The following is a 72,089-nucleotide window of genomic DNA, read 5'->3' as shown; positions in this document are numbered from 1 at the left end:
TGAGATTCTAAATTGTGGTTCAGTTGGCCTTCTAGAGTGGTGTATGTGTAGGATGGTATCAAACTCACAAGCTAAAGAGATTTCCTCCGTGTGCCTATCGTGTCACTGTGTCTTCGATTGACATTATGTTGATCTAGGTTGTGCTACATGCACTTTATGGGTGGTGTGATTCGCTCCTGCAACATTTGCACCATTGTCGGGGATACAAGGACTAGGTAGGTATTCCTATCAACACTCAACATTCGTGCCGTTGTCAAGGATACAAGGACTTAGGTAGATATTCCTATTAACACTCATGTGCTTGCTTTAGTTTTGGCTAAAGAAAGCATTTTTCTTAAGTAGATTCGGAAGAGGTTATTCCGAGATCAAGTGGATAGCTAGGAAGCATGTGTCTTGCCAAGGGTCTGTGACTAGGTAGATTTAGTTAGGATTTGTAGATTATAGTAGTTAGTGGTAATTGACTGGTTTGTGAGGTGATAAAAGTGTTTTCTACTTCGTGTGGCATTAAAACATTTTTTAACTCATAAATGCAAAACCCCATATGATGTGTAGGAGTAGCTTTAGGTAAGTGATGTGATTTTGATCTAGAGCTATTCATCATTGATTTATTTGTTGAAGTGCTTGTTTGCATTTAGAATCTCTAAAAAGTCTGCTTTTGAGAAAAAAAAATGCAATAAAAAGAGTTTTGTTGACATTTTGTATGACAGATTGATGTTGTGCATATAAGAAGGCATGTGCAAGGGTTCTATGAACAAAAAATATAATTTGGTAAACCTGGACATCATACGTGTGTAATGTCTCAAGGGGGATCTAGAGACCAAATTTGAAAAATTTGACTGCACCAGAGTGTTCAGAAGGGGGGTTTTACCCTAAGTACTCATTGAGACTAGAGTTTTGACCAACTCTTGATGCCCAAAAGGCAAAAGACGGAGTGTCTGAAACAGAAAAAGGGAAACTTGTGATTTTGAGCACATTTTTGCATGAAAATTGGTAGAAGTGCTTGAAAGCTATTTCTAGAGACTTGGGGATGCTTGTTGTGAATGAATTCTGCCCAAAAATTCATCAGCAGACATCATACACGTATGATGTCTAAGGGGTGATTCTGGTAGCAAAAATGAACTTTTGACATTATACCCATCTTTTGCATGTTGTGTTGAGCACATACACCAAATTTCATATCATTTGGGATCATTTGGGCTTAATGGTTGATTTTGTTAATTATATTAGGGTAAGTGGGACTGGGATCTATTATCGGTTTTGTTGAGCCCACTATGTGGGATATGGTGCACACCTAGGGAGCTTTGGTCTTAATAATGGGGTCTTTTTACACTTGCCTATGGCTTTACCATTATTGAGCCATAAGAAGTCCAAAAGGAGCTATCCCTTGACAATTTTTCTATGTTAGACCCACTCCACTACTCTCTATAATTAACCAATTCGAGCCGTGGCTGTAGATACTTACGTGCTTATTTTCAAAGGCTAAGAGGAGTAGAAACTAAGGTTTTGAGTTGCCAAAGAATACACTACATAAACACATAGTATAATTAGTATGGATGACAATAATTAAGAGAGTAGAATGAACATTGATAACTTTGATTTTTCACATGAAGGTGCTAATGATGATGCCCCCATGTTTATCAATTATATTGTTACTAGGTTGCATCAAGCTATGGGCAACCCTACTTTGCAAGCCGAAGTTACTCAACAACTTCATGCTTATGGGATTTTCCTTCCTCTTGAAGAGGAGAGAGAGCTTAGGAGGCCTCTTAATGAGACCCCCAAAAGACGACTCTCTCCCATATGAGAGGAGGAATCCAAATAACAAGAAAGTAATGAATCCCTAAGTTCCTTTGAAGATGTGGCTCTATGAAGACGACGGTCTATACGATTGCCAACTCCTCCCATGAAGAAATGGTCAACACATAGTCCTTCTCCTCATCACTCCGAAAGGAAAAAAGGAAACCAAGGAAGAAAAGGTCACCCTCTTCTCCTTCTTCTTCACCTTCCTCCTCTCTCGATGAAATCTATGGCTATTCTCCTACACAATACAAGAGGGGAGGACATTGCAAATCATACCCTGCATGGCGAAGATCACAAAAGCTCAAGAAGTTCAAAGAGGGAGGAAAGAGTATCTCTTTTCTCACCTATGATGGCACCTTTGGTGCCACCCACAAAGTATTAGCCTTCATCCAACAATTTGATGTGGCCTTTGGAGACGAGGGCTTCACGGAGTCCTCCAAGCTACAACATGTAGCTATGCACTTCCAAAAATCAACTCATCAATGGTGGGCTAGCCTTCGTGGCAATGGTGAATCCCCAAAGACATGGAAAACTCTACGATTTACATCATGAAGCAATTCCTTGCAAGCGATGCAAAGGACAAAGTACTCACCAAATGGCGTAGTTTGAAGCTTCTCTCACATGAATCTATTCACAAATATGTGGAAAAGTTTTGGGACTTACAACTCAAGGCTACTGTCTTCCAAAAGATAGACTTTATGTCAACTCCCAACGGCCTGGTTCTATCACCGAAGTAATCCACCACACCATGGTTGCTCCCCGCATCAATTTCCAACAAGGGGCTAGACTGAATGTCAAACCCATGGAAAACAAAGACAAAAATGTTGCAAAGGGAAAAACGAATGCCCAAAATTCTTCCCAAGGCACTTCCTACAACAACAACAATAGGTCCAAGGAGAAGGGAGTTTACAAAGGTAAAAACAAACTCTCTCATAAGAGCTTGAAGATTTTTGCAAGGACCATAAGTGTTTTAAGTGTGGGGAGCAAGGACATGGCTATTGTTCTTGTCCCAAGAAAAATGCTTGCAATGAGACTCCTAGGGCTTCCACCATTGAAGCTCCAAAAGTGGATGCTCATTGCAAAGGATCATCTCTCTCATATGCTTGGGGAAGGTAAGGGAGCATGATGCCTTCATCTTGTTTGACCCTGGCTCTACTCACAACATCATATCAATGGAGTTGGCCACCAAGTTGGGCATTCAAGCTTTTGAGATGGGAGATATTGTAATGCCTGACACAGCTTTCGAGGGATAGCAAGCTTCCATTACTCCCTTGATTGGGAATTTGAGGCTTCATGTCCACAGCTATGTCGACAAAGAAGACTTTTTCATCTCTCCTCTCCAACATGAGGATGCTATCCTAGGGGCGCCATGGTTTGATCGCATGGCTGCAGACATGAAGTTCCCTGAAAGGAGAACCTACTTCATCCACAAGGGAAAGAACATGTATATAGATGCTAATGAGTCTGGTCGTACTATACCACTTGTAAATCCACCAGCTCTTGATAAGTCAATGAAAAGCTCAATTTTTGTGTACATGATTTTTGTCAAAGAATCCACTAATGATGCTAATGGTTTATCAAGTGAAAATGGTAGGAATCAAGAAGAGTTAGACTTGTCTAAATTTTTATAAGGATTCCAAGATGTGCTCATTGATGATATACCTATGGACTTACCTCCAAAACGAGGGGATGATTACCATCAAATTGAGCTCCTATCAGGAAGCTCACCACCTAACAAGCCTCCTTATTGAGTTTCCCAAGATCAACAAGAGGAGATTATGAGGCAAGTACAAAAATTGGTAGACAAAAGGATGGTGAGGCCTCACTCCTCTCCCTTTTGTTCTCCAGTCCTTTTAGTGCAAAAGAAAGATGGAACATACTGCATGTGTGTGGACTATCGCGCACTAAACCATATCACTATCAAAAACAAATTTTCCGTACCTCGGGTAGAAGATCTATTTGATAAACCATAAGACTCTACCTACTTCAGTAGGATTGACCTTAAAAGTGGCTATCATCAAATAAGGATAGTGGAGATAGATATCCTAAAGACCGCGTTTCGTACAACGTTTGGTCTTTACGAATATCTAGTCATGCCTTTTGGCTTGACCAATGCACCTGCCACATTCAATCGTTTGATGGAGAAATATTTAGACCCTATCATAAGTTCACTGGAGTGTTCTTTGATAATATCATCATATACTCCAAGTCCTTGGAGGAACACAAGCAACATCTCCAAGTGGATTTTCAAGCATTGAGACAGAACAAGCTTTTTCTCAACCAAAAGAAAAGTGAATTTTTCCTTCAAGAGATTCAATACTTAGGTCATATTATCTCTCAAGATGGTATCCGTATGGATCCATCAAAGTTAGAGGTAATAAAAGCATGGCCTAATCCAAGGAATCTACATGAGCTAAGAAGCTTTATTGGTATGTGTGCGTACTATAGACGCTTCATAGCAAAATTTTCTCAAATAGAAGGACCATTACATGAATTAACAAAGAAGAACATTAAGTATTCATGGACTGCTAAGGAGAAAAAATACTTTGAAAAGCTCAAAGAGAAGCTTACCTCTCAACCAGTCCTCATGCTTTTGGATCTCTCAAAGCCATTTGAGGTCCAATGTGATGCTTGTGGTGATTTCCTTGGAGCAGTCTTACTTCAAGAAGGGCATGCCATGGCATATGAGAGTCGAAGGCTCAATACAGATGAACAGGTTTTGGGCATTTATGAGAAAGCGCTTTTAGTTGTTCTACATGCCCTAGACACATGGAAGCACTATTTATTGGGGACTACATTCATTTTTATGAACAAACCATCAAAGTCTCAAGTACTTCATGACGCAAACAAAGCTTTTCGACAAACAAATGAGGTGGGAAAATTTTCTTTCGCAATTTAATTTTCATATTGCTCACGTTGCTAGTAAGCACAATCAAGTGGCTGATGCACTTTCATGACAACCAAAAGTCAATGTGGTGTCTATAGCAACTCACAATGATCTATCTTCCATGATAGATGAGTATGCTATTGGCCCTGACTTCAAAGATGTAATGTCAGCCCTTGCTTTAGGGAAGAAAGAGGAACCATTCACCTTGCAGGATGGTTATCTTCTCCATGGCAATAGGCTATGTGTTATCCACTCCCTTTGTGATAAAGTCATGTATGAATCCCATGCTCCTCCCTATGTGGAGATAGAGGCATTCAACCTACTCTTCGAGGATTAGAGACATACTTCTATTGGCCTACCATGAAAGTGGACATACAAGAGTATGTTTCAAAATGTGTGGCATGCCAAAAGACTAAGTATGATAGAGGAAAGAACCTGAATTACTCTAGCCATTGCAAATCCCTAATTCACCATGGGAGAGTATATCCATGGTTTTTATCTTTGGATTACCCAAGTCTATCCATGGAAATACGAAAATATGGACAATAGTCAACAGGTTTAGCAAGCAAGCACACTTTATTCCTATCAAAAAGACTATTAAGGCACACCAAATGGCAACCATTTTCATATCTCGTATTTTCAAACACCATGGATTACCAACATCCATCATGTCAGATAGAGATCCTAGCATGATCAGTAATTTTTGGAAAGGTCTCTTTAAAAATGTAGATACAAGATTGAATTTCTCTTTGGCCTACCACCCGCAAACGGATGGCCAATGTGAGATAGACAATCTTATGATACTCGATCTACTAAAGACTTATGTTACAGAAGTAGATCAATGGTCACAATGGGAGAAGTACTTACCCCTTGTAGAGTATGCATACAATAATATTGTCCATACTACTACAGGAAAAGCACCTTTAGAGATCATAGAGGGAAGACCTAAAAGTCCCTTGCTACTTAAAGTACATGGAAAGATCTTCGCTGCTGCTGATGAGTATAGCCCTACCCTACAAGAATCTTTTCAAAGGTTAAGGAGGCTATATCCATCTCTCAAGAAAGGAAAAAAGCTGTTGATGACAAGCACATTAGGGCCTTTACATTCAAAGAAAATGATTGGGTCTTACTTAAGTTTCCCAAGGCTCGATTGAGGCAAACGACGGGCAAAAATCCTACAGGCCATCAAAAGTATTATGCTAAATTAGCAAAAAGATACTATGGTCCTTTTCAAATCTTGAAGCCAATCAATGACATAGCTTATAAACTCAAGTTTCCCAACCATTGGCTCATACACAATGCTTTTCCTATGAGCCTACTTAAGCCCTACAAAGGAAGCCACCAATTATTGAAGGCCCTCCAGAAATCAACTAGAGTGCTTCGTTAGTTGAGTTTGTATCGGATTAAGATTAAGTAAAATATTGGAAACTATATATGGCATTTCAACACTTCTCAAATGAAAAAAGATGTTTATTTGATGCTATTAATTTATGTCTAAAATATTTATTAAATGGGAGGAGAGACTTCAAAACGAAGGAGAGAGAGAGAGAGAGAGAGAGAGAGAGAGAGTTTTTTATCCGAGAGAAGATGAAGCACAGAGAGAGATTTCATCAAAGTGTCTTAGATTTTTTTACCTGAGAGTGTTTGGGATACCGATTGTCGTGGTTCAGAGGCATTCTTTGCAAAAATGGGATACCGATCGTAGTGCTTCAAAGGGGTACCTCGCATAAAGCCACAAGGAGGGTTAGAATTTTTTCAAGCTCAATGTTCGTGATCATACAAATGTCAATGTTATTAGTTGTTTGTTGTTACATTTTCATGTTTCAAAAAAAAAGAAAACATGCAAGTCTCCTTTTGAAATAGCCACGTTGGGCTTATCTGTAATAGTGATGAGAGTTTGGACATGAGAACTTCTCATGCTTTTGTGAGTCTGCTTGATGTGTTTCACGAGTATTGCTTCTTCTCTAGAGTTGTTAGTGGATTTGTTGCCTATCGGTGGACATTATAAGGGCACCACATTTGCCATACATATAAAGAAATTCCCTGCTAAGAACAACCTGTTTCTGAATAGCTTGTGACTGACTAGCACTCTCATCATAAATTCTCACCGATGTCAGCATATTACGAAGTCTTTCAAGATGCTAGCATAGGTGCTTGCTTCCATAGATGATTGCATTGGAGAAAGGCCTTTTGATTGCATATGCTTAGAACAACCTTGACGAACTTCCTTGCCAACATCTTGCGTCGATTTGAAGTGATTACCCATCTTGTGGTTTTTATGTGAAGGTACCAAGAAACAGCCTTTGACTAACAATAGAATTGTGATTTTTTGTGCCCATATCAGCATCTTGCTTAGAGCCACATGCCTTCAAGATGCATGTGTAGGTGATTACATCCGTAGAGAGGCCCTCACTTTGCCTATGTTGAAGACAAACTAGAGCTTTCTGCCCCTACCCACGTGGGACAAATCTTGCAATTAGTGCACTCCAAGAGTCCACACTCCAAACATGAATCTCCTCGAGCACTTGTGTAGAGCCACATGCCTTTAAGATGTAAGAGTAGCATTCAAGAAAAAAGTATAGGTGACTGAAATTTGAGAGATACACTTGCTTTTGCATCCGCAGAAAATAGCCTAGAGATTTTTGGTGTTGCTCTTGTTGCGCACATCCTGCAATTAGTGCATTCCAAGAGGTGACATTCCGGACAGGAAGCTCCTCATGAGCACTTTTTGTGCTTTCTCAAGCGCACCATATTAAGCATACATATCAACCAAGAAATGCCAAGCATGATAGATTTGAAAGTCGTCAACGTCTGTGATCGACGTGTGATTAAAAAATCTTGCGACATGTGATGCTTGTGTACGTGATTGCATCTATGCTTGCGTAGGTGATTGCATCTGGAGGGACATTGCGGACAGGAAGCTCCTCAAACACTTTTTGTGCTTTCTCAAGAACACTTTAGCATACATATTGACCAAGACAATGCCAAGCACGACATCTTTTTTTCTTCCATAGAGCCACATGCCTTCAAGATGCATGCATAGGTGATTGCATCTAAATAGAGGCCCTCACTTCGCATCTGCTGATATTGTGAACAGAACACCGGATAGGGAGCATGATAGATTTGAAAGTTGTCAATGCTTGTGATCGACGTGTGATTAAAAAACCTTGCGACATGCGATGCTTGTGTAGGTGATTGCATCTATGCTTGCGTAGGTGATTGCATCTAGAGAGAGGCCCTCACTTCGCATCTAGATTTTGACTGCATCAATTAAAAAAGCGCAACAGAGCCACATAGCGCGACAGAGCCACATGTTGTCCAGATGTCTACGTAGGTGATTGCAGTTGGAAAGAGGCCCTCACTTCGCATCCGGATTTTGACTTCCAGGCCATATCAGCCCACACCTTCCTTGCCACAGCCATGAGGGGCATATCTTGCAACCACATTTAGCATACATATCCACCAAGACAGTGCAAAGCACAACATCTTTTTTCTTGCATAGAGCCACATGCCTTTAAGATGCATGCATAGGTGATTGCATCTAAATAGAGGCCCTCACTTTCGCATCTGCTGACATTGCCTCAACAGAACACCTGACAGGGAGCATGATAGACTTGAAAGTCGTCAACACCTGTGATCGACGTGTGATTAAAAAATATTACGACATGTGATGCTTGTGTAGGTGATTGCATCTATGCTTGCGTAGGTGATTGCATCTGAAGGGACATTCCGGATAGGAAGCTCCTCAAGCACTTTTTGTCCTTTCTCAAGCGCACCACATTTAGCATACATATCGACCAAGACAATGCCAAGCACGACATCTTTTTTCTTGTGTAGAGCCTCGTGCCTTCAAGATGCATGCATAGCTGATTGAATCTAAATAGAGGCCCTCGCTTTATGTCTGCTGACATTGCAAACAAAAAACCTGACAGGGACCATGATAGATTTGAAAGTCGTCAACGACTGTGATCGACATGTGATTAAAAAAGCTTGCGACATGTGATGCTTGTGTAGGTGATTGCATCTATGCTTGCGTAGGTGATTTCATATCTAGAGAAGCCCTCACTTCGCATCTGGATTTTGACTGCAACGAGTAAAAAAGTGTGACAAAGCCACATAGCGCGACAGAGCCACATGCCGTCCAAATGCCTACATAGGTGATTGCAGTTGGAGAGAGGCCCTCACTTCACATGGATTTTGACTTCCAGGCCATATTAGCCCACAACTTCCTTGCCACAGCCATGAGGGGCATATCTTGCCACCACATTTAGCATACATATCGACCAAGAGAGTGCCAAGCACGACATCTTTTTTCTTGCATAGAGCTGCATGCCTTTAAGATGCATGCATAGGTGATTGCATCTAAATAGAGGCCCTCGCTTTGCATCTGCTGACATTGCAAACAGAACACCTGACAGGGAGCATGCTAGATTTGAAAGTCATCAATGCCTGTGATCGGCATGTGAAAAAAAAAGCATCCGACATGCGATGCTTGTGTAAGTGATTGCATCTATGCCTGCGTAGGTGATTGCATCTGGAGAGAGGCCCTCACTTCGCATGTGGATTTTAACTGCAACGATTAAAAAAACGCGACATAGACACATGCCTTCCAGATGCCTACGTAGGTTATTGCAGCTGGAGAGAGGCCCTCACTTCGCATCTGGATTTTGACTTCCAGGCCATATCAGCCCACAACTTCCATGCCACAGCCATGAGGGGCATATCTTGCAATTAATGTGCCCCACGAGATAACAGCTGAGTCCTATGTAGTGCCACATGCCTTCAAGATGCAAGCAGATGTGATTCCATGCCCTCGCTTTCATCTACTGAAAACAGCCCAAAAATTATTGGCCCTTCACTTCTTGGGGATGTCGCGCAATCAATGCGTTCCAAGAGACAACATTTCGGACACGATCATGAACCTTGGCATTGAGGGTCCAGGAAGGTCTGGATTATTTTCAACATTCCTTGACTAACAATATCGTCATGAATTTTGTTGCCCATATCAGTATCTTGCGTAGTGCCACCTACCTTCAAGACGAAAGCATACTCAAGCACTTTTTGGTGCTTTCTCAAGTACACCACATCTCGCATACATGATCATTGCTTCTATGTAGTGCCACATGCTTTCAAGATGCAAGCATAAGTGATTAGATGAGGAGAAATGTCCTTGCTTTGCATTATTAAAACAACGACCAAGTACTTCCTGGTAGAGATGACATTCCGAACATCAAGGCAGTGCCACATGCCTTCAAGACAAAAGCATAGGTGATTGCATCTAGAGAGATGCTCTTGGTTTGCATCTGTTGGGAACAACCCAGCCCAGGGCTCTGTGGCCCTGCCACATTTGGCATACATGTTGACCAAGGTAGTTCCAAGCATTATGTTTCATAAAAGGGAACCACAATATTGATCAAACCACCGCGAAGCATGACATCGTACCGCTAACAGTCCCCAACTAGCAATCACATCGTGGATTCTTATACCCTTACGATAGGCATATTGGGCGTATCTTGCAACGAACATGTTGCACCCCCGACTAGCAATCACATTGTGGATTCTGATACCCTTGAGATAGGCATATTGGGCATATCTGAGCTTTCTGACCCTGCTCCTGCTGCATGTATCCATGCACTCCAAGAGACCTCATCACGCACGTTTTGTGCTTTCTATAATCAACACGTATTTGTTTTGAGTTATGATAGTGCCTCTTGAGGGCTTCATCTGCTGACGTTGCGAACAGAGAACCTAACAGGGACCATGATAGATTTGAAAGTCATCAATGCCCGTGATTGACATGTGATTAAGAAAGCTTGCAACATCTATGCCTGCGTAGGTGATTGCATCTAGAGAGAGGCCCTCACTTCGCATCTGGATTTTGACTACAACGAATAAAAAAGCGCGACTGAGCCACATGCCTTCCAGACGCCTATGTAGGGGATTGCAGGTGGAGAGAGGTCCTCAATTCGCATCTAGATTTTGACTTCCAGGCTATATCAGCCCACAACTTCCTTGCCACAGCCATGACGGGCATATCTTCCAACCACATTTGGCATACATATCGACCAAGACAGTGCCAAGCATGACATCTTTTTTTCTTCCATAGAGTCGCATGCCTTCAAGATGCATGCATAGGTGATTGCATCTAAATAGAGGCCCACGCTTCGTATCTCCTGACATTGCGAACATAACACCTGATAGGGAGCATGATAGATTTTAAATTCATCAACGCTTGTGATCGGCTTGTGATTAAAAAATCTTGCAACATATCATTCTTGTGTAGGTGATTGCATCTATGCCTGCATAGGTGATTGCATCTGGAGAGAGGCCCTCACTTTGCATCTGGATTTGGACTGCAATGATTTAAAAAGTTCGACAGAGCCACATAACGTGACAAAGCCACATGCCTTCCAGATGCCTACTTAGGTGATTGCAGTTGGAGAGAGGCCTCGCATCTTGATTTTGACTACCAGGCCATATCAGCCCACAACTTCCTTGCCACAGCCATGAGGGGCATATCTTGCAATTAATATGCCCCACGAGATGATAGCCGAGTCCTACGTAGTGCCACATGCCTTCAAGATGCAAGCAGATGTGATTCCATGCCCTCGCTTTTATTTACTAAAAACAGACCAAACATTATTGGCCCTTCGCGTGTTGGGGATATCCCGCAATCAATGTGTGCCAAGAGACAACATTGCGGACACGAATCTCGTCAGGAATCTTGGCATTGAGGGTCCAAGAAGGTCTCGATTGTTTTCAACATTCCCTAACTAACAATATCATCATAAATTTTGTTGCCCATATTAGTATCTTGCGTAGTGCCACTACCTTCAAGACGAAAGCATACTCAAGCACTTTTTGGTGCTTTCTCAAGTACACCACATCTCACATACATGATCATTGCTTCTATGTAGTGCCACATGCTTTCAAGATGCAAGCATAAGTGATTACATCAGGAGAGACTTCCTTGATTTGCATTACGAAAACAGCCACCAAGAGCTTCCTGGTAGAGATGACATTCCGGACATCAAGAAAGTTCCACATGCCTTCAAGACAAAAGCATAGGTGATTGCATCAGGAGAGATGCTCTTGGTTTGTATCTGTTGGGAACAACCCATCCCTGGGCTCCGTGGCCCTGCCACATTTGTTATACATGTTGACCAAGGCAGTGCCAAGCATTATGTTTCGTAAAAGGGAACCACAATATTGATCAAACCACCACCAAGCATGACATAGTACCGGTAACAACCCCCAACTAGAAATCACATCATGCATTCTGATACCCTTGCGATAGGCATATTGGGCGTATCTTGCAACCAACATGTTGCACCCCCGACTAGCAATCACATTGTGGATTCTGATACCCTTGAGATAGGCATATTGGGCATATCTGAGCTTTCTGACCCTGCTCCTCCTGCATGTATCCATGCAACTCCAAGAGACCTCATCACGCACGTTTTGTGCTTTCTATAATCAACACATATTTGTTTTGAGTTATGATAGTGCCTCTTGAGGGCTTCATCTGCTGACGTTGCGAACAGAGAACCTAACAGGGACCATGATAGATTTGAAAGTCATCAATGCCTATGATCGACATGTGATTAAGAAAGCTTGCAACATCTATGCCTGCGTAGGTGATTGCATCTAGAGAGAGGCCCTCACTTCGCATCTGGATTTTGACTACAACGAATAAAAAAGCGCGACAGAGCCACATGCCTTCCAGATGCCTATGTAGGGTATTGGAGGCGGAGAGAGGCCCTCAATTCGCATCTGGATTTTGACTTCCAGGCTATATCAGACCACAACTTCCTTGCCACAGCCATGAGGGGCATATCTTGCAACCACATTTAGCATACATATGGACCAAGACAGTGCCAAGCAAGACATATTTTATTCTTCCATAGAGTCGCATGCCTTCAAGATGCATGCATAGGAGATTGCATCTAAATAGAGTCCCTCGCTTCGCATCTGCTGACATTGCGAACATAACACCTGACATGGAGCATGATAGATTTGAAAGTTGTCAATGCTTGTGATCGGCATGTGATTAAAAATCTTGCGACATATGATGCTTGTGTAGGTGATTGCATCTATGCCTGCATAGGTGATTGCATCTAGAGAGAGGCCCTCACTTTGCATCTGGATTTTGACTGCAACGATTAAAAAAGTGCAACAGAGCCACATAGCGCGATAGAGCCATATGCCTTCCAGATGCCTACATAGGTGATTGCAATTGGAGAGAGGCCCTCACTTCGCATCTGGATTTTGACTTCTAGGCCATATCAGCCCACAACTTCCTTGCCACAGCCATGAGGGGCATATCTTGCAATTAATATGCCCCACGAGATGACAGCCGAGTCCTACGTAGTGCCACATGCCTTCAAGATGCAAGCATATGTGATTCCATGCCCTCTCTTTTATTTACTGAGAACAGACCAAACATTATTGGCCCTGCACTTGTTGGGGATGTCCCACAATCAATGTGTGCAAAGAGACAACATTGCGGACACGAATCTCGTCAGGAATCTTGGCATTGAGGGTCCAAGAAGGTCTAGATTGTTTTCAACATTCCCTAACTAAAAATATCATCGTAAATTTTGTTGCCCATATCAGTATCTTGCGTAGTGCCACCTACCTTTAAGACGAAAGCATACTCAAGCACTTTTTGGTGCTTTCTCAAGTACACCACATCTCGCATACATGATCATTGCTTCTATGTAGTGCCACATGCTTTCAAGATGCAAGCATAAGTGATTACATCAGGAGAAACGTCCTTGCTTTGCATTATGTAAACAGCTACCAAGAGCTTCCTGGTAGAGATGACATTTCGGACATCAAGGCAGTTTCACATGCCTTCAAGACAAAAGCATATGTGATTGCATCTAGAGAGATGCTCTTGGTTTGCATATGTTGGGAATAGCCCAGCCCAGGGCTCCGTGGCCCTGCCCTATTTGGCATACATGTTGACCAAGGCAGTGCCAAGCATTATGTTTAGTAAAAGGGAACCACAATATTGATCAAACCACCCCCAAGCATGACATCGTACCGCTAACATCACCGACTAGCAATCCCATTGTGGATTCTATTACCCTTGCGATAGGCATATTGGGCATATCTTGCAAGGAACATGTTGCACCCCCGACTAGCAATCACATTGTGGATTCTGATACCCTTGCGATAGGCATATTGGGCATATCTGAGCTTTCTGACCCTGCTCCTGCTGCATGTATCCATGCACTCCACGAGACCTCCTCACGCACGTTTTGTGCTTCCTGTAATCAACACGTATTTGTTTTGAGTTATGATAGTGCCTCTTGAGGGCTTCATCTGCTGATGTTGCGAACAGAGCACCTGACAGGGAGCATGATAGATTTTAAAGTCATCAACGCCCGTGATTGACATGTGATTAAGAAAGCTTGCAACATCTATGGCTGCGTAGGTGATTGCATCTAGAGAGAGGCCCCCACTTCGCATCTGGATTTTGACTACAATGAATAAAAAAGCACGACAGATCCACATGCCTTCCAGATGCCTATGTGGGGGATTGCAGGTGGAGAGAGGCCCTCGATTCGCATCTAGATTTTGACTTCCAGGCTATATCAGCCCACAACTTCCTTGCCACAGCCATGAGGGGCATATCTTGCAACCACATTTAGCATACATATGGACCAAGACAGTGCCAAGCAAGGAACTGATCGGCATGTGATTAACTTGAAAGTCGTCAACTCTTGTGATCGGCATGTGATTAAAAATCTTGCGACATATGATGCTTGTGTAGGTGATTGCATCTATGCCTGCATAGGTGATTGCATCTGGAGGGAGGCCCTCACTTTGCATCTGGATTTTGACTCCAACAATTAAAAAACTGCGACAGAGCCACATGCCTTCCAGATGCCTACGTTGGTGATTGCATTTGGAGAGAGGCCCTCACTTTGCACGTGGATTTTGACTTCCAGGCCATATCAGCCCACAACTTCCTTGCCACAGCCATGAGGGGCATATCTTGCAATTAATATGCCCCATGAGATCACAGCCGAGTCCTACGTAGTGCCACATGCCTTCAAGATGCAAGCAGATGGGATTCCATGCCCTCGCTTTTATTTACTGAAAACAGAACAAACATTATTGGCCCTTCGGTTGTTGGGCATGTCCCGCAATCAATGTGTGCCAAGAGACAACATTGCGGACACGAATCTCGTCAGGAATCTTGGCATTGCGGGTCCAAGAAGGTCTGGATTGTTTTCAACATTCCCTAACTAACAATATCATCGTAAATTTTGTTGCCCATATCAGTATCTTGCGTAGTGCCACCTACCTTCAAGAGGAAAGCATACTCAAGCACTTTTTGGTGCTTTCTCAAGTACACCACATCTCGCATACATGATCATTGCTTCTATGTAGTGCCACATGCTTTCAAGATGCAAGCATAAGTGATTACATCAGGAGAAACGTCCTTGATTTGCATTATGAAAACAGCCACCAAGAGCTTCCTAGTAGAGATGACATTCCGGACATCAAGGCAGTACCACATGCCTTCAAGACAAAAGCATAGGTGATAGCATTTAGAGAGATGCTCTTGGTTTGCATCTGTTGGAAACAGCCCAGCCCAGGGCTCTGTGGCCCTGCCACACTTTGCATACATGTTGACCAAGGCAGTGCCAAGCATTATGTTTTGTAAAAGGGAACCACAATATTGATGAAACCACCGCCAAGCATTACATCCTACCGCTAACAGCCCCCAACTAGCAATCACATTGTGGATTCTAATTCCCTTGCGATAGGCATATTGGGCATATCTTGCAACCAAAATGTTGCACCCCCGACTAGCAATCACATTGTGGATTCTGATACCCTTGCGGTAGGCATATTGGGCAGATTTGAGCTTTCTAACACTGCTCTTGCTGCATGTATCCATGCACTCCAAGAGACCTCCTCACGCATGTTTTGTGCTTCCTGTAATCAGCACGTATTTGTTTTGAGTTATGATAGTGCCTCTTGAGGGCTTCATCTGCTGACTTTGCAAACAGAGCACCTAACAGGGAGCATGATAGATTTGAAAGTCATCAACACCCGTGATCGACATGTGATTAAGAAGGCTTGCAACATCTATGCCTGCATAGGTGATTGCATCTGGAGAGAGGCCCTCACTTCGCATCTGGATTTTGACTACAACGAATAAAAAAGTGTGACAGAGCCACATAGAACGACAGAGCCACATGCCTTCCAGATACCTACGTAGGTGATTGCAATGGGAGAGAGACCCTCACTTTGCATCTGGATTTTGACTTTCACGCTATATCAGCCCACAACTTCCTTGCCACAGCCATGAGGGGCATATCTTGCAACCACATTTAGCTTACATATCGGCCAAGACATGTGATTAAAAAAGCTTGCGACATGTGATGCTTGTGTAGGTGATTGCATCTATGCCTAAGTAGGTGATTGCATATAGAGAGAGGCCCTCACTTCGCATCTAGATTTTTACTGCATCAATTAAAAAAGCACGACAGAGCCACATAGCGCGACAGAGTCACATGCCTTCCAGATGCCTACGTAGGTGATTGAAGTTGGAGAGAGCCCCTCACTTCGCATCTGGATTTTGACTTCTAGGCCATATCAGCCCACAACTTCCTTGCCACAGCCATGAGGGGCATATCTTGCAATCAATGTGCCCCATGAGATGACAGTTGAGTCCTACGTTGTGCCACATGCCTTCAAGATGCAATCAGATGTGATTGCATGCCCTCGCTTTCATCTACTGAAAACAAGCCAAACATTATTGGCCCTTCGCTTGTTGGGGATGTCCCGCAGTCAATACGTTTCCAAGAGACAACATTTCGGACACGAATCTCGTCAGAAATCTTGGCATTGAGGGTCCAGGAAGGTCTGGATTGTTTTCAACATTCCCTAACTAACAATATCATCGTGAATTTTGTTGCCCATATCAATATCTTGCGTATTGCCACCTACCTTCAACATGAAAGCATACTCAAGCACTTTTTGTTTCTTTCTCAAGTACACCACATCTCGCATACATGATCGTTGCTTCTATGTAGTGCCACATGCTTTCAAGATGCAAGCATAAGTGATTACATCAGGAGAAATGTCCTTGCTTTGCATTATGAAAACAGCCAGCAAGAGCTTCCTGGTAGAGATGACATTTCGGACTTCAAGGCAGTGCCACATGCCTTCAAGATAAAAGCATATCTAGAGAGATGCCCTCACTTTGCATCTGTTGGAACCAGCCCAGCCTAGGGCTCTGTGGCCCTGTCACATTTGGCATACATGTTGACCAAGGTGCCAAGCATGACATCGTACCGCTAACAGCCCCCGACTAGCAATCACATCGTCGATTCTGATACCCTTGCGATAGGCATATTGGGCATATCTTGCAACCAACATGTTGCACCCCCGACTAGCAATCACATCGTGGATTCTGATACCCTTGCGATAGGCATATTGGGCATATCTGAGCTTTCTGACCCTGCTCTTGTTGCATGTATCCATGCACTCCAAGAGATCTCCTCACGCACGTTGTGTGCTTCCTATAATTAGCACTTATTTGTTTTGAGTTACGATAGTGCCTCTTGAGGACTTCAGGTAGAGGGGTTGGGAGATGCCTACGTAGGTGATTTTGCATTTGGAGAGACATCACAAGCCTTCGGCGCTTTGCATATTCCTGTGACAAAAAGTTGAGCACTCATGACAAGCATGTAGATAAAATAAAACATTAAAAAAGAGCAGCCACGTGGATGAATGTGGAGCCAGAATTTCGATTCTGCCTTCTACGCTAACGAAGTAAAGACCAAGAAGAGGTGCTACAACCCAAAGCTATCTTCGGCATGAAGACAAGGTACTACGATATGATAAGACTATTGGACGGTATCTTATTAAGTTCAAAAGTTATCCATTTGAAGATGCTAGATGGATGCAAGGAATACAGCTTAAGGATAGTATGAACCTTGTCAATGCTTACAATGCTGCACTAAGTAAGCAAATGTAAATGATTTCTTAATAATCAATGTTTTTGTCTTATAAGACTAATCCTATTTTGTGCACAAATTTAAATAGTATGCATGATTAGAATCATGTTTGTGATGACGACGTCACTCAAAAACTAAGTAGAATTTGTCACTCTACTTTGGGAGTATGATATGGACTAAAGAGGACATGCTTGCAGTAGCTACGTCTCCCAAGCACCAAATGGACTAGTCATCCATTCTGGAATGATGTCGCAAGGTAAAAAGGGATCCTACCTACTAAGAAACATAGACTAATGACTAAGACTTTATCTCTTCTACCTCATAGTCAAGGACGACTATGATTTCAAGAGAGAGGTAATGTCATAAAATCTAATATCTAACCAACCCAAATGATTTTCTCATATTAAACTGATCATTTAATGTGGGAGAATAAACGGGAACAAGGCTTAGAATATAGACATGTGTTTATGGATCTGTCTCAACACGGGGCCAAGGTTAAAAGGGGTCCAAATGAGAGATGGTACATTAAACAGAAATTCACCTAATGGAGCTTGAAGACTGTAGCGTTAGCTTCATTAAAGACCTCCAAAATTTAGTGCTCAAAAGTCCTTTGACCTTAGGAAAGCTAGGGCTGACCTTGAGGTGGGAATCCTACCCAAGCATGAGGTGCTTGTTGGCTTGCTAAGTTTTAGTGGGAACTTTATCCAAAAGCTTGAGGTGTTTCTCACATGCTTAAATGAATAAAGTTCTTGAATTATTCAATTCAAAGATAACTCTCAAGAGACATCAACGTGCCATGCTTGATTGAATAAGTCCTTGAAGTATTCCATTCAACCAAATGACTTAATAAGCATAAAAGACACATGTTCAAATGATCCTCCACATGTGGCCCTCATGATGTGTTTGAATGCTATTGGATAGGTTTTAAAGGGGTCCAATGAGAATTCAGATACATAAAAATAAATAATTAAGTTCTTTCTCTCAAAGAGGAAAAAGAGGACACATGTCCAAAGAAAATAATAAAATAATACAAGAGAGGGAGGGATAGAGAGAGAGGTGTGTGGAACAAGCATGAGAGGGGGAGTATACTCTCCCACACACAGACACACACATTATCTCATTGTGTGGAGTGCAAAATGCAAGAGCTCCATCTCCTTCTCCAAGTTTGTTGAGAAGTGGAGAGCCTACACCAACACTCTTGGCTCTGGAATGCAAATCCAACCAAGATCCATGCTTCAATGCTTAAGCTTGCCATCTTCTTCATCTTCATTACTATGCTATTATGCTATGCTAAGCAAGAAGAGTGATGATAAGTGAAGAGATATTTCTTTCTCCTATGGAATGTTTCTTCTTCCTCTTCCCTACCCTCATTTCCCGCTAGCTCTCTCCACCTTCAAAGTTGTTTGAGGCCTTGGGACTAACGCTTGGGATAGTTAATGCTTTTTGAAAAGTTTATGTTAAAAGCTCATGATGCATGAAGATTTCCATCTTCATAGCATCACCAAGGTCACAAGAAAAACAAATAGTTTATTGTAACAAAGTCTCTCTTGATGCAAGAATCAATAATATAAACGCCTTTTGGAGGGGAGACCGGCTCGAAGTAAATCCGGTCCTCATCTATTGTCATGTTCTCTAATACTCTCTGTCTTGCAAAATTATTGTTCATGTCAAGTTAATTAAGTACTATGTTTATGTTTCTACCATCAATTAAGTTCACCCTCCAAGTTCTCAAAGTAATTTCACAAAAATGCTCACTCTAATAATTCTCTTAATTCCGCTATTCTCAAAGTTCATAGACCATTTGCATTACACTATTGCCATGGAAAAGATAACCATCCTGCAAGGTGAACGGTTCTTCTTTCTTCCCTAAGGCAATGGCCGACATTATATCCTTGAAATGAGGGTCAGTAGCATACTCATCTATCATAGAAGATAAATCATTGTGATTGCTATAGACACTCCATTTACTTTTTTTCATCGTGATAGTGCATCGGCCACTTGATTGTGCTTGCCAGCAATATGAGCAATATGAAAATTAAATTGCAAAAGAAAATTTTCCCACCTCAATTGTTTGTTGGAAAGATTTTTTTGTATCATGAAGTACTTAAGACTTTGGTGATCCGTTTCGTAGATGAATGGAGTCCCCAAAAGATAATGCTTCCATGTGTCAAGGGCATGTAGAACAGGTAGTAGCTCCTTTTTGTATATGACCAGCAATCACTCATCGGAGTCGAGTCTTTCACTTTCGAATGCTATGGCATGCCCTTCTTGAAGCAAGAATACTCCAAGGCAATCTCCAGAAGCATCACATTGGACCTCAAATGCTTTTGAGAGATTTGATAGAGTAAGCACAGATTGATAGGTAAGCTTTTTGAGCTTGTCAAAAGCATTTTTCTCTTTTGCAGTCCATGTATACTTAAAGTTCTTCTTTATCAATTCATGTAATGGTCTTACTATATTTGCGAGAATTTTTCTATGAAGTGTGTATAGTATGCACACATACCAATAGAGCTTTGTAGCTCATGTAGATTCCTTGGGTTAGGCCATCCTTGTATTACCTCTAGCTTTGTTGGATCCATACGGATACCATCTTGAGAGATAATGTGACCTAAGTATTGAATCTCTTAAAGGAAAAATTCACTCATGTTTTAATTAATAAAAAGTTTATTCTCCCTTAAAGATTGAAAGATTACTTGGAGATGTAGGATTATGCTCCTCGAGAGAATTGGAGTAGATGATGCCAATAAACTTGAGGTGGGGTCTAAAAAAATTCTCCATTAATAAGCGATTGAATGTGGCCGGAGCATTTGTCAAGCCAAAAGGCGTGGCAAGATATTCATAAAGACCAAATGTTGTGCAAAACGCGGTCTTTACAATATCTTCATCCGCTATCCTTATGTGATGATAGCCACTTTTAAGATCAATCCTACTAAAGTAGGTTGAGTCTTGTAGCTTATCAAATAGATCTTCTACCCGTAGTACATGAAATTTTTTCTTGATATTAATCCTATTTAGTGCTCTATAGTTAACACACATACAATATGTGTCGTCTTCTTTTGCACTAAAAGGACTGGTGAACAAAAGAGAGAGGAATTAGGCCTCACCATCCCCTTGTATACCAGTTCATGCACTTGCCTCATAATCTCCTCTTGTTGAGCTTGAGAAACTCTATAAGGAGGTTTATTAGGTTGTGATCTCTCAGGTAGAAGCTCTATCTTATGGTCATCATCCCCTCGTTTTGGAGGTAACTCTCCGGGGATGTCATCAATAAAAACATCTTGGAATCCATTTAGGAAATTAGACAACTCTAAGTCCTTTTGACTCCTTCCATTTTCATTAGATAAGACATTAGAATCATTTATGGACTCTTTGACAAAAATCATATACACAGAAACTAAGCTTTTCATTGACTTATCAAAATCATGTGAATTTATAAGAGGTATAGTATGACCTGACTCATTAGCATCTATATACATGTTCTTTTCCCTGTAGGTGATATAAATTCTCCTTTTAAGGAACTTCATATTGGCAGCCATGTGGTTGAACCATGGTGCCCCTAGGATAACATCCTCATGTTGGAGAGGGGAGATGAAAAAGTCCTCTTTGTTGATGTAGCTTTGGACATGAAGCCTCAATTTTCCAATCAAGGGAGTAACAGAGGCTTGTTGTCCCTTGAAATATCCATCGACAAACATAGTATCTCCCATCTAAAAAGCTTGTATGTCCAGCTTAGTGGGAAACTCCATTGATACGAAGTTGTGAGTAGAGCAAGATCAAAGAGGATAATGGAATCATGCTCCCTCACCTTTCCCCAAGTGTAGGAAAGGGATGATCCTTTGTAATGAGTATCCTCTTTTGGAGCTTTGACCATAGAAGCTCTAGGAGTCTCATTGTGTGAGTTCCTTTTGGTGCAAGAACGATAGCCATGTCCTTGCTCCCCACATTTGAAACATTTACGGTCTTCACAAAAAGCTTCTAACTCTTCAAGAGAGAGCTTATTTTTACCTTTGTATACTCCTTTCTCCTTGGTCTTGTTGTTGTTGTTGCTAGAATTTCCTTGAGATGAGTTTTGAGCATTGTTCTTCCCTCTAGGTTCTTTTAGTCTTTAGTTTACATGGGCTTAAAATTCCTTTTAGCCCCTTGTTGGAAACTGATTTGTGAAGCGACCATAGTATAGTGAACCACTTCAATGATGGTCCTAGTCCTTTGAGAGTTGACATACTCGGCCATATCTTCAGGTAGTCCCACACAAAATTGTTGCTTTTGTTTGGAAAAGTCTATCTTTTGGTAGACTGTAGCTTTGAGATGTAAATCAAAAACTTGTCCACCTACTTTTGGATAGACTCATTAGGAGATAGCTTGAAACTTTGTCATTTGGTAAGCACTTTGTCTTTGGTATTGCTTGCAAGAAACTGCTTCATTATGGAAACTCGTAGAGTTTTTCATTTCTTGGGAGCTTCCCCATTACCTCAGAGACTAGCCTGTCATTTTTGGGCGGACTTTTGAAATTCATAGCTACATGACATAGCTTGGAGGACTCCGTGAAGCCCTCATCTCCAAAGGCCGCATCAAATTGTCGAATGAATGCCAAAACTTTGTCCGTAGCACCAAAGGTGCCATCATAGGTGAGAAAAGAGATGCTCTTTCCTCCCTCCTTGAACTTCTTAATCTTGTAGGACATTTTTTAAGCAGCATAGGATTTACGATGTCCTCTCCTCTTGTATTCTCTAGGAGGAAAACCATTGATTTCATCGAAAGAGGAGGAAGATGGAGAAGAGGGTGACCTCTTTCTTGCCTTTTTCTTCTTTTGATTCCTCTGTTCCCTTTCAGAATGACAAGGAGAAGGACTATATGACAATATTTTCCTCTTAGGAGGAGTTGGGGATCATCAAGATCACTATCTTCCTGGAGCCACATCTTCTGAGGAATTTGGAGATTCACTTCTTTCTCTTTCATAGGGTTTCTCCTCTTCTCTCATTGGAGAGGGTCTTATTTTGGAAGCCTTTACAAGAGTCTTCCTAATCTCTCTCTCTTCTTGGGGAGTCTGGAGAATCCCATGAGTGCAAAGTTTTTGGTTAACTTCAGCTTCTTGCAGGGCAGGGTTGCCCATAGCTTGTTGCAACTTAGTAACAAGATAGTTCACAAACATGTGGGCATCATTAGTAGCCCCTTCATGTGCAAAATTAAAGTTTTCATTATTCATCCGATTCTCTTTATTATTGTCATCCATTGTAGCTAAATTTATATCTATGCTACTTTGTATTTTGGCAACTCCAAAACTTTAGTTGTTACTCTTCTTTACTTTTGAAAAGTAGCTCTCAAGCAGCCACAACCTGTGGTTTAGAGATTGTTAATTGCAAAGAGTAGTGGGGAGGGTCTAGCAGTGCTTGATTTACTGTGGTTCTTATTGAGGTTTCTAGTAGCTCAATTATGGTTAAGCCAAAGGCAAGCTCCAAAAGACTCCATTATTAAGTCTATAGTTCCCAATTGTGTACTTCAAACTTAGTTCATTCCAACCGGATCCCACTTACCCTCTTGTAATGAATGGGTCCCACCTTTGATGGAGAAATTAAGGACCTCTCTTTTTAAGCAAGAAAGGAGGATACTAATGTAATGGAATATAACTATAACATTGATTGTAGTGAAATTAAAATAACAATTGTGAATATTTTAAGGGCATAAGGAGAGTACTTCATTAAAGGTAGCAAAATGAACATTATACCTAGTTAGCTTGGCATGAACAATACTTGTAAAAGAGAGAGAGAATTAGAGAAATTGACAAGAGTTGGGACCGGATTTACTTGGATCCGGTCCCCCCTCCAAAAGACTTATGTATTATAGATTCTCCCTTGAAGAGAGACTTTGTACAATACATGCTTTGTGTTCCTTGAGACCTTGTTGATGCCATGAAGATGGTAAGCTTCATGCACCAATATTATGCTTATGACTAACTTGAAAAAGCATTAACTTCCCCCCCACCTCAATCCCAAGACCTCAAACACCTTAAAAGGTGGAGAGAGCTAGCAGGGAGTGAGGAAAGAGAAGAGGAAGAAGAAGTAACATACAAGAAAGAAGTACTTTACTCACCATAGATTACTCTTGGCGCTTAGCTTATCATAGTAATATAGATGGTATAGAAGATGAGCATGCCATTGAAGCTTCACTCTTGTTTGGATTTGCATTCCATTAGCCAAGAGGTGTGGTGTAGGTTCTCTACTTATCAAGCTTGGAGAAGGAGATGGAGTTATTGCTCAACACAATGAGAGAATGCGTGAGTTATAGAATGAGCCAAAATGAGAGCCCTAGCCTTGCCTTTGTTGACCCCTATCTCTCTTGACTCTATCTTGATCCCTGTGCGCGTATGTCGCACGTGTCAATGCAACGAACTTGCCGATACACCATGTGCGAGCCACAAATGGCTCCAAGCACACAACAAGCCTAAACTAGTAAGCTCAAAGAAGGTGATGGTATGTCACTCACCGCTCTACGCTTGCTTCATGGAGGATTCCTCACCGCGAAGAAGAAGGAGCCACCGCTTCACCGCGCTCAACCGCTTCGTTGCCGCCGTGCCTTCGTAATGCTCGATCGCCCACACACACACTCTCTCTCTCTCTCTCTCTCTCTCTCTCTCACACACACACACACACACACACACACACATACACACACACACACACACACACACACACACACACAAGGAGGTGAAGAAGAAGAAGATGGAGATGGAGATGGACCAAGAGCACTCTTCTATTGCACAAATGAGAGAATGAGTGAATTTTAGGTTTAGTTGACTTTTATATGAGCTCACCCCATTCACACTTGGGCGCCCATGCTTAGCCAACTAATCCCTTGAATGTTCCAGTTAGAGTGCGCCTCTCATCGGCGATCACTCTTACCCTTTTCCTATCACTCTTACCCTTTTCCTATTGGACCGACAAGCCCGGTACCTGACTCTACCAAATAAATAATATAATGTCCGCCATCGGTTACAACGTCCGTCGTAGTTAATAGGGTTAACATGCCCCCCTTCCTGATGTAGATTCCGTCCTCCGAAGCTATTGAGTTGAAGATTGTTCATCGAGGTGGAAGAGCATTTGAGATGAATGTCCCTAGCCTTCTTCAGTCACTGCAAAATCAAACAACATTGGCACAGTAATTGCATTCTCATGAGCGATTAAAAAGCATATGCAGTTTTAGGCAGACAAATTGATTGTTGGTAACAGAATTTTAAACAATTTGTCAACAATAAACATTAAATTGCAATTTAATCAAATGCATAAACAAATGTAAAGGTAAAAAATTAAACAAGTATGGGGTCACTAATTTAACGATCGAAAGGCACTAGAGATCGACTATTAATACCATGGATAAGCTTCTTAATTTTCTCTGGTCAATTAAGTTGTTTAATCGCGAGAGCCAAGTATTTCATGTTCGAGGGCTGACTAGAGGCTATACCTAGAAGACCTTGTAGTTAAGCTACGATAAAAGGAATTTCTCATGAAATCATCGCCTGACTGATTACCTTTTCTTTGACCCCCCAAAGTCTTTTCACAGTGATTCAATTTTGATGTGTGTGCTTATTTTGTATGCCTTGGGTTTTTTGCTTTTCAAGGAAAAGCGCCCACACTGGGAACCTCTAGGGCTCTAGTACCATAGGCGATACATGTGAGTGAAGTACCCAATTAAGCTGAGATTTCTCTTCCAACTTAAGATTTTACATTGTGGCACTTTGATTTGTTTTTGTTTGTTCGTTTTCAGCATTTTAATTTTGTAACTTTGGGGGGTCATATAACACTGATACACCTCCCCAGGCTCATCACACTAGTAAAATCCCTTTATAATACTTAAGCTAAAGGTCAATAGGGTCAAGCCCACTAAAAAGCCCTAGTACATTTCACACAATGCTGCCTAAATCGGATCAAGAACCTAAGTAACCATTGATTATTAGGAAGACATTCCCCATGGTATTAAGAGAAGATCTCTAACACCTAACTTGGTCAAACTAGCTTAGTCAGACTGCTTGATTTTTAAACCTAGACAAGTGATTATGACAAAAAATTACATTAAATTAAATGTCTTTTACTAAGCAAATGTGCTGGATATTATGCTACCAATCACAATCAAAGCAGACAATCATAGATGCAAAAAAGATAAGGGTCAATGATAATGGACAAGAAACACCTGTTTGTGTCGATGGTCGCGCTTGATTTGAAGAGTGAGTCGAGATAAAGATTCCATGAAGGTCCAAATCCATGAACAGCAACACGCTCCTTTACACACTAGGAAACACAAGGAATACCTCTAGGAGGCACATCAGTGGGAAAAAGGAACTTTGCTAATCACTCAACTCTAAAACAGAAACACTCCTATCGTACTAATCCTACCTACCCTCCATCACTCTAGTGATGAGGATCAAAGGTGTTTTATGGCATAAGTTTCTGTTTCAGTGTACCGGATGCAAATGTGTAGGTCTGAGTCAATGTTTTGACTTTTATTGTGCATACTCGTTTGCTAACTGCTCTTGCTCTTTATTCTTTTTGTTTTTTGTGAGTATAAGGCTTTATATGTACATTCCCTAAGGTTGGTGATTGAGAGGTCAGGGAAACAAGGTTGAGAGGGAAGCAAGTGAATGATGAATGTCAGCAAACACTCCCCCCTTCCTTGGGTAGATCATACCGTTTGAAATGATGTCGTCACCCTTTGAAACCAGTTGTTCCAAGTTGTTATAGGTGAAGGCTTTAACCAATAGTTTTTGACTGCTCTATGCGTTTCATCTAGTTGAAAGGGTGGTAAGTTACTCTCCCATGATTTTATTTGCAACATCGTTGTAGGTGGTGAACTTACAACGGGAGGTGCAAACTCTTTCTTCCTTGTATGGATATGTACAATGGTAGGTGGAGGTTGTGTTGAAGCTTCTATTTCCGTATAGGAACTACATGAAGAGCAAGAAGCTTCATTTGCTTTCCTTGTTCCTGAGTTAGGTGGAACAAATCGTTCTTTCTTTGGTACCCAAACTAGCTCTGGAGCAGGTGTGTCGCATTCCGTGATTTTTTCCTTTCCACGATTTTCAATTTGTTTTGGAGCCACAGGATCGGGTTTACATGGGCCAGGTGACAGGTAAGAACACAATTTACGTTTTGGCACCCAGATTTGATCATTTCCTTAAGTAGTCTTGGGCTTCCAATAGTCGTTTAGGAATCCAACGCCATGTTTCCTTGTATTTCTTTGAGCGAGTGGTACGTTTCTTACAAATCTTCTATTTTTTAGCATCAGCCATGGTCTCTAAAGAAGATTTAGGGACCCACTTGTATGTTTTCTTCGTTCTTTTATGATGAGTCTTGTCAAAAGCTATATGCATTACTTGTAGCATATTTAAGGGTACGCGCATTTCATCCCCCTCAGGTGTTACCATGGTCGTCCCCCTATTTCCCCAAGTGTCTATGGTTGCTTCTAGGTGGACCCAATCCACATTGTCCGACTCAGTCATCCCAGGTAGTATATCCATATAAGGAGAATCTTCCCCAACATCAGTGTCCTCTTTACACGTGTAACAATACTGCAATGGGGCCGAGTGAAATGTGGTGTCAGATGTATGATCAATTATAAACCTGTTTCCTAGAGGATGTGCTCGACCCCCGTCACAAGATCCACTCGAATGACAGAATCTTGGAACTGCAAGTAGACATGGTTTTTAGACCAGCCATGCACCATTTTTGCTTCCCTCATGAAAGGACGTCCTAATATCATCTCCGATGCCATAGTGTGTTTGGAGAAATCCATAACAATAAAGGTAATCCTTATTTTATGTCCAAAGACCTTGATCTTGAGATCTTCTAGCATCCCAATAGGTTTAACAATAGACCCATTAGCCATCTTCACTACTATGGTTGTGGTCGCAAGGTGAGGTCTTCCCATAGTTTCCCAGCAATTTTTAGTCACAATGCTAACCCCAGCGCCACCATCAAGGATTCCCTTCATAGTTAATCCCTTAGTAGTGATTGGTATGGTCGCATTGGATTCATCACCCTCAAAGTATTGTCCCAACTTGTTAATAGGTATTTCTATAACAAGGTTCTCATCTAGGTTGGGTTGTGGATCTATGTATTCCTCCTCTATTGGCGTCTCCCCAGATCCATCCATCTGTGCAAATTGTGGTAGCCCAAACTTCAGTTCTCCATTGAGGAAGGCTCGAAGAGCTGAGACTAGCTCAGGGTCTTTATATAGTTTGGACATGATGGTGGTTCTAACTTCTGAAGACATGAAATCCATCAATTTGGCACTATTTAACGGCACCTTTTGGCCTTGAGTCCCTTGACGTGGGGAAGATGGGATCTCCATTTCTTCGATAGGATCGGGTAGTCCCTCTGTAAACATTCTTTCCATCAAGAAGTGAGTACGCCCACTTTACCATGACTTTAAGTCACTTTCTTCTTGGATGACACTAGGTATATCCAAGGGTCTATGGACTTGGTGAGGTTGTTGTTGCGTAGGGAACACGGTGTCTGTAATCTGGATCTTCCTAGGTGCTGGTTCTAGATCCCTTTGGGTATCTTCTACCAAACTCCTTAATTGCTTGACTCGCTCAATCTCCTCTGTAGGGTTTGGGTAAGTTCCTATCTTCTTTTTGGATCCTGACCATTGTGGCTCATGAAGATCTTCCTTGTTGGTTTCTATGTTAGTGGTCGTTTCCATGGTTTCACCTGAATCTGAATCTTCTTCACCGTCATTCATATATATGGGGTCATCACCAGTCCCTATGTTGGTCTTTGAAGTGGGGTCTGACTTCGTTGCTTTGTGCGATCTCTTTCTTCGTGTTTTCTTCTTTTTCTCAGATTGGGCAATTGATGCCGTGTCTCTTTCCTCAAGAATATAATTTTGTTTTTGGAGCATCAATCGTGTGAGTACGTTTACTGGTACCACGGGTGCACTTGGTGATGGCTCCTCGGTAACTTCAATCAAGTTTAATGGCGTGATCTTTGGTGCATTTTGATTATTTGGACATTGGGCAATCAAATGATCTATGCCACATCGATTACACATGAGTATCGGCATTGTAGACGTGCTCGCTTGATTGGTTTGCATTAGTGTGGCGTTCTTTTGTAGACTAATAGGACACTCGGCTACACGATTTGGACCCCCACACTCATAGCATTGAAGAGGTGGTCTCTTAGCAGTGTAATTGATATTTTGGCCTCTTGCCGCAAGAGCAGCTACTTGATATACAGGTTTGTCTTGTCCCCAATAGTCCTCCATGTAGTATTGTGGACTTTCTTCAAGCACATCCATCCCATAGGTGATATTAGGATCTATATCTTCCTCACAACCTTCCAAACAAGAAATAGATGACTCACAACCCACTTGATTCACAGAAGTGATTCTCGGATGTGGTGGTTGCGGTCCTAGCACTGGAGGTGGTAAGGGTGTTGTTTGAACAACATTTTTGGCCCTAGGGACCATGTGTTGTGCTGTTTGTTCAAGAGGTGGGGCCGGCATCAATGCAGGCACTCGAGGCGTGTCTGTCCATGCTAAGGTTGGTCTATTGTCCATCGCGCGCTTAAATACTATGTAATCCTGAGCTTGATGACCATACCTCCCACAGGCATTGCAATTCCCATTGAATTTTACTCTAAAAGTAGGGCATTCACTGGTATTATGCGGTCCATAGCATACTGAGCACCATTGCTGCTCCCTTCTTGGATACATATGATTGCTTTGCGGAGCATGATTGTCTCTAAGACTCTCTTGAATAGCCTTGGTGAGATCTACTAAAGTCATCTCAGATATCTTTGGCTCCTTAGCAATAGGCTTTAGGGTCATTGGCTAATGCCCCGATTCTTGTGAGCTAATAGATGTAGGCTCAACAGACACTCTTTCTCCTTGAATCATTAAATTATCCTCCAATTGGATCGCATTGGTGGTGGCTGCTTCCCAAGTGGTGATACCTCTAATGACTAGGCCATTGTAGATATCCTCATGTCGTAATCCCCTAATGAATCTATCAAACAATTGGTTATTGTTGAAGCGCTCATTTGGATTACAACGAGAATTCAAATGCTTCAAGCGACTTATAAAGTCTCTCACTGACTCTCCTTCCTCTCGTTGGTCTTTCTGGAGCTGAGAGGCTACACCCCAAAGCACTCCCTATAGTATGTATTCTTTTAATAATAGTCTCCTAAGAGTAGGGTAAATCGTTTTTTCTTCCACCCTTAGGGTTCTATACCAATCCCCAGCCTTTCCACTTAAGGTTAGGCTTAAAGCATTGCTCTTATGTAGGTCATTGTGTTCTCCTAGAGAATCGCATATTTGTTCAAACACTTCGATATGCTTTCTCACATCCCCGTCTCCACTAAATTTTTGTGTGAGCTTGGCTATTTGTACTATCTTACTTCTAGGCTCTCTATCAGGCGCGTAACGCATATTCTCAGCAATAGATCACCAATAGCTTGAGAAAATGTTGCCAAGTCACCTAAGTGAGCAGGCACTGTGGGTGAAGGCTCTTCAAAGACTACATGTGGAGTAGGTATCGGCATTGGGCTTGGTGCATAGGAAGCCCTTGGGTTCCATGTTGGGTACGATGTTGTGCCATGTGGTGGTCCATAGTTCATATGAGTGGCCCTAGGCATAGCAGACGTCGGATGTGACATGCTAATGCTAGCCGGTATAGTCCCATGGAAATAAGAACTTGTGTATTGTGGTTGTGGAGCATAGGTAGTTGAAACAATGGGAGGGGTAGGGACTACATGAGTGTGAGCCATAGGTGCATACGATTGGTACACACTTGTAGGTACTGTTGCAGGCATTGAGCTACCATGTAGTGGTGCTTTACTAACAAATGATGTCCATGGCGTGTTTCTTGGTATACCCATCATTGGGGTAGGCATGGTAGCCGTGGTGTCATCAAGGGAAAGATGAGCTAGACTTGGAAAAGTAAAGGTATCACTTGTGGGCTCAGATTGCATTGAGACCCCTGGGAAAACAACATATGGGGGATCGATGGGACTCATTGGGGGAGTCTCCATTTGTGATAGAGTGGGTTGTTTCCCTTTGCTCGTGTCTAAAAATCGCATAGGACCCATCGAAGGTATGTTTATTCCTCGATTTTGCCTCTCGGACTAGATAATCCTATGGATGACATTGCAGATCATGTGTTGTTGTTCCTCTAGACTAGTGGCACTAGATGTGGATTGTACAACTTCTAACCAACCCACATGGTATGTTTAGCCCATGTATAGGTCGGTCGAAGTCTCTGTGTGTAGGTCATATTCCCAATTTTCATTGAGAAATATCCTGTCCAAACTTGGTGTACTAGAGGGCTGCCGTGCGGTGGATGCAATGTTGCTTCCCGTGTTTTGACTTTTAGTCACCGCTACCTTCGAGGCGACTTTGGAAGGTGGTAGCTCGGTAGGGCCCTCATTAAATGAGGTAGGTAGAATGTCCACGTGGACACTCTGAGGGAGTGTGGGGTCTACAGGAGATGTGAATGGTGATTCTACTTCCCCACCCCCTTCGTTTACTTCACTAGCCATAGGTTCAGAGCACGTAGCTCTAAAAAATGTTTCCATCAAACGGCTAAAAACACTAGTTCCAGGTTGTTGGGCCCAGCTAGGTACGGTTTCATTTGTTCCCCCGGGGCTTTGTGTAAGATGCTCTTCCATAATATCATAGTCAAAGGAAGAGTTGCTAGCCGCTATATTTGGGTCTTGGGTTGCACTACCTTGGGTCCCCGCCGAGGGCGTAGACCCTAGCGTGGAAGGATAGTGAGTACCCCCGTAAATCGAAGCACTAGCTAGTTGTTCGGACTCTAGCACACGACCAGAGCATAGATACATGTGCTTTGGGTGCCCTACAAGTGTCGACAAGTACCCTCAAAGGTTACTTGCTTTGTTTTGTGGGTGTTTTGTACCCCGTTTTCTACTTGATTTTTTCTTGTTTTTGATGTTTTTTGAATGTTTTTTAATGTTTGATTTTTTTGATTGAAGTGTGTGATAGCTCGAAACGAGCGTATCACTTAAAGGGTCGATGTGTGCTTTACAACACAATTTTCGGGCATCTGACGTTCCGTTGGTACTCAAAAAATCAATTTTTCGCTACGTGTGAAGCTAAAATTCGTTTTTTTTAAGGCGACTGAGGCCTAGGCCTGAGCGTGAGCTTGGGATTGGGTCTGAGAGATATTCCCGATCCCGGTCCTACCTTTAAATTTTTTTTTATTTTTTATTTTTTAAAATTAATTATTTTTTTTAAAAAAAATTTAAGGATAAGGTCGTCGCGGCCTGCACGAGAGCACACACACACTCTATCTACCTACTTCTAGCTAATATACCTACTCTTACACACTAACACATTCTATTAACTCTCACTAATCTACTTCCTACTTACTGTACACAGAAAACTAACTACCTTAATACACAGAGAATAAACACAGAACCTTTGAAAATTCCATTAATAAAAAAATCACACAGTATAACACCAAATCCCTCTTCTCAACACACACACACTCCTTCCTTACCTTTCCTACAATAGAAATTTCACCACGGAGAAGCACAGAGTGCTACTCGAGCTTCATGTATGGCATTCCCCGGGAACGACGCCAAAAATGTGCGTGTATGTCACACGTGTCAATGCAAGGAACTTGCCAATACACCGTGTGTGAGCCACAAATGGCTCCAAGCACACAACAAGCCTAAACTAGTAAGCTCAAAGAAGGCGATGGTGTGTCACTCACCGCTCTACGCTTGCTTCGTGGAGGATTCCTCGCCGCGAAGAAGAAGGAGCCGTTTCCGTGCCTTTGTAATGCTCGATCGCCCACACTCTCTCTCTCTCTCTCTCTCTCTCACACACACACACACACACACACACACACACACACACACACACACACATACATACACACACACACAAGGAGGTGAAGAAGAAGAAGAAGATGGAGATGGAGATGGAGCAAGAGCACTCTTCTATTGCACAAATGAGAGAATGAGTGAATTTTAGGTTTAGTTGACTTTTATAGGAGCGTGCCCCATTCACACTTGGGCGCCCATGCTTAGCCAACTAATCCCTTGAATGTTCCAGTTAGAGTGCACCTCTCATCGGCGATCACTCTTACCCTTTTCCTATTGGACCGAGAAGCCCGGTACTTGACTCTACCAAATAAATAATACAATGTCCGCCGTAGGTTACAACGTCCGTCGTAGGTAATAGGGTGTCCGTGAGCGGTGAGGATTAACAATCCCTATGGGCCCTTTCTAGTCTTGGCCCATCATAGGCTATAGTCATTTCAAGCAATATGGGTAGAATTTGGACAAGTGTCCTTCTTTCCCCCTTTGAGAGAGAAACATTAATTAATTAATTGCATGCATCTAAATTCTCAATTGACCTCCCTAAAGGCCATACAATAGGATTCGGTTACACCATGAGGGCAGCATGGGTAGGGGCTTGACATGTGTCCTTATTGCCTCTTGAGTCTTGGGCTTGCCTTGTGTGTGTGTGTGTGTGCGTGTGTGCTCTCATGCTCTTGCTTTCCCCCTCCTTTGTAGGACACATCTTTGACTTGAACACCTCAAGCACCTTGGTCATCAAGCATGAAAAGTACCTCAATCACCATAGTCATCAAGCACGACAAGCACCTCAAGCACCTTAGTCATCAAGCTGACAAGCACCTTAGTCAACTCAAGCACGACAAGCACCTCAAGCACCTTAGTCATCAAGCTGACAAGCACCTTAGTCAACTCAAGCACGACAAGCACCTCAAGCACATGCCTAGCTTGTCTAAGGTCTAGAGTACCTAAAGGTCTTAGGTCTAAGGACTTTTAACACTAACCTTTTGGAGGTCTTTAGTGAAACTAACCTTAAGGTCTTTTAAGCTCCATTACATCCTCATTGCTATTTGGTAGACCATCTCCCTTTTGGACCCCTTAATGAGAGGTAGCCTTCTCTCCTTTTGGTCCCGTGCAGAAGATAGATCTAAAAGCACATATCTATATTCTAACCCTTGGTCCGTTTCATTTTCCCACATTAAATGATCAGTTCAAAATGAGAAAATCATTTGGGATAGGTAGATATTAAATTTTATGACACTAGTGGCCTTCAATTTTTGTATCTTCTAGAGCGGCCACCACTCTTGCCTCCTCATGGGGAGGGCAAAGTGCGGCCATATTTGGTTGGGCTTCCATCTACGAGGGCACTTTTGTGTAACAACTAGAGGTGTGCTTTGTGATAGTAGATGTGACATTTGAAAGGGTTTGCCGCCCTTGGATATCCTGCTTGGTTATGGGGTTGCACTATGTTGGTGGTTTTGTTTCATCCTTGCAACCCAATTTTTTAGTTTGGTAGTTTTGTTGATTCTCTTGGGGCATGCAGGTGTGAGTTGTAGTGGCATCAAGGTGGTGGCACCCCCGATGGGCCTTCAATGATGGTTGTAATTATTTGTATTTTTGTAACATATCCAATATTTATCAATAAAAACTATTTCAATTACTTTGCAAAAGTATTTGAGGTTCGTATTTTTGTAAATTCATAGAAAAATTAACTAAACAATCGGATTAGAAATAATACTCTTGGACTATTAATGATGGCCCTTACTCACGTGGGAACAATAAGTTGCTAAGGTTAGGAGAAATTTAATGCATTAAGATTATAGTTGAAGATAAGAGGAACTTTTGTCTAAGTTTTAGAAAAGGGAGATTGTTTCTAGCAAAGGAAGAGTATTTTTAGGAAAGAGAGTGTGTTCTAAAGAAAACTTGCCTACTTCGAGAGCCACGAGCAAGGGTAATTGGTGAAGTCGAAGGTCTTTGGGTAGCTGGACTCTCAGAGCTTGCTTCTTGGATGCTAGGTGTCTCACTCATGGGGCTGTGGTGGATTGGGTTGGTGTCAACGGTCTTGTATTGAAGGATTATTTTCTCGTTCTTTTTGTTCTGCTAACCTTGGAGGGGGCCACTAGCTCAGTGGTGTGAGGGGGCCGTTGCTGGTGGAAACCTTCTAGTTCATGCTTGAGAATATGGTCATAGGAGGTTCTTCTGGTTTGATGTGTGGATTGTTGTAGGGAGGAGGGCCTTGGGCAGTTGATAGTGGCAGGGCCTACTATGGTGGTGGCAACCAAGGTCAGATCTGGTTTTTCTATGTTCAACATTATGTAGGTATTTGGTGAATGTTTTTCTTTGTATTGCGAGTTTGAGGGATCCTTATAAAATTCCTCTGGACAATTCTCTTGGCTATTTAGGTTATGCTATGTATCTCGGGTTTGAGGGCTCCCTGTAAAATCCCCCAACACAGTGATCTATGACTTCTTGTGTCTTTCACGTATGATTGGTGGTTGTTCTCCATGGCTCGAGTTGAATATGGAGTTTTAATTTTTTGGGTTTGACTTATATAATCACACAGAAGTTGGGGTGTGTTTTTAAAAAAAAGGAAAAAAAGGGTGTTTTTAGGAAAAGAAGAGTATTTTTAGAGAAGCAAAAGAGGTAAGTTAAGATTAGAGCTTCTTCTTTATCTTTTTCTCAAAATAGACAAGCTTCTCCTAAAATTAGAGTCTCTAAATTGCACATTGGGAATTGCACATGCATTAAAATAATAATAAAATAAAATAAATACTTTAAAATAAAAACCATGAACGTGCGTAAACTTGTCTTCATTCTTTTCATTATTTTTAGCGCTTTCTATTGCCCTTGAGAGCCTATATAAAGGCCCCTCTTCTCTTAGTTTTAACACACACACAAAATCTCTCGGAAGCAAAATCTCTCTTGCCTTGATGTTGGAGGTAACTTCTCTCTCTCAAGCTCTCACCCTCAACCCATCTCCATCTCCATCTCCATCTCCACCTCCACCTCCAACTCCAACTCCATCTCTATCACCATCATGATTTCCTTTGGATTGTAGAGCTCTTCTCTCCCTCTCCCTCTCTCTCTCTCTCTCTCTCTCTCTCTCTCTCTCACACACACACACACACACACACACACACACACACACACACACACACACACACACATCAACAAGCAAGGAAACGCAAAATTTGCTTTCTAGAGTGAAACTCTCCCCTTTTCTCTATCTCAATACGATGGTCCCAAAGCAAGTGACACAAAGCTCCAAAGATGCCACTTCTGTTCCACCTCCAAGGAAGGTACAAAGGAATGCATCAACTACTCCAATCATAGCTCAAGTGGAAGTATCAGCAGCTACAAAAGAATTTGAAGCCGCCCAACCTCTAACGCAAAGGTATTCAAACACGTCGCTAATCCAATAAGATAAATTTATAATCTTGCATTGTTATACATGCTGACCTGGTAATTCAAGCTTAGAAAGTTCCTTAAAGTATCCAAGGAACGTGATTGTATCACAAGAAACAAGCATAGGATTTTGTAGAGTAGTGAAAGAATTGTTTGATAAAATGTTACTGTTTGATATTAGGAGTTAGTCGATGATGTTTAAAGAATCACTTAAAAGAGAAAAAATGTTGAAGAAATATATTCTTCTAGATGGAACTCGCAGTTAGCAAGATGATCGTGTGATTAGCAAAGACTAAGCTGAGGTTATTAGTCCTCCTTTTGTCCCTTGTGCAATTAGCAAGATGTCTTTCAATTAGCAAGATGTCCCCTACAATCAAAAATTGGGGAGGTTTTTGTATTTTATGGTTAGCAAATAAGTAAATCCTTTGCAAAGGCTCTCTTAGCTAGACAGAGAAAGTTCGCAGGCAAGTATCGAAAAACTCATAAGAAAATTGTAAAATTCTTTTTTGCTGAAATAAAGGGTTGTCTTCATTAGGCCTTGTTTGAGAAAGAATTGTTTGGGTGATGTTTGAAGGACTTGTTGAGAATAGAATTGAAGGAAAACATACACAGCTTGGAAAAGACTAAGAAGCTCAAGGCACAAAACCAAGAGTAGTATTACTTAGTGTGCAATGGAAAGATAATTTAGTCCTATAGTGATAGGCATATATACAATGAAAGGGGGGGGAAAACTCCTAGTGAGAGAAAAAATTTCCCCGCGGTCCTAATGTGTTCACACACATCACTACCACATGTATATGGTAACAAATCCCCCTTGGGAGTGATGCGGTGAACGAGAGCTGGCACATGGTGTAAAGGGAAGTGCCATGCTCTAAGTGCATGATCAATCCAAAAAGGGGAGTAAGCCCAAATCTTTGAAAAAAGTTTTTAACTTCTCACGAGGCAGTGCCTTTGTGAACAGATCTATAAGGTTGTCCTGTGTTGGCACATAAGACAAGTTGATCTCTCTTGTTAAGTCTCTCCCTAAAAAATAGGGTTCCTCGCAACTGCTAATGCACGGTGAATGTCGGTGTAAATGATGTTGACAATGTCCTATCCAACACCCAAGTCATCCATGGTATCTGATCCATACACACTGAACCGTGGCTGTGAAGACTGCCATGTGCTTAGCCTCACAATTAGAATTGGCCACAATAGGTTGCTTCTTGCTCAACCATGATATGCATGAGGTGTTGAGCATGAAACAAAAACCACTTCTAGAAACTTGTGTGTCAAAACAACTAGTCCAATCTAAGTTTGAAAAAGCATGTAAATCTGACGGCAATGATCCCCCATTGGGATAAAACAATCCAAGATGCAAAGTGTCACCCAAGTAGTAAAAAATCCTCTTGACACTCTACCAATGCTTAGACCTTGGTCTATGCATAAATTTGATGATGTGTGAGACTACAAATTGAATATATGGCCTTATGTTGAATACATAAATAAGGCATCCAATGGAAGTTTGGTAAAGAGTGACATTGGCAGGATCATCCAAATCATGAAGACTCAATTTCAAACTTGTTTCAATGGGAGTGGCAATAGGTTTGCCATTCTCAATTCCAAAGTTACATATCAAAGTCTCTATGTAACTTGTTTGACACAAAGAAATACCACCATCACATTCCTTAAATTTTATGTCCAAGTAATGATGCTACAGACCCAAATATTTAATCTTAAAAGTAGCATTCAAATCAGTCTTAAATTCAGCAATATGTTTCTCATTTGGGCCATGACCACCAAATCATCCACATATAGAACAACAATGAGAAGTACATCGCCCTCATGCTTTACATACAAAGTGATTTCTGTTGAAGTGTTACAAAACCATTGTTTAACCAAATGAGTGTCAACTTTCTCATACCAAGCACAAGGAGGTTTATTCAACCCATAAAAGGATTTTTTACATTTTCACCTTTATCTTCTTGCCCTTTAATGACAAAACTGCGAGGCTGCATAACATAAACTTCCTCAAATATATCACCATTCAAGAAAGCAGTAACAATATCTGATTGATGTACACCCAACCAAAATGAGCTGCCAATGCACATAGAAAATGCACTATAGTCATACGACAAGTGGGAGAAAAATTCTCTACATAATCTATGTCTTTCTACTATGCATCACCTTTTGCAAAAACTCAAGCCTTATAGCGATCAATTTCACCACCCGGCTTACCTTTCAACTTGTAAACCCACTTTGTACCAATGAAACTTTTGCTAGGAGGCAAGCCACACAAAGTCCATGTGTCATTTTCTATAAATACTGTTGAGTATGGATCCTGATTTACCTCTTGTAATTTTTAGTATTAAAAACACACATTTGTAAGGTCCCCATTATGAGGAGAAGCCATCGTGCGTGAAGAAAAATCACTCATCGAAATATTCCTTTTTGGCAGAATATTATGGCCAAACGGTGGCCCAAAAAGTGGTCGAAAAACGGCCGGCCGGTTGGCCGATTGGCAGGTGGATGGTAGTCAATGGCTGGTGGCCGATGGTCAAAGTCAATGGTCATTGGCCAGTGGCCAATTTCAAGGCGGACTTGTCTTCTCAAGGGTGGCCACATATGGGCGCATTTGGAGAGTCCAAGTTGGACTTGTCTACAGAAGGACGACTACACACAACTGCCTCTCATGGGTGAGGGTATCCCGTTTGGCCTATAAAAAGAGGCCCCTTCTACACACAAAATGCATTGTGAAGTTGATGCAACAAGGTGGGTGTGAGGTGGTGAGAGTGAAGCAAGGTGGGAGCTCCATTAGGGGTATATTCCCTTTGTAACCTACTTCTATGATGAATTGCTCAAGCCATTGAGTGGTTTCTTTCTTGTGGATGTAGCCCACATTGGGTGAACCACGTATATCGTGGTCGTTCTCTCTCTCTCTCTCTCTCTCTCTCTACTCTATAATCTCTTGTGTGTGAAAATTATCTCTCTCCATTAAGTAAACTACTCTAATATCTACTTAGCTATGCCTTATTTCCCAACAAATGCATCATATGTTGATTGTGTGGCAGCCATCCAATTTTCAAGACTTTGTGCTTCATCAAAAGATAGAGGTTCCTCGACATCACATAAGCTAGAAACAACCAAAGCATAGCGATTTGATGCATAAGATGCATGACAAGAACGTGACGAGTATGACTAGACAAATGTGCATCCAATTTACTGTCACACAAAATATGCACCAACAATTTTGGCATACCTCTAGCCTGTTCATTCTGATCCCTTTCCACATCATGTACATTTGCATAACGGGGGATTCACTCTATCTATAAAACGGGACGCCACATGCGAGCGGACAACTTTGATAAAACCCTTATATAAGACTCATATTAGGGAATATGACCCCCCTTTCTACGCTTATACGATAATTAATGCAACAAATTATCATACCCCTATCTTACATGTAAAATTCAGGTTTCACATGATCTATCTGAGTAAAACTAGTCAAAGAGTGTGTAGCATAGTGACTGGCAACATACTAAGGAACCACTTATGTTGATAAATAAATGTACCCTCAATGTGTCTTAGTTTGACTTTCAAACTATGTACCCGTTTAGCTTGCACACTAGCTACTCATCCAATTTTGTCCCATCTAAATTACTCAAAAAACATGGTCATATAGTTGTGCTAGGTTCTTCGTGTAAATTTGCATATATACAAACTCTTTATAGCTTTCATCCCTCAACAAATGAACTATAATCCCATTGATACAAAGCAATGTTAGTTCTTGCACTTGTAGCTATTGACTCAAAAGTTCAAGGGCAGACTCTTTTGGGAAGCCATGATTTTGAAACACAAAAACTTCCTCTCATTTTTCCCTTTTCACACACTCCCCCCCCCAAACAACTAATAAATATGATACCCCCTCCCTTATTTTTAAGCTTGGGAGATAAATTATTGGGGGACTACCCCTAACTTATACGCTTATGTAACTTGGAAAAAAAAACCCTCTCCCTTGCACTTACGTGGTGCAGTAAGTTTTCTATGGTGAATCCCCCGGGTTTTGCGTCAGTAGTAGTTTGATTTCTTGAGACCTCCATAGATTGTACATTTGTCTCATTTGGATTTCATTCAAATTTTTGCCACTAAAAAGAGGCAACAAACTCTCATATTTGTCATGTGAGTTTATAATATTGTCTTGTACGTGACAACACGTTGTCAGGAGTTTTTTGGAGCAAGGGATTGCGCATATGTACATATACATGCATGGTGCATCAAATGAAGAATTGTCCATTTTCCAGAGCCAGGTGGTTACGTGGGGCCCACATGTGTACAGGTAGGACAGCATGTACATAGTGCATCGATTTTCACCGATACTAGTACCAGTGTGTTTTTTCTACAATAAAGTGAAGTTGGTAGCGCGTAAAACTTCTCGAGGAAGCTATCCGCGGGCCGACGACGTGAGGTCAGCAGGTGCGTCAGATGGCATCTAGTGGCGTCAGGAGGGCGAACGAGGTCAATATTTGCACGCGGATGAGGACGGACACAACGTGGGTGTTTTCTTGTGAGAGTTATGCATAAAGGTCATCATTAGGACCACTTTTTGGGGCCACTTCACGTGGTGGCGAGATGCATTATTGAAAAAAAGCTGAGTGCCAGGTGTGCGAATGATGCAAAAAGGTGACAACTATGCACTGCGAGGTCAGTTTTTGGCATGTTCGGGGTCCGTTTGAGGTCATCTAAAATGCCAAGGGTGCCCAACTAAAAAATCTAAGTGTGGGAACTAAAAAACAGAGAGAAGACCAGAAAAAACGTGGAGAAGAGAGGAGGAACAGCCGCAGGTGTGTTTTTTGGGTTTTTGGAGCCTGTTTTGGCCGTAAATTGCTCATCTGAGGTCGGAGTTGAGCACTTTGACATTGTAGACTGGGGTTTTGGGTCGTTCCGGACGCGATGGTGCTGTCCATTTTGCCAAATTCCTCACTCTTTTCCTGCTGTTTTTCTGTGTAAGTTTCTCCTATGGGCGAAGTTTCTTCTCCAATTTGTGATTGTATCTGGTATCTTTTACCCATATTGTGTGAGCTGTTTGCCCCATTGGTGTTGGCCCAAGCTCATTTGTATCTAAACATCAGAAATTATCCTCTTTTGAGCTGAGTTTTTTGGGTGTGTGTGTGTGTGTGTGTGTGTGTGTGTGTGTGTGTGTGTGGAGTGGACAAGTGGATAGTCTCTCTCCTCTCACTCCAGAGGTGTGTTCCCTGTCTCGGCCAGGTGTGTTGTGTAAGCCGAGTGGTGCCCCATAGTGTGTGTGTGTATCTTCCCAAGAGTGTGTGTCGGGTCGTTATAGAGGCGCTGTGTGTGTTTTCATCCCGCTCACATTCTTTTGGCGCCCCCACGGAGGATCTTCTTCGAGTGCCTTCTACTTCGAGCTTCGAGCTTCGAGCTTCGAGCTTCGGGATTACAGATTACAGGTTACAGATTACACGTTACAGATTACAGGTTACAGGTTACAGGTTACAGGGACAGGTACAGGTACAGGTGATTCACATAGGTACAGGTAGTACAGTGATATACTAGCAGTGATGTCACTTGCAGTTGTTGTGGGTATGCATCACTTGGCGCCTATTTGAGCGCATTGTCTACTGGATTGTATGTTACTTGTGGAAACTGCCATTGTACACATTTGTGGAGCCATACTTGGTTGTATTTGGCAGTCCCAGCCATTTCTGAGACTTGGTCTGGAAGATAGTCATTTCTGAGACTTGACTATACGCGATTTGCATTATCCTTCGTGTGAGGGTCGATAGCGTGAGGTTTTTATTGAGCTGGGGGATTCTCAAATGTGGATATCCTTTCGGTGATACAGGTAGCTGGAGCACCCTTTTTGTGACCTCGCCATAGGCTATGTACTAGTGAGTCCTATTTGATGCTCGGGTTCTATTGTTGGCAGCTTATGCATACAAATACAGTCTATATTTTGGGTTCTCATTGCTCTACTTCTGGGGAAACTCTGTCGAAATTTTCCCAAGTTATGATGGCTGGTTTTTTGGTATTTTGAGCCATTTATGCTGTTATGCTGCTGAAATTCTGGCAAAATCAGAGGTTGAGTCAGGTGTGCCTTCTTGGGAGCTTCATGGTTGGCTTTAATGGATGATCAAAATGGCCCTCAGTTCACTCCTTTTCATTTAACTCAAAGAATTCAGATTAATGTTCATGTGTCCAGGAAGATCTTTTTCCAGTAGCGCATAGTCTTTATGTTTGGGCCAAGAAGATTGAGAGAGATCCTGGAATGTCCTTTGCCTGTTGTAATTCCGATGATCAACTATGAAAACTCATTTGATGTGCATGTGTTTGTTCTCATCTAAAGCTGAGCTCCATTGAAGTTTCTGGGGATTGGGTAGTGAAAAGTTTTGGGTTCTTGTACGTGTGTTTGAAGGGGTTCTCTAGCCATGGCTTTCTCTTATCCGGAGTTTCATGGAAGAAGTGATGAAGATGTGGAGGACTTTCTGGAAAAGATGGAGGTTGCCTTCATTAGCAACCAGATTCATGACCCTACGCAAATGTTACGCCTTCTCCAAATTTGTGTGAAGAGTGATGCACGAGCTTGGTCCAAAGCATTTGAAGAAGAGTTGCGTATGGCTGATCCACCTATAAGATTGAGTTGGGACAATCTAAGGCATGGATTGGAAGTGGAGTTTGTGAAGATAGAAGATCCTGACAAGGTGTGGCAAGAAGTACAGGCTTTGGTGCAAAAGGAAGGTGAGCCAGTAGATGCGTACATACGTAAGTTTTCATTGGCATGGGAGCGAATGTGCAAGGCTTTAGCACCACAGGTACCCCCGCCTGACATGATGAAGAAGGACAGGTTCTTGGCTGGTCTTTGGGAGAATATACGTTGGAGAGTGGAGCTAAAGAAGCCTAGGACATATGAGGATGCACTAGAGGTAGCAAGGAACAAAGAGTGGAAGCTGAGGAAAATGAGCCAGTTAGGGGTGGAGTCTTTGCCAATGAGGTCTGAATTTCATCCTATAGAGTCTTTACAAGGGCGCATGTCAGGGGTTCATCATGAACCAGTAGTTCCTGTTACTACTCAGTTTATGCCAGCAGTGGTCACTACAGCAGTGCAAGATGATGGGCTAAGGCAAGACATGAGGCAAATGGTAGATTTGATGAAGAATCTCAGCCTAAACATGCTAGGTCAAGTGGGAAATAATGGAGGTCGAGGGAGGTTTGCAAATCAGCAAGGAGGTGAAGAAAGGCCTAGGAATGGTGTTGGACAAAGCAATGGTAGGTTTTGGAGGCAGACGCCCACATGTTATAATTGTGGAGAGTTGGGTCACATCAGCCCGCAATGTGATAAGCCACCAAGGATGGGGGGAGACATGTATCCATTGCCAAGATAGGTGCTAACTAGGTCGCATGATTATGGCATCAAAAATTAAGGGAGATGAAGGAACCAGCGGACTGACCCAGGAGGAAAAGGGAAAGACAAAAGTGCTAAGTGTAGTCACCTTGGAGAAGGCATCAAAGCTAGAGGATACATTAGTGATGCCTATTGGGAAGAGGACCACAGAGGAAAAGGAAGGAAGAAGTGCCCCAGGTCCTAGTAAGAAGAAAGGAAAGAGCCATGAAGGCGAGGATGTCAAGGCCAAGAGGAAAAGGAGAGCTCGTCGAAAGTTTCATGTTTCAGATTTTCCACTAGGGGATGGGCAATTAAGCTATGACTTGAAGGAGGATCTGACGAGCAGGAAGGCAGATGTTACTTTTGGGCAGCTCATAGAAATGGTTCCTAAACTAAAGCGACAGTGGAAGAGGATGGTTAACCCAATGGAGAAAGAGCCAGAGAGAGGTTCAGTGAAGGTGTTGGCAATGGATGAGCTACCAGACATTTGTCCAATAGTAGATGTGTGGCATAAAAGGAAAAATTTGGGACAAGGTTATGTGGATGGAGGAGCCCAAATATGCCTCATAACACACTCATGCGTTGAGAAGATGGGTCTCACAGTCGTTGGGGTGTCAGGCTTCCGGATCAGATTGGCAAATCATCAAAAAGTAAAATGCTTGGGTGTTGTAAAGAGCTTAGAAGTGGAGGCATATGATGCAAAGGCAGTGGTTGATTTTCATGTGATGCCAGCAGGGTTGGGAGCATATCCTATTATATTGGGCAGACCATGGTTACGTGCAGTGGGAGCTGTTCAAGATTGGCGACATGGTACGATTAGCCTCTATGGAAAGACAGGTACCAAGAAGCTTTATAATATGGACACAAGGAAACGATTAGAGGAGCTTTATGAAGATGAGGATGAGTCTAGTGATGAAGACTCTTCCACGGTGACAGATGAGGACAGTGATAGCACTACTAGCAGTGATGAGGATGCTGATGTTGCATTTCTTTTGATGGATAAAGAAATCCAGGAGTGTGGTTTAGTCGCATTTGCGAATGAAGTTGAAGATGAAAGTGAAGGGCCTTATGAAGTGATTGAAGGGCTGATGCAAACCAAGGTTGAGTTGTCAAAGAAGCAGGAATTAATGACAAAAATGATCAGTGGAGACCTCTCAGCTATGGAGAAGGATATATTTTTGCATATGCTGGCTAGTTTTCCTGATTTGTTCATTACTTCATATGAAGAGATCAGAGGGTTCAAGGGTGAAGAGATGCACATAGAGCTGAAAGAAGGTGCTAAGCCAGTGCGGCAAAGGCTAAGAAGGATGGGTCAAGAGCAAATGGAAGCCTTGCGAGAAGAGGTGGACAAGTTATTGAAGGCAGGGTTCATAGTCCCTGTGGAGACCACAGAATGGGCGAGTCCAGTAGTAGTCAGTCCAAAGAAGGATGGGAAGTGGAGGATTTGTGTGGATTTTAAACCCTTAAACGCAGCCACTAAGAAGAACCCATATCCTCTTCCATTCATTGATCAGATCTTGGATTCAGTGGCAGGTTATGAGAGGTACAGTGTGTGTGATGGTTTTTCAGGCTATTTTCAATTGAAGATTGCTCTTAAAGACCGCACAAAGACAACTTTTATTACGCCATGGGGCTGCTATTGCTACACAGTGTTTCCGTTTGGGTTGTCAAATGGACCTTCCTTCTATCAAGAGAGAGAAAATTGGGTGTTGGAACCATTCATTGGTAGTTGTGTTAAAGCTTTTATGGATGACTTCTGTGTCTATAGCAGTAGGGCTGATCACCATGAGAAGCTGCAGATGGTATTGGCTCGATATGATGAATGTGGAGGACAACTAAATCCAAAGAAATGTCATCTAGCACAGCCAAGGGTGAAGTTATTGGGCCATATGGTGTCAGAAAATGGCATTGAGGCTGATCCAGATAAGGTGAAGTCTATTATTCTTCTTCCATCACCTATGAGTACGAAGCAATTGGCAAAATTTATACACAAAGTGAAGGTGAGCCCATGGTTTATTCCATGGCACGGTTTATTCCATTGTCTTCGCAGCTTCTTTATCCATTACAGCAAGTGGCAAAGCATGATCCATTGCAATGGGATGACAAGTGTGAAGAAGTGTTTCAAGAGGTGAAAGAGGTGTTAAGGGGGTTGCCAGCCATGCAGGCTCCTGATTGGGAGAAAGTTTTTTATGTAAATCCATCAGTAGGGGATGATGCCATTGGAGCCATGCTATTGCAAAAGGGGAAGGGCAGCCATTATATGAGGCCAGTGTAATATTTGCTTGTCGACGATTTCGTCATTACTTGCTACCACGGCCTTTTGTTTTCTTGACTAGTTATGCCTTTTTGCCACAGTTAATTAATGGTACTAACATGTCAAATGTGGTGAAGGAATGGGTAATTGAGCTGCAAGAGTTTGAGTTCTCTTTTCTAGTGGAAGATAGTACAAGGGCTACCCTAGCTGATTTGTTGACCTACAAGGAGAATCCCCTTATTGTTAAGGAAGAGGTGGTGAGAAAGGTAGTTGAAGAAGTGCCACAGATCAGCAATGCACATGTGTTGTTCTTTGATGGTTCATACAGAAAGAGCCACGATGCAGAGCCACGATGCAGCTTCAGGGGGTATAGCACTTTATGATCCAGAGGGGAAGCTAGTATGCAAGAGAGGGTTCAAATTGGATGCGCATAGTAACAATGAGGCTGAATATGCTACATTGGAAGCCGGATTACACATTTGTTTGAAGCATGGGGTTCGAAGGTTGAGCATAAAAGGTGATGCCTTGTTAGTGGTGAAGCAAGTGCTGGGTGTGTGGAAGAGCAAGAACACCTCATTGAAGGAAATGTGCTTTAGAATTAAAGGCCTGTTAAAAAAGTTTGAAGCATGGAGCATCAGACACATTGAACGTGCTCTAAATGGAGAGGCACATGAAGCAGCTCAAGGCATGATTGGGGAGCTATTCGTGTTGAGGACCACTTTACCTCTTTATCATGGCCGGGAAAGTTTGGCTCAAGAAGAGGAGTTTTTGCTAACAGGAATCATTCCAAAGGAGATTCAGAAGTCTAAGAAGTATGGCTTTGTGCGTAGAGCATACAGGTACAAATTGATTGGTGATGTCTTATACATGAAAGGGGCTGATCTCGTGTTGAGACGTGTACCTTGGCAGGAGGAGCTTTACAGAGTGTTGGAAGAGAATCATGAAGGCGCATGTGGTGGCCATTTTGCTCTAAAGATCACCTTGCATAAGATTTTGCAAGAGGGGTATGTATGGCCTAGTTTGCACAAGGATGTTCACCATTGGTGTAGGTCTTGCAATAGATGTCAAGCATTTGGGAACAGAGTGTTGAAGCCAGAGCTACGAAAAACCATTATGGCGTTTGATGTGTTTGAAAAGTGGGGGATTGATGCAATAGGCCCGTTACCTATCACAAGCAGGGGCAAAAGCTACATCTTGACGGCAGTGGACTATCTTTCTAGATGGGCAGAGGCTATAGCAGTAAAACAGATCACTGCAAAGGATGTGGCAAAATTTGTGTATGATGAAATATGTTGCAAGTTTCGGGTGCCATTAGAGCTACTTTCAGATAAGGGGCCAGGATTTAGAGCTAAACTGCTAGACTTCTTATGCACAAAGATGAAGATTAGGCACCAGCATACTACTCCTTATTACCCGCAGTGTAATGGCTTAAATGAAAGATTCAATGGTGACTTGGTACAAATTCTTTCTAAGGTGACAGAGCACCAAGGAAAGAATTGGGATTTGGAATTGCCTAGTGCATTATGGGCTTACCGTACTTCGGTGAAGACAGGGACAGGATTTACTCCATTTCATTTGGTGTATGGAAAGGAAGCACTATTGCCTGTGGAGGTAGAGTTGCCTGCGGTCAAGATGTTAGAAAAGTTGCTTGGGTCGCCTAGTGATGCATTCAAAGAGAGGCTCTTGCAGTTACAAGAGGTCCAGTTGGATAGGATGAGCGCATTGGAGCATTATGGGCAGATGCAGGATAAGGCTTTGGCAAAGATAAATGAAAAGGTCAAAAGTAAGGGTATCAAGAAACATGACTTGGTTTTGCGCTACAACAGTAAGCTGGAAAACACCTTCCAAAAGAAGTTTCAAATTAAGTGGGAAGGCCCTTTCAAGGTAGTGGAGTGTTTTCCAAATGGCACATATCAGCTGGCTAACCTGGATGGTGTTCTACATAAGTCAAGGGTAAATGGATTGCGTCTTAAATTGTATCATGCTAGATTGATGATGGTGGAGCAAGATGAGCTGTCTGTGGAGCAAGCAATGTTGGTGAAGGATGAGGAGACCTGTGATGCGGCGAGTCTCATATCTCTTTTTGCTGCTGCTGATCATGAATGATCTAGCAGGCTAGGGGATGGGCAAATTATGTCAGGAGTTTTTTGGAGCAAGGGATTGCGCATATGTACATATACATGCATGGTGCATCAAATGAAGAATTGTCCATTTTCCAGAGCCAGGTGGTTACGTGGGGCCCACATGTGTACAGGTAGGATAGCATGTACATAGTGCATCGATTTTCACCGATACTAGTACCAGTGTGTTTTTTCTACAATAAAGTGAAGTTGGTAGTGCGTAAAACTTCTCGAGGAAGCTATCCGTGGGCCGACGACGTGAGGTCAGCAGGTGCGTCAGATGGCATCTAGTGGCGTTAGGAGGGCGAACGAGGTCAATATTTGCACGCGGATGAGGACGGACACAACGTGGGTGTTTTCTTGTGAGAGTTATGCAGAAAGGTCATCATTAGGACCACTTTTTGGGGCCACTTCACGTGGTGGCGAGATGCATTATTGGAAAAAAGCTGAGTGCCAGGTGTGCGAATGATGCAAAAAGGTGACAACTATGCACTGCGAGGTCAGTTTTTGGCATGTTCGGGGTCCGTTTGAGGTCATCTAAAAGGCCAAGGGTGCCCAACTAAAAAATCTAAGTGTGGGAACTGAAAAAACAGAGAGAAGACCAGAAAAAACGTGGAGAAGAGAGGAGGAACAGCCGCAGGTGTGTTTTTTGGGTTTTTGGAGCCTGTTTTGGCCGTAAACTGCTCATCTGAGGTCGGATTTGAGCACTTTGACATTGTAGACTGGGGTTTTGGGCCGTTCCGGACGCGATGGTGCTGTCCATTTTGCCAAATTCCTCACTCTTTTCCTGCTGTTTTTCTGTGTAAGTTTCTCCTATGGGCGAAGTTTCTTCTCCAATTTGTGATTGTATCTGGTATCTTTTACCCATATTGTGTGAGCTGTTTGCCCCATTGGTGTTGGCCCAAGCTCATTTGTATCTAAACATCAGAAATTCTCCTCTTTTGAGCTGAGTTTTTTGGGGGTGTGTGTGTGTGTGTGTGTGTGTGTGTCTGTGTGGAGTGGACAAGTGGATAGTCTCTCTCCTCTCACTCTAGAGGTGTGTTCCCTGTCTCGGCCAGGTGTGTTGTGTAAGCCGAGTGGTGCCCCATAGTGTGTGTGTGTGTATCTTCCCAAGAGTGTGTGTCGGGTCGTTATAGAGGCGCTGTGTGTGTTTTCATCCCGCTCACAACGTGCTGAACAAAATCTTCCTGAAACACAACATCTTGTGTGAAACCAAGATAAATGTTTTTGGCAGATGATACAACATGTAACCTTTTCTTTCAACATTTCAATATTTCAGTAGATGATACAACCTGTAACCATTTCAACATTCTAACCAATAAACACACATTTGAAAGCATTTCATCGAATTTTTTGGGTCGCGTTTGTGGCACCAAAGCATAAGGCAAACAACCAAAAACGTGCATGGGATTAATAGATGGCTTTCTATCATGCCTTGCTTCATAAGGAGTCATAGATGACAAAAGTTTCATAGGACAATTATTAAGTATATAAATAGCACAAATAATGACGTCAAATCAAAAAAAATGTGGAAAATCTTGACTCTTGACCATACCTCGTGCCATCTCTATAAATGACCTATTTTTCCTTTCAGCGTTACTATCAGCTTATGGACTTGAATGGTAAAGAGCACTCCAGGAAGGTAAACGGGTATCGCTTGAAGCCCTATTTGAGTCGCCTTCTACCAAAGGATCTACCAAAGATCTGTCCAAAGGCCGTTGTCTCATGTAAGTATTGTTACATGAAGCATGAGTGTAACTCCAGCCAAAATTTTGAGGGGCCAAACAATGAAGATCTCGTCAAGGACTCTGAAGCACTCTCTTTGGAAAAGATGCTCTATGATGGTACATGAATATACCATCATCCTGGGGGAGGGCTAATGATAGCCGTTTTTCGGCTCTCCATAATTGCCATAGTAAGTTAATCCACCCTACCAAATTCACCCAAACGCTATGGCTATCCCTACCATTTCACTGTACATAGGCGTGTGTGAGTTAGGAGGCTTTTCCCATATCTTCTTAAAAACCCTCAGCTAGCTAGTCACTGGGCTAGTCTCATGAGACATACTCCCCCCCTCAATTTGAACAAAGGGTGCCCATAGTACATTTAGAGACATTTTCAGCCATAGCCTAAATTTGTATGAAGCACATAAACACTTTGGACTTAGCTTTAAGCGGATACACCTATGCATGCCTCTAGTAATCATCAATCAAAGTCACAAAGTAGAGGTAATTGCCCAAGGATGGTGTTTGCATTGGCCCACAAACATCACGATGAGAGGTAATGTGCTTTGTAGCACTACTATCAAAGTACCGCACATGAGAATCTATAACAATTAACATACATGCATCACGGACAGAAGGATCATAAGTGCATTCTACACTAAAAGACCATTCTACATCTACATCCAATATTTCAATCTCCTTTCACAGAAAATTCAATACAATTGTTGCACTTGTAGTGGAACCAGTCTTTTTCTTCTTGGCCTCTTTTGCCTTCAATTTTGACATTGCTTGATCAAGTGATCATTAACTTTACAATAATGGCAATGCATCTTCTTTTTGCCCTTTTTCCACTAGAATTTCCAAACAAAGTGCTACCAAAAGAAGCATTAGGAATAGGTGATTTTCCACTCGCAGAAGAATCAAAAGTGGCCACAATGATGTTACCAGTTTTTCATTGAGCAACAACAAAAGCCTGCTCAAGTGCATGTTGTTTAGCGCTCCCCCTTCTTTGTTGAAAGTGACTCTTGTAACAATAATGTTCATAATGCATAAAAATTAACAACATCAGGAATTTGTTGGGTCATAAGTCTCCAAGTACTAGCAAAAGTCTAGTAAGATCTAGCAAAGCATCACAAGAATAGTGTGCACAAGGGAACTGTCAAAAATGACTTTGCCTACAAAAATACGTTTCTCATTAATATCCTATATACCAGCAAGGAAAGTTTCCATGTCATCCTCCTCATGCATAATCTTCAATTCAAGCTCTTCACGCAACAATACAATTTTAACTTTATTGCGGCTTGCATAAAGATGAGCCAAAATATCCCAAGAGTGTTGTGCAGATTTAGTTGAACAAATGTGAGGAGTAGTAGTGCGCTTCACATATAATGCAATCAATGCATGAGCATGTGCATCTCTTACATCCTAATGAGCATGCTGAGCCGTAGGCAAAATAGATCTAGCAGCAACAATCGTGCCACCAAAACCTACAACATCCTCATCATTGCTTGTATATGCAGAAGTAGGAAGCACATCAATGCCCTGCAAAACATTCCAAACTCTCTTTGACACAAGAACATGTTGCATCATGTAAGCCTACATTGGGTAATTGTCCCCGTCCAATTTATCCTCAACAACAAACATCTTGAACACAACCGTGTTGTTGTTTGCCATGGGGAATGTCTGCACTTGATATGAAAACCTGTCCAAAAAGAGGAGAAATGAAGCAGGACTAATACATAATATATAGCACAACTTGAAGAAGTTTATAAGGGACCTGATGCAAAAAACAACACTGACAAAAATTCTACACAAAAGGACAAAATTGCCTACGTAGTACTGCTTGTAGTGAAAACGGAGGCCGAAATGATCTCCAATTAAAAATCTTAGCAGAACAAGCTCTGCAAGCTTTCTCAAAGTATTTATCAACTTGTTGATGCTCACCAAAGATCACTGAAATTTGAGAAAGTGAGCATGCGTGTGCTAGCGATACAGGCGACTATGTTTGAAAGGATGCAACATGCTCTAACACCAATGTGAGCGGGATGGAAACACACACAATGCCTCTATAATGACCCGACACACACTCTTGGGATAATACACACACACACTATGGGCCACCACTCGGCTTACACAACCCACCTGGCCAAGATAGGGAACACACTGATGGAGTGACAGGAGAGAGACTATCCATTTGCCCACTCCACACACACAGAGAGAGACACACACACACCCAAAAAACTCATTTGAAAAGAGGAGAATTTTTTATGTTTAGATACAATTGATCTTGGGCCAACACCAATGGGGCAAATAGCTCACACAATATGGGTAAAATATGCCAGATACAATCACAAATTGGAGCAAAAGCTTCGCTCATAGGAGGAACTTACACACCCAAAATAGAAGAAAAATAGTGAGGAATTTGGCAAAATGGACAGTGCCAATGCTTCCAGAATGGCCCAAAACCCCAGTCTACAATGTCAAAGTGCTCAAATCCGACCTTGGATGAGCAGTTTATGGCCAAAACAGGCTCCAAAAACAGCAAAAACATAGTTGCGGCTATTCCTCCTCTTCTCTCCACGTTTCTTCTGGTCTTCTCTCAGGTTTTTCAGTTCCCACACTTAGATTTATTACTTGGGCACCTTTGGCCTTTTAGTTGACCTCAAACGGACCCCGAACAGGCCAAAAAGTGGCCTCGCAGTGCATAGTTGTCACCCTGCTGCATCCATCCGCACACCTGGCACTCAAATTTTTCCAATAATGCATCCCGTAATCACGTGAACTAGCCCCAAAAGATGGTCCTCATGATGACCTTTTGCATAATTATCACAAGAAAACACCCATGTTGTGTCCGTACTTATCCACGTGTAAGTATTGACCCCATTCGACCTCCTGATGCCACTCTAGATGCCATCTGACGCACCTGCTTACCTCATATCGTCGGCCCACGGATAGCTTCCTCGAGAAGTTTTACCCGCTACCAACTCCTCATTATTATAGAAAAAACACACTGGTACTGGTGATTGTGAAAATCGATGCACTATGTACATGCTGTCCTACTTGTACACATGTGGGCCCCACGCAACCACCTGGCTCTGGAAAATGGGCAATCCTTTATTTGATGCACCATGCATGTGTGTATACATATGTACAATACCTTGCTCCAAAAAACTCCTAACATAGTTTTCCCATCCCCTAGCCTGCTAGATCATTCATGATCAGCAGTAGCAAAAAGAGATATCAGACTCGCAGCGTCACAGGTCTCCTCATCCCTCACATACGTTACTTGCTCCACAGACAGCTCATCTTGCTCCACCATCATTAACCAGGCATGATATAATTTAAGATGCAATTTATTTAACCTTGACTTATGTAAAATACCATCCAGGTTAGCCAACTGATATGTACCATTCGAAAAACACTCCACTACCTTGAAAGGGCCTTCCCACCTTATTTGAAATTTCTTTTGGAAGGTGTTGTCCAGCTTACTGTTGTAGTTCAAAACCAAGTCATGTTTCGTAATAACCTTACTTTTGACCTTTTCATTTATCTTTGCCAAAGCCTTATCCTGCATTTGCCCATAATGTTCCAATGCACTCATCCTATCCAGTTGAACCTCTTGTAATTGTAAGAGCCTCTCTTTTAATGCATCACTAGGCGGCCCAAGAAACTTCTCTAGCATCTTGACTGCAAGCAATGACTGCAGGCAAGCAGGCAACTCTACCTCCACAGTCAATAGTGCTTCCTTTCCATATACCAAATGAAATGGAGTAAACCATGTACCTGTCTTCACTGAAGTACGACAAGCCCATAATGCACTAGGAAATTCCAAATCCTAATTCTTTCCTTGGTGCTCTGTCACCTTTGAAAGAATTTGTACCAAGTCAGCATTGAGTCTTTCATTTAAGCCATTACACTGCGGGTAATAAGGAGTGGTATGCTGGTGCCTAATCTTCATCTTTGCGCATAAAAAGTCTAGCAGTTTAGCTCTAAATTTTGGTCCCTTATCTGAAAGTAGCTCTAGTGGCACCCCAAACTTGCAACATATTTCATCGTACACAAATTTTTCCACATCCTTTGCAGTGATTTTTTTTAGTGCTATAGCCTCTACCCATCTAGAGAGATAGTCCACTGCACTCAAAATATAGCTTTTGCCTCTGCTTGTGATAGGTAATGGGCCTATTGCATCAATCCCCCACTTTTCAAACACATCAAACGCCATAATGGTTTTTCGTAACTCTGGCTTCAACACTCTCTTCCCAAATTCTTGACACCTATTGCAAGACCTACACCAATGGTGAACATCCTTGTGAAAACTAGGCCATACATACCCCTCTTGCAAGATCTTATGCAAGGTGATCTTTAGAGCAAAATGGCCACCACATGCGCCTTCATGATTCTCTTCCAACACTCTATAAAGCTCCTCCCACCAAGGTCCACGTCTCAACATGACATCAGCCCCTTTCATGTACAAGACATAACCAATCAATTTGTACTTGTACGCTCTACGCACAAAACCATACTTCTTAGACTTTTGAATGTCCTTTGGAATGATTCCTATTAGCAAAAACTCCTCTTCTTGAGCCAAACTTTCCCGGCCATGATAAAGAGGTAAATTGGTTCTCAACACAAATAGCTCCCCAAGCATGCTTTGAGCTACTTCATGTGCCTCTCCATTTAGAGCACGTTCAATGTGTTTGATGCTACGTGATTCAAACTTTTTTAACAGACCTTTAATTCTGAAACAGATTTCCTTCAATGAGGTGTTCTTGCTCTTCCACACACCCAACACTTGCTTCACCACTAACAAGGCATCTCCTTTTATGCTCAGCCTTCTAATCCCATGCTTCAAACAAATGTGTAATCTGGCTTCCAACGTAGCATATTTAGCCTCATTGTTACTATGCGCATCCAATTTGAACCCTCTCTTGCATACTAGCTTCCCCTTTGGATCATAGAGTGCTATACCCCCTGAAGCCGCATCATGGCTCTTTCTGTATGAGCCATAAAAGAACAACACATTTGCATTGCTGATCTATGGAACTTCTTCAACTACCTTTCTCACCACCTCTTCCTTAACAAGGAGGGGATTCTTTTTGTAGGTCAACAAATTGGCTAGTGTAGCTCTTGTGCTGTCTTCCACTAAAAAAGAGAACTCAAACTCTTGCAGCTCAATTACCCATTTCTTGACCACATTTGACATGTTAGTGCCATTAATTAATTGTGTCAAAAAGGCATAACTCATCAAGAAAACAAAAGGTCGTGGTAGCAAGTAATGACGAAATCGTTGACAAGCAAATATTACATTGGCCATCACTAGCTCTACTTTTGAGAATTTTCTCTCTGCTACCAACATCACTCGGCTTGCACAATACACTGGCCTCATATAATGGCTGCCCTTCCCCTTTTGCAATAGCATGGCTCCAATGGCATCATCCCCTACTGAGGGATTTACATAAAACACTTGCTCCCAAGCAGGAGCCTGCATGGCTGACAACCCCCCTAATACTTCTTTCACCTCTTGAAACACTTCTTCACACTTGTCATCCCATTGCAATGGATCATGATTTTCCACTTGCTGTAATGGATAAAGGAGTTGCGAAGACAATGGAATAAACCGCGCCATGTACTTCACTTTGTGTATAAAGGTTGCCAATTGCTTTGTACTCGTAGGTGATGGAAGAAGAATAATAGACTTAACCTTGTTTGGATCAGCCTCAATGCCATTTTCTGACACCATATGGCCCAATAACTTCACCCTTGGTTGTGCCAAATGACATTTCTTTGGATTTAGTTGTCCTCCACATTCATCATATCGAGCCAATACCGTCTGCAGCTTCTCATGGTGTTCAACCCTACTGTTGTAGACACAGAAGTTGTCCATAAAAGCTTTAACACAACTACCAATGAATGGTGCCAATACCCAAATTTCTCTCTCTTGATAGAAAGATGGTCCATTTGACGACCCAAATGGCAATACCGTGTAGCAATAGCAGCCCCATGGCTTAATGAAAGTTGTCTTTGTTCTGTCTTTAAGAGAAATCTTCAATTGAAAATAGCCTGGAAAACCTCACACACACTGTACCTCTCATAACCTGCCATTGAATCCAAGATCTGATCGATGAATGGAAGAGGACATGGGTTCTTCTTAGTGGCTGCATTTAAGGGTTTAAAATCTACACAAATCCTCCACTTCCTATCCTTCTTTGGACTGACTACTACTAGACTCACCCATTATGTGGTCTCCACTGGGACTATGAACCTTGCCTTCAATAACTTGTCCACCTCTTCCCTCAAGGCTTCCATCTGCTCTTGACCCATCCTTCTTAGCCTTTGCCGCACTGGCTTAGCACCTTCTTTCAGCTCTATATGCATATCTTCGCCCTTGAACCCTCTGATCTCTTCATACGAAGTAATGAACAAATCAAGAAAACTAGCCAGCATGTGCAAATATATCTCCTTCTCCATAGCTGAGAGGTCTCCACTGATCATTTGTGTCATCAATTCCTGCTTCTTTCACAATTCAACCTTGGTTTGCATCAGCCCTTCAATCACTTCATAAGGCCCTTCACTTTCATATTCAACCTCATTTGCAAATGCGACTAAATCAGACTCATGGATTTCTTTGTCCATCAAAAGAAATGCAACATCAACCTGGTAGTACTATCACTGTCCTCATCAGTCACTGTGGAATAGTCTTCATCACTAGACTCATCCTCATCTTCATAAGGCTCTTCCAATACTTTCCTTGTGTCCATATTCTATAGCTTCTTGGCACATGTCTTTCCATAGAGGCTAATAGTACCACGTCGCCAATCTTGAACAGCACCCACTGCACGTAACCATGGTCTGCCCAGTATGATAGGATATGCTCCCAACCCCGCTGGAATCACATGAAAATCAACCACTGCTTTTGCATCATACGCCTCCACTTCTAAGCTCTTTACAACAACCAAAGATTTTACTTTTTGATGGTTTGCCAATCTAATCCGGAAGCCTAACACCTTAGTCACTGTAAGACCCATCTTCTCAACGCATGAGTGTGTTATGACACATATTTGGGCTCCGCCATCAACATAACCTTGTCCCAGATTTTTTCTGTTATGCCACACATCTACTATTGGAAAAATGTCTGGTAGCTCATCCAACGCCAACACCTTCACTGAACCTCTCTCTGGCTCTTTCTCCATTGGGTTAACCATCCTCTTCCATTGTCGCTTTAGCTTAGGCACCATCTATATAAGCTACCCAAAAGTAACATTTTCCTTCCTTCTCGTCAAGTCCTCCTTCAAGTCATAACTTAATTGCCCATCCCCTAGTGGAAAATCTGAAACATGAAACTTTCGACGAGCTCTCCTTTTCCTCTTGGCCTTGACATCCTCGCCTTCATGGCTCTTTCCTTTCTTCGTACTAGGACCTGGGGCACTTCTTCCTTCCTTTTCCTCTGTGGTCCTCTTCCCAATAGGCATCACTAATGTATCCTCTAGCTTTGATGCCTTCTCCAAGGTGACTACACTTAGCACTTTTGTCTTTCCCTTTTCCTCCTGGGTCAGTCCGCTGGTTCCTTCATCTCCCTTAATTTCGATGCCATAATCATGCGACCTAGTTAGCACCTGTCTTGGCAATGGATACATGTCTCCCCCCATCCTTGGTGGCTTATCACATTGCGGGCTGATGTGTCCCAACTCTCCACAATTATAACATATGGGTGTCTGACTCCAGAACCTACCATTGCTTTGTCCAACACCATTCCTGGGCCTTTCTTCACGTCCTGGCTGATTTGCAAACCTCCCTCGACCTCAAGTATTTCCCACTTGACCTAGCATGTTTAGGCTGAGATTCTTCATTAAATCTACCACTTGCCTCTTTTCTTGCCTTAGCCCATGATCTTGCACTATTGTAGTGACTACTGCTGGCATAGCTTGAGGAGTAACAGAAACCACTATTTCATGATGAACCCCTGACATGCGACCTTGCAAAGAATCTATAGGCTAAAATTCAGACCTCACAGGCAAAGACTTTACTCCTAGCTGGCTCATTTTCCTCAGCTTCCACTCTTTGTTCCTTGCCACCTCCAATGCATCTTCATATGTCCTAGGCTTCTTTAGCTCCACTCTCCAACATATATTCTCCCAAAGACCAGCCAAGAACCTGTCCTTCTTCATCATGTCAGGTGGGGGTACCTGTGGTGCTAAGGCCTTGCACATTCGCTCCCATGCCAATGAGAACTTACGTATGTATGCATCTACTGTCTCACCTTCCTCTTGCACCAAACCTTGTAATTCTTGCCACACTTTGTCAAGATCTTCTGTCTTCACAAACTCCACTTCCAATCTATGCCTTAGATTGTCCCAACTTAATTTCACTGGTGGATCCGCCGCATGCAAATTCTCTTCAAATGCTTTGGACCAAACTCGTGCATCACTCTTTAAACAAATCTGGAGAAGACGTAACATCAGCATCGGGCCATAAATCCGGTTGCTAATGCAGGCAACCTCCATCTTTTCCAAAAAGTCTTCCACATCTTCATCACTTCTTATATGAAACTTCGGATAAGAGAAATCCATGGCTACCCAAGTTTTAATGAGTTGAGAACCCCTTCTACCACACATGCAAGAACCCAAACTTTTTACTGACTCAATCCTCGAAAACTTCAATGGAGCTCATCTTTAGATAAGGACAAACACATGCACATCAAATGAGTTTTCATAGTTAATCATTGGAATTATAACAGGCAAAGGGGATTCCATTATCTCTCTTAATCTTCTTGGCCCGAACATAAAGACTATGCGCTGCTGGAAAAAAATCTTCCTGGACACATTAACATTTATCTGGATTCTTTGTGCAAAATGAAAAAGAGTGAACTGCGGTCCTTTTTGATCATCCATTAAAGCCAACCATGCAGCTCCCAAGAAGGCACACCTGACTTATCCTCTGATTTTGACAGAATTTTAGCAGCATAACCGCATAAATGGCTCAAAAGACCAAAAAATAGCCATCACAACTTGGGAATTTTTTGACAGAGTTTCCCCAGAAGTAGAGCAGTACGAACCCAAAATATAGACTGTATATGTATGCATAACCTGCCAACAATAGAACCCGAGAATCAAGTAGGAATCATTAGTACATAGCCTATGGAAAGGTCACAAAAAGGGTGCTCTAGCCACCTGTATCACCGAAAGGATCTCGCATTTGAGAATCCCCCACCTCAATAAAACCTCATGCTATCAACCCTCTCACAAAAGCTTATGCAAATCTCGTATAGTCAAGTCTCAGAAATGACTATCTTCCAGACCAAGTCTCAGAAATGGTTGGGACTGCCAAATAAAACTAATTATGGCTCCACAAAGGCGTACAATGGCAGTTTTCACAAGTAACGTACAATACCAGCAGACAATGCGCTCAAACAGGTGCCAAATGATGCATACCCATAACAACTGCAAGTGACTTCCACTTGCCAGTATATCACTCTACTCCAGCTACCTGTACCTGTAACCCGTAACCTGTAATCTGCAACCTGTAATCCCAAATCTCGAAGCTTGAAGCTCGAGCAGAAGGTACTCGAAGAAGATCCTCCGTGGGGGCACCAAAAGAATGTGAGCGGGATGGAAACACACACAATGCCTCTATAATGACCCGACACACACTCTTGGGATAATATACATACACACTATGGGGCACCACTCGGCTTACACAACTCACCTGGCGGAGACAGGGAACACACCGATGGAGTGACAGGAGAGAGACTATCCATTTTCCCACTCTCCACAGAGAGACACACACACACACCCAAAAAACTCAGCTGAAAAGGAGACAATTTCTGATTTTTAGATACAATTGAGCTTGAGCCAACACCAATGGGGCAAATAGCTCACACAATATGGGTAAAATATGCCAGATACAATCACAAATTAAGGCAAAAGCTTCGCTCATAGGAAAAACTTACACAGCCAAAATAGCAGAAAAATAGTGAGGAATTTAGCAAAATGGACAGCACCATCGCGTCCGGAATGGCCCAAAACCCCAATCTACAATGTCAAAGTGCTCAAATCCGACCTCGGATGAGCAGTTTACGGCCAAATGAGGCTCCAAAAACAGCAAAAACACAGTTGCGGTTGTTCCTCCTCTTCTCTCCACATTTTTTCTGGTCTTCTTTCAGGTTTTTAAGTTTCCAAACTTAGATTTATTACTTGGGAACCTTTGGCCTTTTAGTTGACCTCAAACGCACCCCGAACAAGCCAACAAGTGGCTTCGCAGTGCATAGTTGTCACCTTGCTGAATCCATCCGCACACCTGGCACTCAACTTTTTCCAATAATGCATCCCGTAATCATGTGAATTAGACCCAAAATATGTTCCTCATGATGAACTTTTGCATAATTATCACAAGAAAACACCCATGTTGTGTTCGTACTTATCCACGTGCAAGTATTGACCCCATTCGACTTCCTGACACCACTAGATGCCATCTGACGCACCTGCTTACCTCATGTCATCGGCCCGGGGATAGCTTCCTTGAGAAGTTTTACGCACTATCAACTCCTCATTATTATTGAAAAAACACATTGGTACTGGTGATAGTGAAAATCGATGCACTATGTACATGTTGTCCTACCTGTACACATGTGGGGCCCACGCAACCACCTAGCTCTGGAAAATGGACAATCCTTTATTTGATGCACCATGCATGTGTATATACATATGCGCAATACCTTTCTCCAAAAAACTCCTAACACCAATTGTTGAAAATACCTGATTGCAAAGAAACACACATAACTTGGAGAAGACAAAGAAGCTCAAGGCACACAACCAAGAGTAGTGTTATATAGTGTTGCTTGAAGGGTTTTATGAAAGAACCTGTTCCCAGAATTGATAAAGGAACCTTGTTTGTACATGTAAAACAATGTGATAGAAATTATAAAACAAGAGGAACGGTGAGTGCGATGTGGAAAGTGGGAGATTAGTATCTAAATAGAACTATGTCTACGGACGGGTGGACCCGATTAGTTGGGTACTTTTCAGAAAACTAACAGTTAGTTAAGAATAAGTCTCATATATCATATTTAGGACTTTTGGATGGTGCATTAGGAGAACTTTGGACTCACTTTTGGTACCTGTAAGAAGTTCCACATCATCTTAGAGAGACAAAATGAAAATGTTAGATACTATTTTTTAGGCAACGCTTGTTTGCACCAACAAACAGCCAAAATGAAATTCATTGTTTGGTAGCCGCCGTATTCTTTTCATGTCCTTCTTTCTCTTGTCAAGAATATAAAAAACCATATGACTAATGATTTAAAACACCAATTTACAAGCGTTCCGTCCAAAAACATAAGCTATAGAAACTCTATCAACTCTAAACATGGGACTACAATGATTTCAAACGCAAGCTTCCATGCCTTTGCTACCAAAACTTGAGATATTTTGTTAGTCATAGGACTGGACAATATTTCTTTTCCTGATTAAAAAATCAATATGAACTTGCAATCCCCAGCCCCTTCATCTTCAACACTTATCCGAAGAAAGAACACACATCATCTTTATGTTGATGTATTGCAAGCGTACGCATCATTGCAAAAACGTAGGAAGGAGTCTTTCTTATCCCAATGGGAGAAAGAACTTAGAAGGAAAAACAAGGAACCTCATTTGGATTTGTGGACCGATGGGTCTATTTACCCAAAGGATCCTACAACAAATGTGTCACCTCCCTTTGCTAATATCACTAACCTTTTACATTTCACAAGTGATGGCAAGAATGGTAATGCGAGGATTGAATGCGGAAAAGCAAATAAACCTCCTAGCAATGGAGAACAAGCAGCTGAAGAAACTTCATGAAAGCATGCGCTCAAAAGATTTCATAAAACAAAGAGACAATCCAAAGCCTTGAGAAGAAGATCACAAATTCGCTTGTGAAAGACACAGTGCTTGGGAGTTGGAAAAGAAAACGAGATCTATGAAATATAGAGAATATGAAGATTGGTAGTGGCGGCCTGAAAAAATGGATATGAACTTTAAGGTACCTCAAAGTTTGGTTCTACTTTTGTATCACATATATGCTTTGCACTTTCTTATTATTGATCATGACGCATGGAGCTTTTTTTTGCAGGACTTTGCTACGTCCAAACTTGAACGGAGTAGGTTCTAATGCCAGTGTGCATTATAGTCGTCTAGTTCCAAAACATGTAGTTTAAGAGATGATAACTTAGAAGAAATTTGATAAATTAAAAGGGAGGCTGTACAATATAACACACGGTCATCTGTGGAAAATCCATGTTTATACTGCATGGCCGATTACAATCTCTTGAGAGTGTGCAATGGAGTAGAGTACCCAATACACATCTTCAAAATGAATCTATTTGGACAGTGCTTGACATTCCTCTGTGCACAATTCACGTTTGTACACTCCATGCACTATGCAGAATAATTGAAAAGGTGGTTCATTTGTACATATGTTCTGCACGGACCTTAAAGACGGTGAGTGAGTCAAAAAGAGTCATCAAATCCTTAGAGGAATTTCTCTTAGACATTGGTTTGCATGGAGGAAATTTCAAAATCTAAGAGGACCCTAATATGTCTCAAGGTCGTTACAAGGTACCAAGGAAAGCGTCAATAGGTGGCAAGAGGCCAGAAGGTTTCTTGGGTTTAGCCTCAAATATTCTGATAGAGAGGAGAAGAGAATCCTATTCAAAAAATGGAAACAGTTACATAAAGTGGTTAAAGACAATGTTGGTGGTGGGGCAATTAAAAATCACAAGAAAAATGTGTGGAAATCACTCGATAAAATATTCCACTACGTTGAGTAGCATTCGTGGGACGAAAGTAAGCTGAGATCATTTCAAGCGGCCTTGCTGGATTGGAAGAAGGCATACCTAGCAGGGTGGGGTGGGAAACATATCATTCATTACATGGTGAGCTACCATGTTCCATATGAGAACAACATATGCTCCATAAATCCCTGCTCTACTCACCATTTTTTTTTATTCCAATGTAGCACATACTGCTCAACCATGGTTCTTATTCTGTAAAAAAATACGACTCGTTGTCAATATGGTCCACACAAGGCATGGAAAAGACACACCTACATGGCAAGAACAGGTTACTTTAAGCACATCAGACACGATGGAGGCAAAGAAAGAGCCAATAGCCTATTAGCGTTACACCAAAGGACTTATAGATGACTTATACATAGAGCAAGGCAGAAAGAGCTTCTTAAAAGTTCAAAAGTTACACATTCTTTACAACTCATCCACAAAGAGAGGAAGCAAAGGGCTTGGGGCAACTCAAATGCGGGGGAGTGCCATGCAAGGTGGCAACAATCATGAGACCGGAGCGAGAGAAGATGGGCCTGATCACGTCGTTTTCATTCTCTTCACTGCACCCCCTTCTTTCTCATTGTGTACCTCTTCGACGTGCACGCCCCTGAGCCAAACTCTTCCTCTGTTGATGGCAGCATCCCCACGGGCATCAAGCGTCTTCTATCCCTTAAAATTAGACTTTTTTTGTATGAATCTATGCTCTCTGGGTCTTTGACTCCTGCCGCCAGGGCATAAGCTGTGTATGACATGAAATAGGGGGCCCTCTATCATCATACACAAGCACCTGTATACAATCGGATTTATCTCAATATTGCATATTAGTACATAGGCAAAACCATATGCATGCCGCTAAAGAAGTTACCATTTGATTCTTCTCCATTTCTAGCGTGGATCTTCCCCACAAGTGAACTGAATGGCTATTCACCATCTGGGCCAGGGGTGCTTTTAGGACAAGGATCCTAAGGAGAAAGGCTTGACCAAGAGGGTCAAGTACTTGAGCCAAGGGCTCGGAGTGGACCAGTGTGGACTGGGGATCCAAACTATGGCTAGGTCAAGGAGTCGGCCTATATATTTGGAGGTAGGGTGGTGGATCAGGCATCTCAGTCTCCTAGGTCTTATATTGGTTTCAGAGCACAAGGGAGAAGGATAGAGGCAGACATGGAGGAGGGGAAGGTAGATCATGGATTATCTCTTTCTCGCTCTATTTTTCTCTCTCATTCTGGGTGAGCTTGGGCCATGGAAAATCTCCTTGGGAAGCAAGGGGAGAAGGCCGTGGACATGACCCCTTGAATACATAGGTTCATCTTGGGGTCAAGGGCCACGGGAGTGGCCACTTGTATGAAGGAGATGGCATGCTTCGACCTGCATATATGTGAGCTGTGTTGAGCTTCTTGGAATTTCCTTGGGCCAAGTAGGAGAACTCATCATAGGTTTGGTTTGTATGGACAGCTTCTCTACGAGCAAGGTCCCTTTCTCTCTGTCTCTGCGTGGCGCATGCAGTCCGCCATGGCTGCAATGTGTTCATACATACAAGGTCACTTAAGTGACCTTAGGTTTTCTTGGACAAGAGGCAGTTCCCATGGAGGTTTTAAGAGTTTTCTTTCAAAGACAGCAAGGGCCTCCACAACCCCATGCAACAACGAATACAAATGTTGGTGGCTGGTACGGATCGAGGAGAAGCATAGAGATGGGTTGTGGTTCAAGAAAGGCCGTTGGAAAGAGGCTGGAAATTATGGTCATGGACTTTAATTTAGTAGTCTGAGGAGTGGATTTTCGAGAGTTGGAGAAACTTTGACAAAGTAGGGGCGAGTACCAAACTCTCACAAGATTCGTTCAAGGCATGGAAGGGGTTGTCAAGAACCAGCAACATGGAAAAGGTTGTTGATCTATTGGCTTCAACCCAACAATGGATTCAAGGGAAGCAAGGCTTCCGGATCTCTCCTGTTGTTGACGCTGTGAGGCCATCACCTTCAAGACAATCGATTCATATTTGACAGAGTTTTTCAATATAGAAGTTTTTGATGGCCGGTAGGTACCATGAACTTGAAATTAATGTTTTGCATTCATTTCAATTTGGAAAAAATAAATTGCATTAGTAAAAGCACGCTTCGAGACCATGGCTTATGGTTCCAAGGGATGTTTGTCAAGGACAAATTGAAGGCGTGAGTATAGACAACAACAAGTGTAGACAAGGTTGTTTAGCACTATGCAATTAGAGGCAAAGCCTGAGACATAAACAGAAAACCTGTGACTTGTACAGTCAAGGCACTTGGCAAGGCCAACCATTAACTATAATTGCAAGAAGCTGTCAAACAAAGTTTTCTACGGCATGGCTCCTAGGAAAGTTGTCTACCCATGTGCACTCAGACATGGATATGATCCACTCATTGTCGGCATGCATGATCTAAAGAGTTGGGTGGGCCTCCATAACCCCAAGCAACAACAGGTGCAAACGTTGGTGGCTGGTGCAGATCAAGGAAAAGCATAGAGGTGGGTTGTGGTTCAAGCAAGGCCCTTGGCAAGAGGTTGGAAATTATGGTAATGGACTTTAATTCAACAAGTCTAAGGAGTGGATTTTCTAGAGTTGGAGAAACTTTGACAAAGTAGGGGCGAGTACCGAGCTCTCACAAGATGGACATACAACACCCATCTTGAATATGCTTCTGCTACAGCATTAGCTCAATTACTGATGTTTTGAAATATTCTGTGTTTATATTTATTCACAATAAAAGTGTCATACCTAAGTCACTCTGGTACAATTATGACCACATATACGATATATGGGTCCAGATGTGCATTATGGTATCTCTCTCTACGAGTGTTCTACAAGCACACAGTTGTATGTTTATCACGGATAAGCTATGACGCAGACAAGTTCTGCACTGGAGCATATCCAAGGGGCATATATAACATTAGAATAAGGGTTTTTCCTCAACCCATTATTCTCTCTCTCTCTCTCTCTCTCTCTCTCTCTCTCTCTCATTCCAAATTCTCCGCGGGTAAGGTTAAACTAGGCATGATTTTACGACAATCTTTCTACGTCAATACGGTAACAAGAAGGACTAAGAGCCATCTATTTCCGCCTATTTTGGAGTCTCTAAGAGCCATCTGTTTGTAGTCCATCAGTGATTGATTTCAAGATCAAACAATTCTATCCACTTGAGCAAGAGTCTTGCCATTAGTGATTTTTTGGGCATTATTTTAGTACTACACACTTTAAGTGTGAAAGAAAGTTGAGTTTTTGAACGCCTTAAACCCATAAGGGCTTATCTCTCTAACAAGGTGTATAGATGAAGCCAGCATTTAGACAGCACGACTATTCACAAAAACCCAAGATTATGGATTTTGGGTGTGGAAAAATCTAGTTGTGAATACAACTCCAACTTCAATGGAGCTCATATTAGCACTAAGAGTGTCTATCTGAGTACAGTTTTGGTGTAAGACCCAGCTTGTGATTACGAAATCATTTAGTAAGGGTTGATGGTCAATTATTTGAACCTTCACACTTGCATTTTCAAGGAAAGAAGTCCACAAATTTCCAAGGGGTAGTGGAGACATTTCAACTTCAAAAGTAATGTGATGCCACGGCAAAACCCAAGGGGGTTCACAAACATAGGCCAAGGGCCGGCTGCTCGTTGAGCAATTTTTTTGCAAAGTTTAACCGAGGGGTTTGACAATGTTGATTTTAACCAAGGGGTCTGGATTGCATAGGCAACACCCAAGGTTACATGTGCAATACTACTTTCATTTCACTAATTTTCAATTAGTGTTTCTAGGCCTTTGTAGGTGAGAAATTTAGGCAGGTGCCTTTCATTATGAATAAGTGAACACTATGTTCAACCTCTAGGTACGCATCTGATTTAGTTTTATTTCTATGGTTTTGTTTCCTTTTCCAAGTAGGATGCATAAAGTTCTATGTTTTCATCTTCTTTTTCTCTTTAGCGAGATGACAAGTTCAGGTAATATCCAACATAGGTTTCTGCATTATGCAGTTATATACCCACTTGTAGGGTTTATTTGGCACATGTTGTCACATGGGATGCAACATGGTCTAGGAACTCAAGGAGTTTGGTTTAGCCAGTGTGGAGCAAGGCTAATGAGGGTCCCTCTCACTCCCGTTGTAGAGAGTTTGCAGTTACCTTCACGCACAAGTACATCTTGTACTTAAAGGATGTTCTTTTTGCAAACAACTTACATGAGACATATTCCACATGTGGAGAATATGAGTCTCTGGAACTGACTCTGGTGCCCACTATTTCAAGTATATGTCACGACAAAGTCCCTAGGTACTGGTCGAATCCATTTTATAGACCCTTCAAGTTAGCCCGACGTGTCAGGAACAATGTCAGTGGCTAGAAATTGTCAAACACTCTGAATGATGTTAAGGTACAAGTGATGCTAAACAACATTAACGGATGGTTATTTGTGCTAAAGGATATAAAGAGCTCGTATGTTAGCACCAAGCAGTCCAGTTAGCAAGCACGTATCGCGCTAGTTGGAGTTTGATTACAATCAGATAAATCATGTTTGTGACGTAGTTTAGTCTCTTCATGTTTAAGCTAGGTGCTCAACCCTGAACACTAGTTATGGTGGGGTTTTTTACCGAAGAAAATTAAGAACAAGTCAAGGACTTATATTTTGCCGATAAGTTACATCAGCCAATTACTTTCATGGAAAGTGAAAAAAGGTGACTCTTTTGGGTACATCTTAGTTGTGATAACTCGTTTAGCATACTCAAGTGAGTTCTAAACGGAGTCTAGACGATATGTTGTATATGAGCTGGTTACACCAAAACGGTTGCAAAGGGACAACAATGTGGAAAATCAGGATGTTATTTATGATTTCATTGAACCTCCCACTCAACCATGTTCCAATTAAATAAACAATTGGATCCATGAAGGATGCCATTGTGGAACACATTAGTGTATCACCACTCTTATTTTTGAGGATGAAAATGGTTCTCCAAGGGGGGAGTAATGTAAGGACAAGGACCCTAAAGAGAAAGGCTCGACTTGGGGGGTCAGGGACCTGAGCCAAGGGCTTGGACTGGACCTATGTGGATTGGGGATCCAAATTATGGCTAAGGCAAGGAGCCGGCCTATATATTGAGAGGTAGGGTGGTGGATCCAGCATCTCAGTCTCCTACGTCTTATAGGTGCCATTGAGATACCCATGTTTTCTAAACCAAGATGTCTTGGGTTGATTGGAACTGCTCCTCTATTGGAAAATTGGCTTCTCCAGACTTTGCTTCATTCTATACATCTTTGATCAGCTGACCCCCTGAAGTGAATTGTTGTTGTGCACAGATGTGTCAGCAAGTAGATGTTTGTCCACTCCATTCTCCACAAATCCCATGTCTGTCGCACAAAAATTAGCAATTACAGCTAAGCAGTAGTCCTCCCGTATATTCAGCTCATGCATAATATATGTGAGGAGAATGTAGTGCACCTCGTTCCCCATAGAAAAAATGGGAGCATAATTTAAAGGCAAAGAACATTCCTCATTCGGGCTTTCTTGCTTGCTTCCAAGCTCTGCATTTGCAAGAGAAGCAAGAGTTAAGCCTGCAACAAACATCTCCTTCAATACCTCTACCCACTCTTCTTCTGGGTCAAACTGTAACTCCACGTCTCCTACCTCTTCCTCCTGTGCCAATGGGAAACTACCAAAATTTTACGACTGGGAAGTCTCTGACTCACCATCCGTCAACAGGCACAAGTAAAACACAAATCCATGGTTGAATTCCACTAAGCGACACCTTTTAGAGTGCTTAGGACATCTTTCTTTGACAAGCAGTGCATTGGAGGGACACTTTTCTAGAGAGCGATTCAAACTTCTTACAGCACGCTTCTCAAGGTTAAGATCTATTGGATGCACAAATCGCTTGCCATCAATTGATAGAGAGCTATCAAAAATGACTGCTTCATACTATTGCAAATGCGTTTGTAGGTACTCCATTAAGCAATCGGTAATCTGCTGGATACAAAACTCTGCATTAAACATTAGTGATAACTCTGGTGCACGGTCATGAGCACGGGCATTGTATAGGAATGTGAACAATTTTTCTTCACATGTATCTTTCCCTACATCGTCCGTCTCTAGTACTATGTTCTCCATGTCTGAAAGAAACAACAAGACAAAGCTACTATTGTATAATGAATGTGACCAACGTGATCATCTCGGGACTATTCATGTTGTACCCACTCCCATTTGGAGTCTGAACCAAGCAAATAGAGGGCTTGAAGGATTCTTCACGCCCTTCTTTACTTGGTTATGAAATATCAATACAATTCACGGTATCTCCGCATTCATTTAGCACAGAGGTTTAGAACCAAGCAAAAATCCCTTGTGAAATTATTGAGGTCCCTCATTCGGAAGAGAATGGGGTCTAGGAGGGCCTCTTTATTTAGCAGTTTAAGAAATTCAAAGATCTAGTATTAAGAAAGCAATCAAAGGAGAGCTTTTGAATTCAAACAGCAAAGCGGCTAGTGTATTTGAATTCAAAATTTTCCCCCAAATAAAATTTAAAATCTAGCAGGCAAAACTATATCAAGTAACATTTCTATAGAAAGAGCTCGGCATGTAGATTATAGATCCATAATCTCTACTCAAATCGGACATCCTATGTAGGAGTTATGGAAGGCAAAATATCATAAAGTTGTCCCCCCCTTTTTTGGGGGGGAAATTGCATCCTTTGACCATTCTTACACCTCTCTTACACACCCACCATTCTTGCACAGATGGCATGCACCTATTCATCAAAATGTTCATCACCTCCATAATCTCATGGCAAATAAAGAGGCCCTCCCATACCTCATCCTCTTCCTAATGATTCGCCAGATTCTGACACGGGCATTGAGAGGCTTGGTCAGAACCATGCAAGAGGCTTAGTTACTCATTTAATTCTCTAAAGGTATTTACTCGCTTGGTTGTAACCCGCTTGTTTAGTAGAGTTGAGGACGTGGCAATAGTCAGAACCAAGCAAATAAATGTGTAAAGAATGCCTCAGGACCCATATTTGCTTGGTTCTGACCAAGGTGATTGTCTTGTACTATCCACGCATGTTTCGGGTCAAAACCAAGCAAAGAGAGGCCTTGAAGGATTCTTCAGGCCCTTCTTCACTTGGTTCTGACCCAAGAGAATATATTAGTATAATTCACAATATCTCCACGTCCATTCGGCACAAAGGTTTAGAACCAAGTGAAGAAGGGCCTGGAGAATCCTGAGTTATTCATTTAATACTTTGCGCTTAGTTATTCATCTAATACTCTGTCTGAGGATAGTTGGCTTAGTTATCAATAACTAATAATGAAGCCTCATTTGTCCATAGACTATCCAAGCCCACTCACTCACGATGCCCAAAAAAATAGAGCATTAAATGAGCAACCATAGCCTTGCACGATCAGATAAGGGTCATTATTACACTATGCTTTGAAACTCACAACTATGCATGGAGAATCGCAACCCATTGTTACCATGCTTTGAGCTTAATGACTACTCTCTCCTTGTGCCCTAACCTTGAGACCAAGGTGCGTACAGACATGAAACACACAGGAAGAGGAGAGCTAGCTGTCGAGTGGAGAGAGAGAGAGAGAGAGAGAGAGAGAGAGAGAGAGAGAGAGAGAGAGAGAGAGAGAGAGAGAGACTGTCTCTGCAATATCCAATGGCACCGAGGTGGATGGGGATGCAGCAGATAACAACAGACGCAAAGATTTGGAGGTCACTAAGAGCACGATCGCGAGAGGTGGCTGAGAGCAAGATCGTGAAAAGGCAAAGGCAAGGGCGATGGCGACATGGCAGTAATAGACTCAAAGCTTTGGACGTCGTTGAGAGTTATATCGAGAGAGGTGGCTGAGAGAAAGATTGCAAAAAAGGAAAGGCCAATCTATTTCGCCTATTTGGAGATAGTGATGCCGACCCCTAACTCCAAAAGGGCATGTGGGTTGGTCATCACACAAGGACAACTAGTGTAAACGCAATAAACAGACTCATATTCTCATGCAGTACGGTCCACCAAACGTCATGAAAATAGAAATTATGCTCATAAGGAGGCACATGGTCCAAAGTTTAGAGGTAGGTAACCCCGCCTTCGAGTGTCAGCCTGCTCCCGACTTATATTTTAACTCTACCAGCGTCCCAACTGAGCCTTTGCGCAATGTGCAAACAGTAAAAGGACAATTACTCCTGCCCACTTGCTGCATCCTCTTTTGCCTGGATTTGTCGACACAGATCTATCTCTACACAGTGCTCAGCTATCCTATCATTCTTTTCTGCAGTTCGAATTTGAAAGGTCAGTACCAAGCGAATAGGAGAGGTAGAACTGTGTTTCGAGGTCTGATTTACTTGCTGACCATCTTCCTTGCAGTTGTGTTTTTGTTGTGCTATTTGTAGATCTTTTATTCTTTCTTGTAGTTTAAATTTACAAGGTCAGTGCCAAGATAATAGGGGCATCATTACTATATTTGATGCTCTAGTTCGCTTGATACTGACCATAAGATTTGTAGCGGTGTTTGACGCGTGGATCCCCTTATGTGATGCTCAAGCAAGAAGACACCAGTACGAGGTGCATAGATGTGTCCTACAGGAGCTATGTATGATCAAAAGGCACATGTAACTGGCCATTCAAAGGATTCCTTTTCAACGAGTGGTGCAAGAGATATGAGGTAATTGGAGAGTAGACATGCGATGGGCCAGCAGTGCTCTTCTCTACCTATAGGAGATTGCAGAGGATTACCTTGTTGAATTTTTTAGTGATGGCTACATCCTGGCGGCCCAGTGCATCGTGTCACGATTATGCCCATGGATTTTGACACCCTCCACAGGCTGCATTTTTGCTACGATGCTCTGCTTCAGCTAGTGCCAATCTAGGACAACAGAAAAATGGATATTCTTAACATCCCCCCCTCCATCCTTGTGAACAACAGACAGAGCCTTCAAGGGTTGAGAGCAACAGACGCACAAGATGGAGGAGCTTGAGCATGTCACGCAGGAGCCTGCACATGTAGAGATAGAGTCGAGCTCGCTGTACACATAGAGAGAGAGACCACCAGGAAGGATAAACCTGCTTCAGAGCCCAAGCCAACGAGAGAGGAACCCGCAGAAGTTCCCAACAGGGAGGAAAGAGAGGATCCCACAACCCTTCAGTCGGAATCCACCAAGGTGAAGCTCGCCAATTCATACCCTGAGCCGGTAAGACAAGATCCCAGTGAGGTAGGGCCAGATTCTACTCAAGAGAAGCAACAAGAAAGTACCTCTTTGCAAGGTCCAGCCAACGTACAACAATGGCAAGCTAGCAAAAAGAAGATTGACATATTGTACAGTAGATCAACGAAGACAACGAAGAGGAACTACAAATACTTGTCAATTTAGCACCTCTTTGACCACATATTCCTCTTCCCGAACAATCAGAGGAGGCCTCCGTTATCAACTTCAATCAACAAGATTTTCTCTACATGCGCAATTTCTCCAACACCAATGCAACGGATGCAGTCGTCCATGCTGCTATGTGGTAAAGATAAGGTTCATTATGTGTTGTCGGGGTTAGTACAAAGCAAACAGAGACCCTTAAAATTTTACAAGGTTGCTATTCGCTTGGTATTGACCTTAGTTTGAGGTCAGTAGCAAGCCAATAGAGACACTTGGAAATCTTCAAGACAACATATCGCTTGGTATTGACCTAGGTCAGAACCAAGCGATTAGGGACTTAGATGACCATTTCAAGATTCATATTTGCTTTGTTTTGATCTATCTCTATATATATCTAGTAACCATTCTAAAGGATAGTTCTTTTTCAGGTCAGGCACGGTATCTCGCTTCTGCGTGTGAATGTGCAAGACAAAATCTATGTAATAGATCCGGATATATCGCCTATGCTTCAAAAAAATGGAATGTCATTTCTGACGTTGTTGGACTAGTTC

Source organism: Adiantum capillus-veneris, chromosome 22, assembly GCF_014529385.1.
Source record: "Adiantum capillus-veneris isolate H3 chromosome 22, ASM1452938v2, whole genome shotgun sequence".
In the NCBI taxonomy this organism is placed as follows: domain Eukaryota; kingdom Viridiplantae; phylum Streptophyta; class Polypodiopsida; order Polypodiales; family Pteridaceae; genus Adiantum; species Adiantum capillus-veneris.
This window is presented reverse-complemented; position numbering follows the sequence as displayed.